Source organism: Protopterus annectens, chromosome 2.part1 (genome assembly GCF_019279795.1).
Source record: "Protopterus annectens isolate FY-2018-M chromosome 2.part1, PAN1.0, whole genome shotgun sequence".
Taxonomy (NCBI): Eukaryota; Metazoa; Chordata; order Ceratodontiformes; family Protopteridae; genus Protopterus; species Protopterus annectens.
This window is the reverse complement of record NC_056729.1, coordinates 977,459,021-977,531,109: the sequence shown is the minus strand read 5'-3', so window position 1 is coordinate 977,531,109 and position 72,089 is coordinate 977,459,021.

Genomic DNA, 72,089 nt, shown 5'->3' with positions numbered 1-72,089 from the left:
AAAGAATGTACCCTCAGTTTAGAAGAAAATGTTCTAAGAGAAAAGTTACTTGATTTATTAAAGATGGATAGACATATTAAGATCAATGAAAGAAATAGATTGCAGAAGGTTAATAAAGCCCCAAAAGTTAGAAGTTTGATAAAACAAATAAACACAGTAATTAGGAGTGTCCATAGAGATTCATACAATATAACAGAAGTAAATAGGATACATTACAGTGCAGCCAAATTAATAATAGGTAAAGTCCTACCAGAAGAACACAGGGCAGTTAGAGAAAGGGCAAGGAGAAATCAAATGCCATCATGGAACAGATGAAAACTACAAGGCAATTAAGACAAGAAGTGTCACTGTTAGAAGAGTATAGAAGCGGGAACAGATCAACAAAAATACTCAGAAAAAAAGATGTGATAAAAGCAATGTGCAGTATTATAATATATCAGGATTTATCATGCACTGTCACAAATAATAAACTAAAAATATCAACACAGGCAGAAAAACTTAGAAGATACACAGATAAATGTAAAGGAAAAGTACAAAATAAGCAACTTGCTGATAACCCAAAAGAGTTTTATAGAGAACTGGGAAACAAGGTAAAAGGAAATGGAAGCCCACCAAAAAAAAAGAAGAAGAATAGAAACATTTTGTAGAAGTATTTATGAAGATCCTGTGGAACATAACAAAGATGCTAAATGGATAGAAGTAAAAGAAAGAATAAGAAGTTCAATGATACTGGATATGAAATGTCATGAAGTAACAGCCAGAGAGATTGAAACAAAGTTAAGAAAAGCCTCCAATTGGAAAACCCCAGACCCAGATGCAGTACCTAACTTCTGGTTAAAAGTATTAATATCTTTGCACAAAGATTTAACCATGAGTAAGAACTACTTATATGCACACCCTGAACAGACACCGACCTGGCTAACAGGGAAAAGAATGGTCCTACTTAAGAGTGAATCTGCAAGCTACCTTAAAAACTATAGACCAACAACTTGCCTTCCAACTATGTATAAACTATACACTGGAATTGATGCCGACAGAATTTAAAGTCTTTTAGAAGAAAATTCAATTATGGCAATAGAATAAAAGGGTAATAAAAGAAAGTCATATGGAACAAAGGATCATTTGTTTTTATAGTCATAGTAGAAAACTGTAAAAAGGGGAAGGATCTAAGTATGGCATGGATAAACTACAAAAAAGCATTTGACAGAATCCCACATTCATGGACAAAAAGAGTGCTTAAAATGTATAAGATACACCCTATACTGATAAACTACATCACAGTGACCATGAAACAGTGGCAAACAACTTTGCAGTTAAGCCATGATAAAGGGCAAATTATTATTCCAGGGATAAAAATCCAAAGAAATCAACAAAGTGTAAAGACTCTCATCTTCTCTTTGTCAGTGATTTAAAATGGTATAGCTCATCAGATGAGGAACTGAAAGCACAACTGCAAGTAGTCAAAACTTTATCAGATGATATTTCATTCAGTCTTGATAAATGTGCAAAAGCAACCTTTAAAGCAGGAAAATGCAGCAACAAGAAAACATCAGTTTGGGACAAGAATGTGATATAAAAGAACTTGAGCAAGAGGGAATATATAAATATTTGGGAATTGATGAAGGATCAACAATAAAACATGAACAAATGTGAAAAAAAACTTAGTAAGGAATATTGTAGAAAACTGACATCTAGGAAGAAAATTCAAGCTATAAACCAATATGCTCTTCCTGTCTTAATTTACAGTTTTGTTGTGATTGCCTGACCCCAAAATGTGCTGTATAGATTAGACAGGAGAACAAGAATGATGCTTCATGCTCATGAAATGAAGTATAAAAATCAGTGCACACCAAGTTTATATATTCCCCATTCCGCAGGAGGTATGAGCCTCCTTGAAATTGATTACATGTGTAAATCTGCAATCATGGGACTGCATGCATATCTGCTGACCTCACAAGACCCAAACATAGTGAAAATTTTGAAACACGAGGAGAATAAATTTAAGATGACTTCTGTTAGTCTAGCAGAAGCATCTCGGCATCAGAAATGGAAATCAAATCAGAAGTAGATAAAAATCAGGCAGCAACTGAATGTGCCAAAAAACAAAAGAAAGAATATAAGGTGAGATGAGAAGGCAAGAAATGTGGAAAATGCATAAATATAGTTGCAGGTATATAAAACTCCTGGAAAAAAAATTTGTTCATCAGGAATGAATGCAGGAATGGTTAAGGAGAGCCAAATTCAAACCAAAAGAAGAAAGATTAATATTGGCGGCCCAAGATAGTGGACTACATACACGCTGGTTTACAAAGTCCATTGAATATGTGGGAGAAACAGACAAATGTAGGTTTTGTAAAACAGAATTGGAAACAGTCACACACCTTGTTGTTGGTTGTGACATACTAATGGCAGAAGGACTGTATACTGAAAGGCATAATAATGTAGCAAGACTGTTGCACTGAGGATTGTGCAAACATTATAATACTGAAGTACCTGAAAAACACTGGAAACATGAGCCACAAAGCATCATAGAAAATGATAAAGCCTACATCACATGGAACTACCCATTATCAACAGTTCAAAAGATAGATGTGAGAAAACCAGATATAATGGTCCATGAAAAGAAGACAAAAGTAGCATTGATCATTAAAATCACTACACACATTGACTACAGTGTCTTGTGTACAGAGAGAGACAGAAAGTCATAAAACTTCTGGAATGCAGGTAGAAATGAGAGCAATGTAGAAGAAAGATACCCAGGCATTTCTAATAGTAGTAGGAGCAACAGGGCTTATAACAAAGAATATACAATTGCATTTAGATATGTAGATATGTTACCGATACATGTAACTCCATACAAATTGCAGAAGGAGTCATTACTGGGCACATTGCAGGTGCTGCGAAGAGCACTTCTGGCTGACATCAAAGATTGAAACAGTACTAATTTCATGACCTTTACTCCTACTTTCACTTAGGAATGGGGTCCATTCCCATCATGATATTAGAAACTCAAAGATTTGGAGAAATTAAGAAAGGCAGATAATATAGCAAACCTCCTGGCTGATAAGTTCAGCTCCAACTTTACCCCTCTCTCCCACTCATCCTTCCATCAGGAAATACCATCAAAGATAAATCCCCCTGTTATCACTAGGGAACAAGTCCTTAATGCTCTCTCTAAGCCAAGAACACTGCATCAATGGGCCCAGACAATATCCCATGATGCCTTCTAATTTAGCATAAAACTTGACCTATCATGCCCTCTGGAATTGCTGTTTAACTGTAACCTTCAAACTGATTTCATTCCTCAGGAATGGAGAACGGCAACAGTCATCCCTCTGCACAAAGGCAGGTCATCTATAAACCCTGGAAACTACAGACCCACAAGTCTAACTAGTCTTATATGCAAAGCCACGGAAAGAATTATCATAGAACTGATCATTAGTGATATAGTAAATCATTCTATGTTGCGCAACTTATAAACAAAGATATGGCATCTAGGTCCAAGGAAAGTCATTGTTCCATTGTATTCAGCATTCATCAGACCTATCATTGAATGCAATGCCCCTTTTGGTATGTACCTAACCAGGCATATCTAACAAATGGAATGTCCAGAGAGGTTCCTCACTAAAAGAATACAGGGTGTAAGTAAAATGTCCCATGCAGACCACCCCATGGCCCTATCCCTGTATTCTGTCTCCTACAGTCTGTTGAGGGGAGATCTATGCCTGGAATACAGGGCATTGTCAGACCCCATTTTGATGGATGTCCTGCATATCCACAAAATATATAGCACCAGAATTACTCATTTTAAAGACTTAAACCTTGCCTGTGATATAAATAAGACCTGCTTGAGAGGCATGTATGTATCCAAGAGACTACCCCTATCTCTGGAACAGGCTCCCATCCATGTGAAGCAGAGTTCCTCCCTAACCCAATACAAGTGTAACTTTGACAATTGGATGGGGAACAAAAAATTCATCCCTGGTTTGGTACCTATGACTCTAATGGACACAGGCAATCTGATGATGGTTCATCTCCCAGGCTCCTGCTTACACTAATCAAGGGTACCAGAACTTGGCAGATATTTGGGATGTATGGCTAGGCTTAAAAAGGCCCTTTTGGTCATTAGCCTACTAAACACATATAAGCCTATGAACCTATAGTTCCAGAGATGATGATGTATTTAGGGTGGGGTGCTTGCATGTTGACCACCTGAATACCATCATCAGTCCCCTCATGTATCTATTGATCAGCATGCACATTTATTTAGCTGCTTTATGCTTCACAACACCCCTCTATAAGCATTACTGAATAATGCTAGACCAGAATATCTGAGTTGATCTACTATGAATGTAATTCTGGCAGAATCTGCAGTATGTCCACCTTCAGTTTGCATAGTGGCAGTGCTGTAATATTGCTGCCTCCAATGTTCACTGCCAAAGCACTGGCCATCATGCCTTCATCATGTTTGGCCCAACCCAGTGAAGCCCTCCTCTACTCCTTATCCACTTAATGTTAGTGGACTTATTACTCAGACACAGATCTACTACTGATGTCGTTTTTACTCTTACTACTGCCCAATGTACATATGAATGTCCAAATATACAGACAAATTTTTTGTAGATTCCGTAACTGCCAAACAACATTACACCACTTCCAAAATGGTAACAAGCAGTGAAATTGTGCATTAAACACTGAACCTGCAGTATGCATTCTGTTACTCAGAGAACTTCATTCAACACACAACTGAGTATCTCACTGACCACATCACACCACACAGAGACACCATATGCACATAACAGGACAGACTGGTTGCTGACAGAGTGAAAGGCACCCAAGGTACCAGAGAATAACAGAGCAAAGCCCACCTCTCCACTCATGCTGAAATGGCACATGGGACTGAATGATAGCTCTTCCCGCCATGGTATGCACACTCACTGCATCAAGACCATGTCTTCTGGTGGATAACAGTTGTCAGTGCTGTGCGTCTCTACCATCCTGCATTACAGGCCACTCTATAGACACTCACTCACACACACACACACACACACACACACACACACACACACACACACACACACACACATGCACACAAGGTACTGCACAAAGCAAAGCTCACTTCTCCACCCCTGTTGCAATGACACATGGGGCTGAGTAACAGTGGTTAGTAGTGGTTGGTGCTGCATCTCTGCAGTTCTCCATTACAGGTCACACCACACACACACAAACAAAGTAACAGAGAAGGGCAGAATAAAGACCACCTCTTGACTCATGCTGCTGTGGAACATGGAACAGTGTGGCAACCCCACCTACCATGGCATGCAGACTCAAGACACTAAGACCAGGTATCCTTGGGAATACCAGGTGCCTGTGCTGTGCATCTCTGCAGTTCTCTATTACAGGCCACTACACACACACACACACACACACACACACACACACACACACACACACACACACACACACACACACACACACACACTACTAGAGAATGGCAAAATAAAGCCTGCCTCTCCTCTCATGCCACAATGGCACACAGGATCAAACAACACACCGCCTGCCATGGCATGCACACCCTCTACACCATAAACATATCTCCTAGGAGATATCTGGTGTTGGTACTGTGTGTCTCTGCAGTTCTCCATTGCAGGTTACTCTACATGGCAGAGAAACTCCCACCTCTCCCCTCATGCAGCTATGGCACATGGGAATGAATGACAGCCCCACCTGACATGGTATACACAGCCACTGCACCAAGACCAGGTCTCCTTGAAGATACCAGGTGCCAGTGTGGTGTGTCTCTGCAGTTCTCTGTTACATGCTACACAGCGAAAGGACAGAGACAAGCAAAAACTGATGACCCAATGACAGAATTACATGTATAATCCAATAAGGATGCATAGTGAGTAGGGGCAGCAGGCAGATGGGGGATGTCATGGAAATGAAAGAACTGCAGTGCATACAATTTACATTACCCATTGTAATGGGGTACAGGTCTCACAGACACTCACCGTCATGCTTTTGTGCTTCAATCTGAGTAGTTTTCTTCCATATCTGCAGTAGTGTATGCTTATTACTTGCATGTAGTTATTGGAGGCAGTGCTATGTTCTGCTATGCAGTAGTGAGTGTCCATTTCCTGTAGTTATAGATACTTGTACACACTGCTTGCTCACTGTAATATGCAATGAGTGTTTATTTCACTGTGTCAGGATCATTGCTGATGGTGACTCACCTGCCTCTGAATGCAAAATAGTCAATGCACAAGTCAACTCTACATGTCATTCACCCTTGTGAGAGCTCTGTACATGTCTTTTGTAACAGACAGCCACTGCATCTCTGTCTCTGCAGTCTTATGAGATAATATGGTCCCTGTTGCATGGATGTGTTCATTCCCCTAAGTGTTGGACTCCTTTTCCAGATCACCAGAGATCCAGACAGATGCCAGTCTAACAGTCATGCTGACAACTGTTCATGGAAATCCATTTGTGTTGATGTTCAAGCATTTCCATAGTGGGGATTAACCTGGTGATTTCTAGTCTCTCTAAACAGAAGAAATGCACTGGGTGATAACAACATCCTGCAGAATCCAGAAGATATACATCCATCACTTCATTACTCTTCTGCTGGTAGTATACTCTGCTCACAACTGATTTGCAAAATCAACACCATTCATGTTGTTGTTGTACCATGATAAGAGAGATGGACAGGGTAACTGAATATGAGTGCCATCATTTTGCCTTCTCCACACACTGGAGTTAAATTCTATCAGATCAGTGTTAGTTGACAGCAGAAAGACTGCATGATTATATTTCCATGCTGTTGCAAGCAATGGTCTACTCTGCTTCTGAATAATGTCTCCTCTAAAGGGCTCATGACCACATTATTGAGGCTGTGTGGCCGTCCTGCGCACCTCTCTTTGAAGATTATACTGCCTTTGGAAAGACTCAGTAAGAACATTCAGCATCAGCTGTATGTGGTGCAACTTATCATAGCCTGGCTGACCCTTGAAGGGGTCAGCGATGTTATCATTAAGGTGAAAGTACTGTTGATTTTTTTCAAACCATATACATGACATCAACTTTGCACTGGGGTCATTGCAATACAATTAGTATATTTTCCAGTATTTCCTGTATAGGTATTATACAAGGAAGAGTCACTGGGAAGAGTTACCATGAACGTGTAGATCTGCATTCCAAGGAATGCCTTAATGTATCAGTATTGACTGGTGTTCATCATGTGTCCACCTTTCCTGCAGCCAGCTGGCACTGCAATCTGTACTAGTTGGTCTTTTCATTGTTGTGTTGGTACACTGAAAGTGGAAACATAGGATGGAAATAGTCAAGCTCATTTTTTTTCACTACACAAAGTGGATGATGGGCCCATGGGTTGCACAAAATATTGGACGTGATCCAGTTCATTATCCCAGTCACCCATGGTTGTGGCCATGTCACCCCTGCACTTTTAATGCATGTCTCCTCACTGTGCTATGTATGTACATGGTTGCTCATACACAGTGGCTTTTCTTGTCATGCCACCACTTTCACACTGTTACCTACATATGGAATAGACTACATCAACTTTGACAGTGGTTCATCACATTGTGTATAATTCTGCTGTATGTCATAGGGCATATTGGTTCTTTACATGGCAGAACTGAAACATAGTCATCGTGTGCAAGTTTTGAGTCTGATTCATGGATAAAAGAAGTAATACCACACTCAGCAGTAGGGATCATTGAGTTTTGGTAGATATTTCCAGCTAACAGAGTTATGTCTTGCAAGTTAGAACTACTGTAGTCCTGTGAGCTTGCAATACCTGGCTGCTCTGAAATACTACTGGTAGCACTGTTTCACTGTCAGTGCACCACAGATTATTTCTACTGCTTGGAATTGGCACATGTCACTCCTATATTGTGGATACTTGTCAGTGGCTGCATGCAAGACATCATTCACATTTGCCATGGGTTGCAGCAACTTTCTTAAGTATGGGGGTGTGAGGTAATGCTCCTAACAGAGGGATTGCATACACTGCTGTGATGGCACAGATGAGTCAGTATTGTCATCACTAATTGAGGTGTCCTCACTGCATTCTTCACTGTCATCCACAATTTCGGGTTCATATTACGTTATCAAAAGATAATGTAATCGAACGCTCAAAACATCGAAACAGCTGCATATCGAAGCTTTTATTGTGGGGGCTGCACCGCCTACACCCCCCGGTGAATATATATTCCAACTCCAAGATTGCACTACAGTGAGGAAAGGGCAAATATTCCAATCTTCACTGTACTGTGATCCCACAATGCGATCTTCGAAATGCGGCCATTTCGAAGTTCTGAGCATTCGATTACGTTAACTTTTGATAATGTAATAGGAACCCCACAATTTCATCCTCAAGTTTCTTCAAGAAGTTGACTTCCTCACAGCAGTTGATTTCAGCAGTCATCTTTGCATTGAGGGATTCCTTTGCTGGAAGATACATAGCTTATGTTCAACTAGTGGGTTCAATCACAAGTTTTGCTGATGGTCATGCAATATAACTTACTAATCAGTAGCCTTAGGTATCCCAAATGTATGCATCTTTTCCTTTAGCAGCTACATAATGCCTTGAGATCTGTAAGGATCCTTAGCAGAGACTGCATTGGTAGTCAATCAGTATGCACATATTTTTCAGCATGAGATTTCAGAAATAAACTTGTTATCTCACTGTCTATAACTGTACTATCACTGAAGCCACGTGGAAACATTTTTACAGACACATGCACTACAAAAATAGATTGCATATGCCTCTGTGTAATGATGAAATAAAGTTATTGGATGTATTTTTCCACAAAAATGAATATTAAAACAAAAACCTGCACCTGTACAGGGATACCTCTCCCAATACCGCAAAACCATTGCCTGGACAGTTATGCCTCTCTCTAAACAGCAAGACCTTTGTCTGGACAGAGAAACATCTCCCTAGACAGCAAGACCAGTGCCTGGACAGAGACACCTCTTCCCACACAACAAGACCAAGTCCAACAGCACTGACAGACTGTAAGTCTAATGCAGTGACTGGTACATACCCATTGCAATGATTTAAACATCTGTATTATTATGTGTACAACTGATTTCAGGAGATTCCACAGTTCACTTAAATTTATGAGGGCACTGTGGAGCTGTAGGCATGGAATCCAGGTGTGGATGACAGAAATGCTACAATGTTAATGGCATTGAAGGTGCCAAACAAGGATGTACAAAAGCAGTGTTATAGGTACAAGTGTATATATATATATTTATATATATATATATATATATATATATATATATATATATATATATATATGTATATATATATGTGTGTGTGTGTGTGTGTGTATGTATGTATATATATATATATATATATATATATATATATATGTGTGTGTGTGTGTGTGTGTGTGTGTGTGTGTGTGTGTGTGTGTGTGTGTGTGTGTGTGTGTGTGTATAAACTGGAAACACTTCCACGTCAGCTTAAACAAGCAAATAAGACTACTATGATCCTATATACATATATATATATATATATATATATATATATATATATATATATATATATATATGTGTGTGTGTGTGTGTGTGTGTGTGTGTGTGTGTGTGTGTATAGACACCCTTTCTGAACATTTGGAATGCAAGTACAAGAGATTAAATAGTCATATGATCATAGAATACCAGCATAACTTAGTGGGAGGTTACGATACTGTGGGGATAGTGAACTTCTCAGTTTATATATATATATATATATATATATATATATATATATATATATATATATATATATATAAAAAAAAATAGTGGGAGGTGCAGTTCCCCACATGGGGTGTGCGGGGAGGGGGGCACTTTTTTTGTGTTTTTGTTTTTTTCTTTTTCTCCTGTATTTTCAGTTTCAGTCTTTTTAGACTGATCAATTTCATTTTATTATTTTGTTTCCTTTTTGGCTTAGGCAGTACACATGTTCACATATTTTATATAGATCCCTTTTTCTGTCTATATATGTATACACACACACACACACACACACACACACACACATATATATATATATATATATATATATATATATATATATATATATATATATATATATATAAATATATACATATATACAGTATGGCCTATAGGTGGAGATGAAGTAATAGAAGCTGGAAAAATACACATTTGCATCTTAATATAGAGAAACCAAAAAGTAGAAAGGTCACACAGCCAAACCAATTAGAGAAAACAGACACTTTAATGGTTATGGACATCAGCTGGGTTTAAAAACCCTGTGTTTCTAGAGTATAGCCAAACAGTCTGCTTAGGCTTTCAGGCCAGTTATTTTACATTAAGAGGGTTCGTGGTCTGCACTCTTGTGGGAGGAGAGGCTGAACTCTGCCCTTCTGAGCTGGGAATTTCTGATTGAAGGCTTATTGTGCATGCATATCTGAACTGCTTCTTACTGAAGTTGGTGCGCCTTGTTTGCTGTGGCATAGACTGGATTCGGGCCTGCTGGATCTAGCTTTGTTTGTGTAACTTGAGCACTATTCCAAGCATTCTCTAAAGTATTCAATTGTATTTATTACTGCTTGTTAGTAACTTGATTAAAGTTTAGCTGTCATTCTAAGTCTTTTGGATTAAGCACTTGGGCTTCAGACCAGTTGTTTTACATTAGGAAGGTTTGTGGCATGCACTGTGGTGGCAGGACAGGTAGCTTTCATCCTTCTAAGTTGGGAACTGCTGATTGAGAGCCCAGTGTCTGTTATTCTTAAAGTGTATTAGTTCTGGTTTAGGCACTTGGGCTTCAGGCCAGTTATTTTACATTAAGAAGGTTTGTGGTCTGCACTCTTGTGGGAGAAGAGGCTGGGCTCTGCCCTTCTGAGCTGGGAATTTCTGGTTAAAGGTTTATAGTGCCTGAATATTTGAACTGTATTTTACTGAAATTGGTACACCTTGTTTGCTGTAGCATAGACTAGATCCAGGCCTGCTGAATATAGCTTTGTTTATATGCTTGTTGTTTGTTTGCTTGTTATTTCCCTGGAACGCTAATTCCACCTAATACGCGCTTCTCAGCTTCTGTGGCTCACTAGTGATATCTGCATTGCTTACTGTACTTATTTCCTTGTTTCACTTGAAAGAAAGTTACTGTTTGTCGTTTTTGCATTTAAGTTACCTGTAACACGTTGCACTTAAGTTACCTGGCACTTGCTCACTAAAGCAATTATATAAGTCAGCACTAAAAATTAAAAGCACTACACCCTCACTCCCCACTGGCCCTGGTTTTCAATTATTAAGGAATTCCCAATATTATTCTAGCATGTCCAAAGGTCAGTTGTCAATCTCCTCTCCGGTCCAGCTGGTGAATCTGGGAATCTTGAGGCAATGTTACAACTGCCTCATGTACACAGACAACCCTCTCCTCCTCCCAACAAATTCCAACACATGTGAGAGATGCAACCATATAGCCAAACTGGAGGCTAAGCTCTCTCAACTCAGTACTGGCATAACCAGTCAGGAGGGGAAGGAAACCATACTCACTACAATTCCAGTCTCACATAGACCTACCACGACAGCAAACCAAACACATAATCACACAAAACATACTCGAGGCTCTAAATAAAGATCTGCCAAGCAGCAGAGACCTCCAAAGCAGACACCCAAGCAGCCGCTACCCCAAAACAAAACACGTGCAACACATATCTCACAAAGCCAGTGTGCCAAACAGTCACAGCCCTTAAGACTAAACAACACACCTGATACACTTGTAATAGGTGACTCTATTGTCAGGCACACTGACGTCCCGCTCACCAGGCTGAACAAGGAGAGGGTCACGGTGAGCAGCCTGTCGGGTGCTAGGATCCGCCACATAACACAAGCACTCAGGTCACTCCAAGGCAAGTACAAATATGACTCAGTCATTGTCCATGCTGGTGTGAATGACCTGAGACGTACCTCCCTGGACTACATGAAAAGAGACATAAAGGAGCTCTCTGAGCATGTAGCCCAGGCCGGTATGACCCTGACCTTGAGTAGCATCTTACCCTCACCAAGAATGATGCCACAATATGAAGACAAGATGATCAATTTCAACAATTGGCTTAAGTACTGGTGTCATTCAAAGGGGATCCAATGCCTGTCAGCTTGGGATGATATGCTCGACAAGCCACGATGCTTCACTAGGGACGGCTTGCACCTGTCACCCCTGGGCTTTTGGATATTGGCAAAGGCTCTTGCTACCCCATAGTGCCTTTTTAGGCAAGGCTCAAAAGACAAACCCACCTCCATAGGTATCACAAGGGATAAGAAACTAAGAGTAATGCTACTCAACGCCAGAAGTCTAAACCTCAAGATGCACGACTCGAAACTCTCCTTAGCATGGAGAACATCGATATCTGTGCAGTAACAGAAACCTGGTTCAGGGCTCCCGAGAGCACCCCAGCACTACCAGGTTATACCTCATACCATGCTTTTCGGCCCAAAACTTGGACCGAACCACAAAAGGAGGGGAGTATCGATATTCATCAAAGATACCCACACCTCCAGGTTGGTGGCAAAGCACGAAGCATCAGAGACTATCCATGTGCAACTAACAGTGGGTAAAACTGCCTTCCAGTTTATAGCCTGCTACAGACCACCCTCCCAAACCCAGGAACCCCACTCGGCCTTCCTGAGAACACTGGAAAATATGAAGGTCTCTCCAAACACCATTATATTGGGCGACTTCAACTACCCAAACATAGACTGGGAGCATTACTCTAGCTCCAACACCCTAGCCCAAAGGTTCCTAGAATTTCTAAACTCAAATGCTATGGAACAACTTGTTACCACTCCCACAAGAGGGGAAAACATACTGGACCTGATCATCACCAACATGGGGACTCTATGCTCCAGACCAGAAGTGTATCCCTCACTGGCAAGATCAGACCATAAACTAATCTCACTGGATATTCATATCCCGACCCCACCCCCTGCCCAGAAAACCACAGGGAAAAACTTCTCTAAAGCAAATTTTACACTCCTCAAAACTGAGGTGGATTCCTTCAAAGCCCCCAGGCCTGTGGAAAATACAGCCCTGACCGCAGAATCCTTTATAAATGCATTCTATGAACACCTTCAGGAATGCATGGATCATGCGATCCCAAATAAAACCAAGACCCAATCCTCCAAAGGCAGACGTCCTGTCTGGTGGACCCCAGCCATAAACAAACTATACAATAGAAGGAGGAAGCTACTAAATGATAAAGCAAAATCCCAAAAAGGGAAGGCATCACTGATCAGTATTAGCAAAAAACTACGGGCACACATAAAATTGTCTAAGGCCAGCTTCGAGAGAAAAATTGCACAGGACACTAAGGATAATCACAAGGCTTTCTTTAGTTATGTTAGGAACCTGGGTGGTAATTCCCAGATATGCTCAGAATTAGTCCAAAATGACAAAAATACACCGAACCCACAGACATTGCCAACATCCTAGCTGACAGGTTCAGCGCAAACTTCTCCCCTCCCCACCAAAAGGGCAAATATCTATCCCAGCAGAGTGCTGCCCCTGACATCTCAGATGCTCAGGTAAGAGCCGCCTCTCCAAAGCAAAAACACAGCATCAATGGGACCAGATGGTGTCCCGGCTGCCCTACATGAACTCAAAGAAGAGCTAAACCCAAACATAAAACTACTGTTCAATCTCAGCCTTACTACAGGATATGTGCCCAAAGAGTGGCGTACAGCAACAGTGGTCCCTCTCCATAAAGGTGGTGCCTCAACGGATCCTGGAAACTATCGCCCCATAAGCCTGACTAGCTTGGTCTGCAAAGCTATGGAAAGGATCATCATGGACCTCATAAATAAAGATATTGGGGACCTACAAACACTGGATCCTACCCAGTTCAGCTTTGTTAAGGGCAGATCCTGCCTCTTAAACCTGGTTGATTTCTTTGCCACAGTCACCAAGGCCATTGACGAGGGAAGGAGGTCCACACAGCCTACCCGGACCTCACAAAAGCCTTCGATACAATACCCCACTCGGCATTATAGATAAGCTCACCAGCTTAAATATAAACCCCTATGTCACTAGATGGATTGCAAACTGGCTCAAGGACAGAACCCACATGGTTAGAATTGCTGGAGCCATGTCAGACTCTAAACCAGTTACAAGTGGTGTCCCACAAGGCTCAGTCCTGGGACCTCTCTTGTTCGGTATATATTTCTCGGAGGTACAGGCCAACACGGAAGGACTGTGGCTGACCAAGTTCGCAGATGACTGCAAACTGGGTGCCATAATCGACTCTCCAGCCGACACAAGCATCCTCCAAAAGGGCCTCATAGAAACAGACAACTGGTGCCAGAGCCATGGCCTCAAGCTAAATGCCAATAAGTGTATAGTCATCCCCTTTGGCAAAAACATAGTGCCCACAAATTACCACATAGGTGGAAATCCATTAAGTACAGAAGAAGTAATTAGGGACCTGGGGACCCAAGTTGATAGCAATCTCTCATTTGACAACCACGTGGCCAAAGTGGTTAGAAAAACATTTTATATAGCCCACCTAATCATGAAGGGATTCACATCTAGATCAGGGGAGGTCATCGTGCCTCTTTACTCATCCCTCATCAGGCCCATAATTGAGTACAATGCCCCTTTTGGGATGTACCTTACCAGACACCTGCAGCAACTGGAAAGACCCCAAAAGTACCTCACCAAGAGGATCAAAGGGCTCAAACAGATGCCATATGCTGCCCGGTTAAAGAAACTCCAGCTCTACTCAGTGGCATACCGCCTGTTCAGAGGAGATCTGTGCCTGACGTATAAAGCCATGTCCAACCCGGAATTAATGGACATGCTGCACCTCAGAAAATCCAAATCCCATCGAGCTACGCTCGAGAGACTTTAACCTCAGCACTGAAATAAATAGGACATGCTGGAGGGACAGATTCATAACCCAGAGGCTCCCTTCACTCTGGAATAAAATCCCAGTCCAGGCTAGGCAGAGTCCTTCATTGACTCTCTTCAAGAGGAATCTTGATGAGTGGATGGGAGATCATAGGTTTACCCCGGGTATCACTTCTGTGTCACTGTTAGAAAGAGGCACAGTATACTAACCTCGAAAAAGGGCATAGCAAAATAAATTTAAAATGGGTGGCGAAAGCCAAACACATTCTGGCTAGGCTTATAAATGCCCTAGGGCAGATAACCTAGTATGAACCTATGAACCTATGAACCTATGCTGTGCTGACGAGGTCATAAAAGGCTGAAACATGCATGTCCAGAGCTAGTGGTGTTTGACTTTGTTGGCCTGAATCTGTTCATAAAGACTTAAAAATGATAAAGGAAAAAGTCATGGACATTCAGAAGCCATATAGGTGAACATTTGATGTCCTTAAGTGGTCATCTGCATATATCTCATGGCCCTCTATTCCAGGAGGTTTAAGGTATCACACAGTAAAAACTCTAACTTGACAAGTTTTTTCTTGTAGTTTTCACTTCTTAATATAAAGTGATTACACAGGGATGCATGCAGACACCTGGTCCAAGTTATACAAGAAGGAATATGACATACAGATAAGGGTTGGTCGAAGAAAGTTATACAGGAGAGAGACTGCTTCCCAAGCAAGTGCTTGTCCAAGGCCAGAGAGAACAATGGACAGGCAAGGAAAGCCTGAACATTGGATACGGCGTATAATAAGATATGTGTTATTAAACTTTAATGAACTATTTAAGTTGTGTCATTTGATTTTGAAAATTATACATCTTAGAATATTTTGAGGAGCTAGTGTGTATATTGTTGTGACACATTTACTTTGGTAAAAGTATGATTTGGTTTGTAAAGGAATCCTTTGTGTGCTGAGCAAAAGGCATGTTTGTAATGCATGTACTTTATGCAATAAAATGAAAGGATGAAGGTAGAAAATGCATGTCATTTGAGCAGATTTTCATAATCCATGTCATGAGGGTATCTCAGGACACTGCAGTAATGTTCTAATGTGGGGAAATTTGATTCACTGCTATTGTTTTTGCAAGTTTAAGTGAGTTTAAACTGTAAAGGATATATTTAATGGGGAATATATACCACAGGAGAGATGGAAAATAGTTTGCTTATGGAAGTTATTGGAGTATGAAAGCTTTAATGTGTATAGATGACACAGACAGAAAGGTTGTTTGCTTGGGTGTCAATAGTATTAGTGCTCTAAAGTTTATTGTATGCTAAGTAAGCAAAGAGGAAAGATATATTTTGTTTCAATTACTTGACTGGATGCTTAGATTAAAACAAGGTATTAACAAAGCAGCATTGAAATTAATCACATAAGTATTTGAAGCTGCATGTATTACAACTTGATTAACACTGATCCTGAAGTTGCACTGGAGGAGGTAATGCCATGAAATAGGAGTGAAGAAAAAACCCTCCAAAAGAAACATTGCTGTGTGAAGACTTAACTGGCTGCTAGCTCAGTGGTATAGGTTCATAGGTTCATAGGATGATACTAGGCCATTGGCCCAGAGGCCCTTATAAGCCTAGCCAAGAATTTCACCCATGTTCCCTCACAATCAGCACCTGTTACTACTGTCCAGCAGGGACATAGGTGGGATCCCAGAGGTATATTTTCTGTTTCCCATCCAGTCGTCCAGGCTCCTCTTAAAGAGGGCTAGAGAGGTACTCTGCTTGACATGGAGAAGGAGTCTGTACCACAGACGGGGGTGTCTTTGGGACACCAATCTGTCCCACCAACAAGTGCTGTTAATGTCACAGACCAGGTTAAGGCCTTGCATGCAGGTTGCACAAATGGAGTTTGTCTTACGGATATGCAGCAGCTCCATCAAGGCTAGGTCTGAAATGGTCTTGTATGCCAGACACAGGTCACCTATGAGCAGTCTGTATGAGACTGAGTAGAGGGACAGAGCTTTTAGCCTATCTGTATAGGATAGGTGTTTGAGACCCTGGATTTTCTTGGTCAGGAATCTCTGTGTTGTCTCCAACTGCTGCATGTGTTTAGCAAGGTACATACCGAAGGGGGCATTGTACTCGATAGTGGTCTGATAAGGGAGGAGTACAGGGATGTTATGACCTCCTTGTTCCTGGACGAAATACCCTTATTTATGAGGTGGGCCATGTAGAAAGCCTTCCGTACAATGGAGGCAACGTGGTGGTCAAAAGTCAGGTTACTATCAACCTGGGTGCCCAAGTCCCTTATGACTGATTGCATGCTTATTACATTGTTATTAATGTGATAATTAGTGGGGATGACATTTTCCCAAAGGCGATAATGATGCATTTCTTGGCATTCAAGTTTGAGCCATGCTTCTGGCACCAGTCATTAGTTTGGGTAAGGACCTTCTTGGAGGATGTTCACATCACTTGGGGAATTTAAGACAGCACCCAGCTTGCAGTCATCTGCAGACTTGGTCAGCCACAGAACACTGGTTTTGGCTTGCACCTCAGAAAAATATATCCTAAATGGTAGAGGCCCCAAGATCGATCCTTGGGGTACACCAGTCATTACGGGTCTACTACTAGAGGTGGCTTTCCCTACTTTGACTCATTGAGTTCTATCAGTGAGCCAGTTAGCTACCCATCTGGTAACATATGGGTTGATGCCTAGCTGGGAGAGTTTATCTATTATGCCTGAGTAGGGAATAGTTTCAGAGGCTTTGGCTAGGTCAAGGTAGGCAGTGTGCACTGTCTTCCCCTTGTCCATGACTTTGATGACTGTTTCAAAGAAGTCAACCAAGTTTAACAGGCATGATCTCCCTTAGACAAAACCAAACTGTGGGAGGGGGGGGGATCAAGTGTTTGGAGGTTGCCAATGTCCTTGTTTACAAGGTCCATGATAATGCATTCCATGGCCTTGCAGATCAGGCTAGTTAGGCTGATGGGCCTATAATTGCCTGGGTCAGTGGACATTCCACCTTTGTGTAGAGGGATGACAGTGGCTGTCCTTCATTCAGCTGGGATAAAGCCGGTGCTCAGGCTTTGGTTGAATAGGGTATCAAATGGAGCTGAGAGCTCATTCCTGAGTTCATGTTGGAATAAGCCAGGGATTTTATCGGATCCCATGGAAACTGTATCTTTTGCCTTTGAGAGGGCATTAAGGACCTGCTCCCTGGTGATGAGGGGAGGGGGGCAGGTGCTGGGGATGTCCTCGTTTACTGATGGGAGTGACAAGGGGGTTAAGTTTTCACTGAACCTGTCTGCCAGCAGGTTGGCTATATCTTTGGCATTTGTGTATGTGGTGTTATTGATCACCAGTTCAGAGCAAATGTGGGTGTTGCCTTTGAGATTACGGACATATGTGAAGAAGGCCTTGTGATTTTCCTTGGTGGATGTGGCCAATTTGGACACAAAGTTAGCCTTAGAGGATTTCACTAGTGACCTTATTTGCTTGTTCGGACAAAGGAGAGATTGCTTCCAACTTGGCACCTCCTCCTTCTTCAACCTGGACAGCAATTATTTCCTTCTGTTATAGTGTTTGTTTATTGCTGCTGTCCACCAGACAGGTTTACTCTTCCTTAAGGAAGATGATTTGGTCCTGTCAGGTATTGCTGAGTCCATACAGCTATGTATGCACTCATATAGTTTTGGCTTGGACATTAGTGCTTGTTCAAACTGAAGGGACAGTGGCTTTGAAGCTGCTTATACCTGCTCTGATGAGACTGTAGTCAGCTTTGTAAAAGTTTTTTCATTTGACCCTGATAAGGGGAGGATACAGGGGGATGGTGACTTCAAAAGCAATCGCTTTATGGTTGGATCTAACCAAGGAGAATGAAACTGTAGGACTGCTACAGTGGCTACTCATGTTGGTTAGGACCAGGTCCAGGATATTTTCACTTCTCATAGGGGTGTTGACCAGCTGATCCAATGCATTGGCATTAACAAAGTCGAGGAATCTCTGGGCATTCATGTTTGGGCTAGAACAGGTCTTCCACTCTATGGTTGGGTAGTTAAAGTCACCCAGGATCAGGGTAGAGGGTTGAATCTTGATGGATTCAAGTAAGTTTTATGCTCACATAGACAAAACTATTAAAACAGTAAACAAAAAGCTGGGGTCCTTATACAGGATTAAACAATTCCTAACCCCATCTGCTAGAACTGTTATCACCCGCACTCATTTGCTATCAACCCTTCTCTATGCCTCACCCATCTTCGTAAACCTAAGCAAATCTAACCTCATTAAACTTACTAGGTGCTACAATAACACTGCCAGATTTGCCACAGGATCAGCTTATAGATCCCATCACTGTCTTAACCTTCACACACTAGATTGGCTAGAATTAACCAACCACCTGCAATATAACCAACTAATAGTTGTTCACAAAATTGTCTACCAACCAGACAATACACCCATACAGAAAAATAGTATCACCCCTTACAATAACCTAAAGGCCCTTCGCTCTGGCAACAAAATGCTAGTACAAACTGCTAAAACCAACAACTCAGCCAGTGATTCACTATTCTCCAACTCTGCCAGAAAAAAATGGAACCTACTTCCTGTAGAACTCACCACAGACCCCTCCTTATCCCAATTCAAAAAATCCCTTAGAAATTACCTAAAAATGCATTGGATCTGTCCCTGTTCAATTCCTGACTAACCTCCTTTCAAACACATACTACATATGTGAACCTCATTATTAAAACTCTGATCCTCTAACAGTCTAAAAATCTTGTGGTTCTCCCACATAATGGAAAAAATATTAAACTTAAGACTATAGTCAGATGTGGTAACCATCATACTATACATATGTTCCTTTTTGTGATGAAATCCTTAATTACTTCTTTCTCTCCCTCCAACTTCCAACCTTCCTGTGTGTACATGAGAAAAATATGTACCTCTCTGCATATATCATTAAATAAACCACAATTTTGTTATAAAACAATGTAATAATTTATGTGAATAACATATACCTGTGTGTGTAAATTCACTAAACAAGTTTGAATTATGTGATAAATTCTCTGTAACATTTTACACTGTATTTACACCTTTTTGTACTTTTGTAGCTTTTCTCCCTGGGCCTCCGCTGAAAATGGACCTTATTCCAGTCGGACTTTCCTGGTCAACAAATGTAAAATAAAAAAAAATAAAGTCCAGATAGGTGGAATGGCTGTCCTGAGTCATGGTTGGGGGTCTGTAGCTAGCTATGATTTGAATAGGTGTTTTGTTAACAGTTAACTGCAATTGGAGTGTCTCCTGTGCGTTATACCATTTCACCAGTCTGGAGGTGTGTATTTACAAGTTATAGATATTTTCCTGTTTGAACTACATTCAGCAAAAAGCAGTGCAAGGAATTCAGAATGACAAGAGAAGCTTTAGTTGTTGCTTGTTAAGCTGTGCTGTACTACGCAGAACCATAAATGTCTCTTGTAGAAGCTCAAAAAAGCAAACTACAAGACTGATATAAGTTAAATAACTCTTGTTAAACCTGGTTTAAAAGAATTACAGGAACACAGTAGCAATATTACAAGTACTGTTGAATGTTTTAAAAGATGATATAAAACTGCTAACAAGTTGATTGCTAAATCTGTGCATAATTAATGTACTAAGCTGCAGAAAGATATGCTTTCATAAAAATGTTATTGTAGTAGGACATATGTAGTGAAGAATTTACAAAAGCTGTGTGTATGTAAGGAAGTGTTAGCATATACAAAGTATGAAATTGGACTGGTTAAAGTAAATGAAAAAAATAATTTTTCACAGTTAAGTACTAGGTTAGCTGCTCTAGCAGACCATTTAAGCCTAAGCAATTTACCTTCAAAGGTAATAATCAAGCCCTGTCTTGTGTCTGTGAGCTAAACACCTTAACCGTTATTTTAACTCTCAACCCTGAAAAAATGTGAGAGCAGCACAGAGTATGTGCATATTCTCTAAAGAATTTGCAAAACCTTGTTAATGGTGTTTATAGTACTACAAAAGATGTGTGCTGGCATTAGTAGAAAGTAAAGAGAAAGTAATATTGCCTGTATTTGAATCAACAGTAATAAAAAAAACAGTTATCTGAGGAAATACTGATGTTAATTAATTTTGGATTTGGTTGTTATTTTATTAAGAGTGAGTACAGTAGTTACAACAATCTGCTATTCATTATGCAGTATAATGTTGAATAGGAACATCCATCACATATATGGTGAAGGTATTATTCATGCTGAAATAAAATGAGTACTATTTTTAAGTAAATCCAGTGGTTGGCATTGTCTAAAAGAAATCATACTGACAATGCGTTTAAACATTCTGCAGGTATTCCTGTAAGAAATGCCCTCTTTACAGTACACATACACATATGGCAACCCATTTGGTTTCTGCAACATGATAGACATTATCAGACATCTATAATTACAGAAACTATCTTTTCCTGTTATTTGCTGGGAGTTATCCTTTCCTACAGTTCTATTAATAAAAGATGGGCTGCCTCCTACCCTTTTCTCTCTTTATATTCTTTTTTTCTTGAGATCAATATAGGTGTAGGAGGATCTCAGTCATCACAAAGGCAGGAAATGTTCAAACCAGACTCAACAGGTCATAAAGTGAATACATATCTTTGCTTTCTGTCAGTAATGGCTTCTCTGAGTTTTATTTGTGTTTTTTGCTGTTTGCACCCTTGTGTTCTGGTGATGATATTAAAGTCAGAGTAATATTTAAATATAATCACGGAAGTGGCATTTTAAGATGGCATGGTTGGCAAATTTACTTGATTGTGCAGTATTTCTGAATAGTGGTGCTGAACTGAATTCTTCTGCTGTTTGCCCTTACTCTTGAACTGCTTGCATGGAGTGGAGGTGTGAAGAGGACCTGGTTTGGCTTCTGGTAAAATCACTGATGATTAGTCAGTTGGTATTCATCCATGCGAGGTACTGCAAATCTTTCACACTCACTTGGGGTATTATTTTTATGCAGAGCCTACTTATCAAATGTACCTCTGTTTTTATTTGTCAGCAGTACCATTTATTCATTTATAGTAGATATACTGTGTCATACATTTTGGGATTTATGCTGCAAATGACCAGTGTTGTATTCAATAACGGCAATCTTATATAAATGGCATTTATATTTTGATTGTCCCTTTCTGGCAAGATGAGATACTGTAGATTTTGAAGATGGTTTCAGTCATATTGTGTAAAATATAGGATGCTTCTCACCTTCAGTGGATTATCTGCTATGCTTGCATGACTACATTGTAACGGATTACTGAAGTTGTGGAAGTAAGTGAACATTGGCATAAAATTGTTGAAAGTTATTCTACTGAATATAAATTAGCTGACGGTGGAAAGCAGAATGTTGTCTCAGTCTGTAGTATTCCTACGTATAATATTAGATGGTTGGTAGCAGTTAACAAAATATCTCAAACCTGAGCATGAGCTGCTAGGTTATTGTTAAGAAATGTGATGCTTTTTTCTTATGTTGATAATAATATTAATAACACGAACAAGATGGTGTTTGTGTAGTACTCCATGGCATCAAATGACAGATTAAAAGTACTTCCTCTCACTCCAAGTGTTTATTATACTTGTTAACACTGTTATACAGATCAGTATGGTTGGACAGCAGAGATTCATACTTCATACTGTTAGCAGTGCATGGGTATGCAGAATCCATTGCTCCATCACTTTTTTGTGTACATTGAGTGAATCTGATGCAATGTCTATGTGTTTTGACCTTTGTCAGTATGTGAACATTTACAGTGCATGTGTAATGGTCATTCAAATATGATTTCAGACCATAATGCCTAGCAGTACAGATTTGTAATTTGTAATGTTAGCTGTATAGTGTTAGGAGAACATGTTATGCAGAATTGGTTTCATTTCCTTTTTCATTTAAGTTAATGTAATATTCATATATTTTGCCCACCAATTATTTGGTGACATCTTCTAGACATAACGAGTCAAGAACCTGACAGCTATACTTCTAACATACAATTAGTGTGTGTGAAAGTTTGCTGCATTATGTGTAATGATTAGTCAGTTATGATTTTATACAGTAATGCCCAACACTAAAAGATTCACATGTTGTACCGTTAGCAGTGCCTGCATATGCACAACCTGTTGTTCTGTTTCCATTTCCCAAGTAATTTGAGTAATTAGGCAAATCCACATGTCTGGCCTCTCAACACCAATTATTTTGAAACTTTTAGGGGAATTCAAGAAAGTCTACACAATATTTTTTTTCCATATGCATCACGCCACTATGTGTACATGAGCACAAACATTTTTAGATTCATTAAGCTCTGTTTAGTGGAGCGCACACATGTGCAGACACAGAAAACTCCATGGAATGCAAATCACATCATAAGCAGGTGAATCTTATGCAAATAAGGCAGGTTTAGCAATCCAACATGCAGAAAGGCATCCATGTAGAGCCTGTGTCCATGTTCATAGTGTATGTGGAAATTTTCCATGTACAGGAGTGTCCACGGAAAGAAGGGGATATGAAGTCCACAAATATAATATAACTCTCATGAAATGGTTCGATTACATATAGTGATGTGTGAAAAATGCATTGTTGATGTCTGAAAATGCAAGGGAATATGTAAAAATATATATTTTTTAATGTTTTCAGCATGTTTGTGCTGTGAGCTGCAGTGTGCAAACATGCCTGACTGAAAAATAAAAAAAAAAAAAGGAAAAATTGTATTTTATAATACTTGTCAGAAATGTATTATAGGAAGATGCGTCAGGTCTGTACAATGGTGCATTGGTGCTGTTGCTTAGGTCATACAGCTATGAACTGTATAGTTACAAGGCTGTCAGCATGGATATTTATGTACATGAGGTGAATTTGTTAAATTACTAAAAGGAGCAACCATATCGGCAGATCCCTTCCATGTAGGCTCCTACACCATGTTGATATTACCACTGGATGTGGATGCCAGCTGTGAGGATGTGTCATGTTACTTTTAGGAATTTTTTAAGACCTGGTGTGCATGTTTGCAAGGTGAGCCACATAGCTGAGCATGTTCACAGGAAGTTTAACATGTACAGGTGACAGACTTGTCATGTGACGGTGATGATTCTTTAGGAGTGAATAAGCTATGCTGATCGACACAGCACACAGCGGCATGCTGCACACCATAGTAGGGCCATTAAATTATGCTAATTACAATTTAGGCAGGTGAAATGCATAATAAGTAGCCAATCACATATGCTGGACCCACAGCAGACCTGCATAAAGTATGCATGCACCCTAAAATCATGTTGAATTTCTTTAAAATGTATGTATTTTTATTTATGTTTCATAGTTTATTCTATTTTGAAAAATGTTTTTGCAAATGCTTCTGATTGGAATAGGTGCTTTGTACACCTTTAACACAGGGGATATTTTTAATTACTAGCATTTCATGACTGGTTGATGAACTTCAGCTAGTTTATAAATAAGATGACGAATGTGAGTGTATTTTATCTGAAAAAGTCTCCATGAGAGATGAAAGCACTTATGTAATGTGTTTTAACTGATAAAAATAATAGTATTTTATTCATGTTGAAGTCCGGTTAATTTCTACATTTTTTTACAAACTAGGAACATCACAGAGCATGTGTTTGAGATGCTGAAGTCACGTTTCCGGTGCCTAGATATATCTGGGGGGGGGGGGCGCTACAGTATTCTCCAGCCACATGTGCACATATATTCACAGTATGTGCTATGCTACACAATATGATCCTGTGGAAATAACTGCAGCAGTAGCAGCCAAGGGAAGGGATACACATCCCCCCACCAGTGCCTAAGTCACCACAGCCACAGTCACAGGAGGACTCGGAGGAGGAACCCACTGCTGATGTCCCTGTAGGCAGACGTAGGTGTGCTCAGTACACCCTGGCATTAGCTAAGAGGCAATGCAGAGCACATTCACTGATAACCTAGGGCCCTAGGGACTGACACCTTACCCCTACTTACATACAGAAATTAAAAATGATGGCAGGCAACCCACACATCCTGTACCTACTCATGTAGTGACTGTGTGTTGCTTGCATCAGACAGAGTCACCCCTGATCTATGGTTGTGTCAAATGCTGCATTTGCAAGCTAAGTCCATATCCTCCACAGTACTCAAAAGGATTATTATGATATTGCATTGCTTGCATGGATCTGGTACATTATGCAAGTAAATATAGTGGGCTACTTGCACAGAAATTCCATCCGCATGGGAATACAAATACCCATTCCCCTACCTTGTTTGCAGGATTATTCACTAGGCCCCATACATGGAATACTCATGCAGACCTTCTGCAGCAGGGTGGTGGTACATCTGTCAAAGGAGATGTTAGACAGTGGGGTGGCATGATAGTCAGACTACTGTGTATCCCAGCAGAACAAGTGGTGGTGTTCCACCACCCCCAACACAGCAGTGTTCCCTTGAAACTGCTGTAACACAAACTCAGCAATGGTATAGCACCATGCCAGGCAGTCTCAGGACAGTAACAAAGAAATTGATCATGCATCTCTATATCTTACTTAGCGCAGGAATAATTATATGCATATGTCTGCAGTTGAATGTGTGATGAATGCTTGCTTTCTATCAAGTAACTTATGTGTCTCAAAGGACTAGGGAAATTAGGTTGTATAGTGGCATTCAATGTTCTAATCTAGACATAACCATTTATTTTAGATTTCAGGTAGTATTACTTTTTGTTTTACAGACTGTCATTCGTGTGGGTGGTGCAATATTATTAACCTTTGTAACATATTAATTATATCACATAACTGAAGAAAGTCATAGCCACGTTCAGTGAAGAGCAGCAGTGCAGAAACAGGGACAGATGTCATATTTTATGTGTAACACATCCATCATGGACTGGATTACAGGTATGTGTGGGCTGGAGTCAGGTTATAACTAGCAAAACCCCCACTGGGACAGGTGAACAGGTGGGGTTATGTAACATGTTCTGTATGTAAGCATTGACAGGCACATTGTTTTTGCCCACATGCTTGCCCAACCAAATGCAAACAGCCACATATGGGCACAATGGCTACTCTAGACAAATAGCTAGGATAAACAACAGTTATAACAGTTATCTGACTGTAAGGTTACTAGATGCAGAGAACAGTTCTGAAGCAATGTCACTCTGCAGCCCACACATGCTGTTCAGCAAAAGCCTAATTCATGTACTCCACTAGTATTTACCTGCAGTCATGTGTAAAATAGACATAAGCCATGGAGTGTGCTGTAAATACTGAGATCTGTAGTGTGTAACACTAGATAGGTAGACATTCTAATCTCACTGTAGTCCACTTGTTGTATATGTGTGTGTGTGTATGTATCACCCTGCCTAACAAATAGGAATCCCACCTTTCAATGGGCCTGCACTTTTAGGTCTTTGCAGGTGCTGCTAGCCTCCAAACCCCTCTCTTCCATAAGGCCTGCTGATGTCATGTAACTTAACACTACCAATTGCCATAGCAATGTCAAACTTAAGCCATGGCATGTGCTGTAAATACTGTGATTTGTAATGTTTAACACTAGATAGACAGGGGTTCTAATCTCATTCTGGTCCATGTGTTGCATTTGTGTATGCATCCTCCAGTGAAAAAAATGTGATCACCACACTGACTTAGACAGAGGTAGGGTTTTGCAGTATATTGGCTGTCATAGTTGATGTGAGCTTACTAAGTCCTGATGAGAACAAGGCCTGCTGATGTCATCTAGCATAGCATTACCTAAAGAGATATTAAAAGCACACTTGAGATGTGATACATGCATTAAGTACTGTGATCTCTAGTGTACCCCATTAGATAGGTAGGTGTTCTAATCTAATTGCAGCCAACTTGAACGGTGCATGCTGTGCACTGTTCTGTGTATATCAATTGAATGTGGTACTGTTCTCACTGTAGCCAGGTGTGTGTGTGTGTGTGTGTGTGTGTGTGTGTGTGTGTGTGTGTGTGTGTGTGTGTGTGTGTGTGTGTGTGTGTGTACATGTGTGTGTGTGTGTGTGTGTGTGTGTGTGTGTGTGCGTGTGTGTGTGCATGTGTGCGTGTGTGTGTGTGTGTGTGTGTGTGTGTGTGTGTGTGTGTGTGTGTGTGTGTGTGTGTGCAGATGTTACAGCATTTTACTTCAGTGTATGGGATTATAGGACCATTGGACAGCAGTAGCCTAATGAACATAGCTGACATAAAAGTCTAGTCATATTCTAACCCTTATTTACACAATCAGCATATACTGCCCCTGTCCTCAAGGGACACACACAGAAGCCCTGTGGTGACATGATAATCATCCATGCAATCATACAGATTGCATCTGAGGAGGGCCAATGAGGTGCACTGTTTGCCATTAGGTGGGGGTCTGTTTCAACAGTTTGTGACAGTGTGGTACACATATCTCCCACACCAACATGTTTTATTAAAGTCACATACCAGGTGATGGGACCCCATAACATCCCACAATGCAGCATACAATGAACACAGGCAGGGAATTGCAGCACCTTTAGGCACCCTATTCACCAAAGTCTGAGTACTGGCTTTGTCCCAGCTGAGTGGAGGAGAGCCACTGTCATCCCTCTGCACAAAGGTGGAGCGTCCACTGATCCAGCTAATTATAGACCCATCAGCCTAACTTGCCTGATCTGCAAGGCCATGGGATGGAGTATCATGGAACTCATTAACAAAGACACTGGCAATCTCCAAACACTCAATCCAACACAGGTTGGTTTCGTCAGAGGTGGTCATGCCTGTTAAATTTGGTCGACCTCTTTGAGACAATCTTCAAAGCCATGGATGAGGAGAAGATGGTGCACGCCACCTACTTTGACCTGGCCAAAGCCTTCAATACTATTCCCCACTTCGATATAATAGATAAACTCTCTCAACTAGGCATCACTCTGTATGTTACCAGATGGGTAACAAACTGGCTCACTGACAGAACCCACCTACTCAAAATAGGGGATATCACCTCAAGTAATAGACCTGTAACAAGTTGTGTACAGCAGGGATCAGTCCTGGGGCTTATGTTGTTTGGGATACAGTTTTCTGAGGTGCAGGCCAAAATCAATGGGTTATGGCTGACCAAGTTTGCAAATGACCACAAGATGTCCAATGTCATCAATTCTACTAGAGATGTGGACATCCTCAAGAGTGTCTTACCCAAACAAATGCCTAGTTCCAGAAACATGGTCTCAAACTGAATGCTAAAAAAATACCTCATCATCACCTTTGGGGAGAGTGATGTCCCCATAAATTAGTACAATAATAACAAGGATATAAGCACTCAATCAGTCATGAGGGAATTGGGCACCAAGGTTGATAGCAAACTGACGTTTGACTATCATATTGCCTCCATTGTACAGAAAGCTTTCTACATGGCACACCTCATTAGGAAGGGTATCTCATCCAGGGACAAGGAGGTCATAACATCCCTGTATTCTTCTGTTTTAAGACCCATTATTGAGTACAATACCCCTTTTGGCACGTACCTCACAAAGCACATGCAGCAGCTGGAGAGACCAAAGAGGGTCTCATCAGGATAATCCAGGGCCTCAAGCATTTAACCAACAGAGATAGGCTAAAATCCCTGTACCTCTACTGAGTCTCATACAGAGTCTTCAGAGGTGGCCAATGTCTGGCATACATAGCAATCTGAGATGCCACCTTGATGGGACTGCTGCATATATACAAGTCATGCTTCACTTGAGGAACCCGCACCCATGACCTCAACCTGGCCTGTGACATCAATAGGACTTGTTGGTGAAAGAGATTTGTGTCCCAGAGACTTACCCTTCTGTAGAATAGACTTTCTCTCACCATAAAGCCAAGTCCCTCATTAACCCATTGTAAGCGTAACCTGGATAACTGGATGGGGAACAGAAAATGCACCCCTGAGATTCCACCTGTGTCCCTGCTGGGCAGGAGCATTGGGTGCTAACTTGTCAGAACACAGGCTAAATTATTGACCAGGCTTGTAAGGACCTCAGGGTAAATAGCCTAGTAACTTCCTATGATCCTATGTCCTTACAGCAGGTAATACATGTACCGTTCCACTCACAGAGTTGCAGCATGTCCAAACCAGATACTCCTGACAGTGATTGATATTATCTCTCCAACTGTCTAAAAATAAAAAAAAGGTCTGTTGCCATGAATATAAACTTTCCTACTGTCTCCATTACTGGCTTGGTGGATATGGGTATCCCGAGGCAATGTATAAATTGCCTCATGTTTATTGACAACCAGTTAATTCTCAAACAAACTGATTAGGAATGTGACATGTATTTACACAATGTCACTGTAGGTAAAGCACTCACATAAAAGTACTGCTAATGTCAACGAGATTGTCAATAGAACATATGTTGCACCGATTATGCACAATTCAAAGCAGACATATTGACCCACATATGCTGAGGCACTTAAATGTAATCTTCCTAAACCACAAAGACCGCCTAGATGAAGTACACATAACAAATACCCTCAGCAGCTACAAATGTACTCTTTCAAAACAACATCCACATCAACACATAGAGCTACATCTCATGGAGCCTACCTCTAAGTCTATAAGGTAAACCACCACACAATCCAACATTCTAGTTACTGGAGACCCTATCGTGAGACACACTTATGTCTCTCTCAGTAGGCTGAGTTAGGAGAAAGTCACGGTCAGTTGCTTATCAGGGGCTAGGATCTGCCATATTACGCACACACTGAGGTCAATGGAACACAATTACCAATATGACTCAGTCATAGTCCACATGGGAGTAAATGACCTGAGACATAACTCCCTAGACTATATTAATTTAACTGTGGAGGCTGCCCACTAAAGTGTGCTAGCCTGTGTAACTAATTTATCACTGTTGCTGCATTTTCTGTGTGTTTCTACCAAAAAAACAAAAAAACAAAAAAATAATCCTTGTTTTCCCACCTCTCCTCGACTAGTTTAGACCAGTTTACAGGCATTGCTGTATTCTGGGCTGTGGTGTAGTTCCTGTGTTGTCCATTACCTTACTTGGATAGAAGGAAGTGTCTTTGCTCACCAGTGGGAGTGGGGAGCCTTGAGCAGCCTACCTGTCCATGTAGGTAGTGACCTCAGCACAAGAAGCTGTAGTAATTGGTTGTTTTGGACCATTTCTAGCTCTTTTGTAGTTCACTGTTTAAAATCCGTGTTTGCACGGCTTTGCGCGGTTGTGCGGCAGCGCCGGTTAAACAAGGTTAAACTTTTTCTGTCTCCGCCAAGTCTGCTCTTCAAATTTTCCCTTAAGGAAGCTCTACTCTTAGTATAACCAGACTACTCACTATATTATAAGCCTAGCACTTGTTCTCAATACTTCTCTACTAAGTAAGCACTCTCGTACTAAGTAAAGCACTACATCTACTTACCACCCCTGTGAATATCCACTTCCCTTAAAGGTACAGCACTCCCTTATACTGTTCTAGCATGTCGAGTGGTAGATTACTGGCGTTGTCTCCAGTTCAGCTGGTCAATCTGGGTATCTTGAGACAATGCTACAATAGTCTCATGTACACAGACAACCCTCTCCTCCTCCCAACAAACATAAATACATGTGAGAGATGCAACTATATAGCCAAACTGGAGGCTGAACTCTCTCAACTCAGGACTGGCATGACCAGACAGGAGGAGATGGCAACCACACACACAACAATCCCAGTCCCACATAGACCTACCACAACTGCAAACCAAACACATAAAAACACAAAGACATACTCGGAGGCTCTAATAAAAATCTTACCAAAACAACAGAGGCTCCCAAAGCAGGCATCCAAAAATCCACCACCTCAAAACAAAACACATGCAACACATACTTCAATAAATCAGTGTGTCAACCAATCACAGCCCTTAAGGCCAAACACCTTGCCTGATACACTAATAATAGGGAGCTAGGATCCACCACATAACACATGCACTCAAGTCACTCCAAAGCAAGTACAAATATGACTCCGTCATTGTCCATGCTGGTGTGAATGACCTGAGACGTGCCTCCCTGGACTACATGAAAAGAGACATAGAGGAGCTCTCCGATTATGTAGCCCAGGCTGGTATGACCCTGACCCTGAGCAGCATCTTGCCCTCACCAAGAATGATACCACAATACAAAGACAAGATGATCAGCTTTAACAATTGGCTCAAGTACTGGTGTCATTCTAAGGGGATCCAATGTCTGTCTGCCTGGGATGACATGTTGGACAAGCCACGCTGCTTTGCAAGGGATGGCTTACACCTGTCAACACTGGGCTTCCGGATATTGGCTAAGGCTCTTGCCACCCCCATAGTGCCTTTTTTAGGCAAGGCTCAAAAGACAAACCCATCTCCTTAGAAAACAAAAATGGAAAAAACTAAGGGTAATGCTGCTCAACGCCAGAAGTCTAAATCTCAAGATGCAGGCACTTGATGCACTCCTCAGCATGGAGAACATCGACGTCTGTGCAGTAACTGAAACCTGGTTCAAGGCTCCTGAGAGCACCCCAGCGCTACCAGGCTATACCTCGTATCATGCTTTTGGCCCCAAAACCGGGCGAACCACAAAGGGAGGGGAGTGTCCATATTCATCAAGGACACCCACACCTCCAGGTTAGTAGCAACACATGAAGCATCAGAGACCATACAGGTGCAACTAACCATAGGCAAAACTGCTATACAACTGGTAGCATGTTACAGACCACCCTCCCAATCTCAAGAACCCCACTCAGCCTTCCAGAAGACATTGGAGGATATGAATGTATCACAAAATACCATCATACTGGGAGAATTCAACTACCCAAACATAGATTGGGTACATTATTCTAGCCCTAATACCCTAGCCCAAAGGTTCCTGGAATTCATAAATTCAAATGCACTGGAACAACTAGTCACCTCTCCCACTAGGGGAGATAATATACTAGACCTGATCATCACAAACATGGGGACAAAATGCTCCACACCGGAAGTATACCCCTCACTAGTGAGATCTGACCACAAACTAATCCCCCTGATATACATATCCCACCTCCACCCCCAGCACAAAAGACCACAGTGAAAAACTTCTCAAAAGCAGACTTCACTCTTCTTAAGACTGAGATGGTATCCTTTCAGCCCACTGTGCCAGTGGATACCACATCCCACAATGCCGAATCCTTCACAAATTCTTTCTATGGACATCTCCAAGAATGCATGGATCATGCAATCCCAAACAAATCCAAGTCCCTCTCCACCAAAGGTAAGCATCCTGTCTGGTGGACCTCAGCCATAAACAAATTGTATAACAAAAGAAGGAAGCTACTGCACGTCAGAGCAAAATCCCATGAAGGGAAGACATCTCTGATCAACATTAGCAGAAAACTACGTTCTCTCATAAAAACATCCAAGGCAAACTTTGAGAGAAAAATCGCTAAGGACACTAAAGATAACCACAAAGCCTTCTTCAGCTATGTTAGAAACCTGGGCGGAAACCCTCAGATATGCTCAGAGTTGGTTCAAAACAACAAAAAATACACTGAACCCACAGATATTGCCAACATTCTGGCTGACAGGTTCAGTGCAAATTTCTCCCCTACTTCACCCCCAAAAGAAGAAATACTTATCCCAGCTGAATGTAATCTCCCTGTCATTTCAGATGTCCAAGTGAGAACTGCACTAAACAAAGCAAAAAACACAGCATCAATGGGACCTGATATCCCGGGTTGCGTGTTATGTGAACTCCAAGAGGAGCTAAACCCACACATAAAAATGCTATTTAACCTTAGCCTTACTTCGGGATATGTACCTGAACACTGGCGTACAGCAACAGTGGTCCCACTCCACAAGGGGGGTGCCTCTACAGACCCTGGAAACTACCGCCCCATAAGCTTAACCAGCCTGGTCTGCAAAGCTATGGAAAGAATCATTATGGAACTCATAAACAGAGACATAGGGGACCTACAGACACTTGACCCCACCCAGTTCGGCTTTGTAAAGGGCAGATCCTGCCTTTTAAACCTGGTTGACTTTTTGAAACAGTCACTAGAGCCATTGATGAGGGCAAAGCAGTCCACACAGCATACCTGGACTTGGCTAAGGCCTTGACACAATACCCCACTCAGGCATCATAGATAAGCTCAACAGCTTAAAAGTAAACCCTTATGTCACTAGATGGGTTGCAAACTGGCTAAAGGACAGAACCCATAAAGTTAAAATCGCTGGAGCAATGTCAGACTCAAAGCCAGTCACAAGTGGTGTCCCACAGGGATCTGTCCTGGGACCCCTCTTGTTCGGCATTTATTTCTCAGATGTTAAAGCAAACATGGGAGGGCTGTGGCTGACAAAGTTCGCAGATGACTGCAAACTAGGCGCCATAGTCGATACACCAGCAGACACACACATCCTACAAAAAGGCCTCACAGAAACGGACAACTGGTGCCGGAGTCACGGCCTTAAACTAAATGCCAAAAAATGTATAGTCATCCCCTTTGGGAAAAACACAGTACCCACAAATTATCACATAGACAGCAACCCACTGAGTACGGAAAAAGTAATCAGAGACCTAGGGACCCAAGTTGACAGCGACCTCTCATTTGACACCCACGTTGCCAAAGTGGTTAGAAAAACATTCTACCTTGCACACCTCATCATGAAGGGATTCACATCTAGATCCAAGGATGTCATTGTACCCCTATATTCCTCCCTCATCAGACCCATGATTGAGTACAATGCCCCATTTGGTATGTACCTCACCCGGCATTTGCAACAGCTGGAGAGGCCACAAAAGTACCTCACCAAGAGGATCAAGGGTCTCCAACATATGTCTTATTCTGCCAGACTAGAGACACTTCAGCTCTATTCAGTAGCATACCGCCTGCTCAGAGGTGATCTCTGCCTGACGTACAAGGCCATGTCCAATCAGGATCTGATGGACATGCGCCACCTCAAAAAATCCAAATCCACCAGGACCACGAGAGCTAAAGACTTAAACCTTGGCACAAGTATGAATAGGACATGCTGGAGGGATAGATTCATAACCCAGAGGCTTCCCATGCTTTGGAACAAGATCCCAGTTCGTATTAGGCAGAGCCCCTCACTGACTCTCTTCAAGAGAAATCTTGATGAGTGGATGGGAGATCGTAAGTTTACCCCAGGGGTCACATCTGTGTCACTACTAGACAGAGGCACAGTATTCTAAATTTATTCTGTACATTTTTGTACCATTTCATGGGGTGGCAAAAGCCACATCACTATGGCTAGGCTTACAAATGCCCCAGGGCAGATAGCCTAGTACTATACTATGAAACCATGAAACTATGAAGAGAGACATCATGGAGCTCTCAGAATATGTGTCTCAGACTGGTATGAGCCTAGTATTGAGCAGCATTTTACCTTCTCCAAGGATGATACCACAATATGAACAAAAGATGATTAACTTTAATAATTGGCTTAGTTTCTGGTGTCATTCTAAGGGGGTGCAATATTTGTCAGCATGGAAGGAGATGGTCAACAGACCACACAGCTTTGCAAGGATTGTCTGCACCTCTCCCCTATAAGCTTTCAAATATTAGCTAAAACATTGTCTTCTACCATAGTGCCTTTTTTTTGGCAATGCCAAACTGAAAGTACTTCTGACATAGCAGATCAAAATCAAGAAAATCTAACAGTATTACTGCTCAATGCTAGGAGTCTAAACAAAAATCTCCACTCCCTAGAAGCTCTCTTTACCCTCGAGAATGCTGATGTCTATCTGGTCACTGAGACATTGTTTAAAGCAGCGGACAGCACACCAACAGTGCAAAGTTATAATGCCTTCCACACATTTAGGCCAGCTACTTCACAGGCAGGGACTAAAGGTGGAGAAGTCTCTATTTACATCAAAAGTAAATATACTTCAAGGCTGGTCAAACAGGACAATGCACTTGAGTTGCTCCATGTTCAAATCACCATAGGTAAAATCGAATACCACTTCCTTGCAGCTATAGGTCCCAGTCTATGACCCAGGAAACCCCTACCATGTATTTAAACTTATTAGAAACACTAGCTATCCAACACAATACCATATTCAAGGGTGATTTTATTTACCCCACCATTAACTGGGAATCCTATAGCACACCAATCATACATGCACAGAGAGTCCTGGATTTTGTAAACAGAAACTCCCTGGACCAGATAGTCAATACACCAACCAGGGGTGCAACCATACTGGATCTGATCCTCAATAATATGGCAGAGTGCTCCACACCCCCTGCTGTACCGTCTTGCCTGGTAAGGTCATACTAAAATATGGTCTCCTTTGAAGTAAAAATAAAACCTGGACCCCCAGGTAAACCTGGAATATTCAGCAACTATTCTAAGGCTAACTTCCTGCTATAAAGTGAGAGCCTGGGAAAATTTTAAGCCCATATAAACCCTGAGAACTTTGTTGCCTATGCAGAAGTATTCACAGAAACCCTGTACAAGCATGTTAATAGTTGCATAGAAGCAGCTGTACCCACCAGGAAGAAGTACAGAACTAACTCAAAAAAACAAGCCACCCTGGTGAAATAACAACATCAATGGCCTGTATAACAGGAAGAAGAAAAGTGTGGCAAAAATTAGGAGGTGCAGCACCCAGCATGATAAACTCACGTTCATCAAACTAAACAAACAACTCAGAGGACAAATAAAGTCTACCAAAGCCAAATTTGAGGTAAGTTTGGCCTCCCAGGCCAAGGAAAACCACAAAGCATTCTTTAGCTCTGTCCACAGCCTCAAAGACAATACACAATTGTGTAAAGAGCTCATTGTTAAATGGTGCCACCTCCACTGAACCAGAAGATATTGCAAACCTCCTGGATGATGAATTCAGCTCCAAATTGACCCCTCTCTCCCCCTCAACCTTCCCTCAGGAAATATCATCAAATATAACTCCCCCCTGCTATCACTAGGGAACAGATCCTTAATGCTCTTTATAAGACCAAGAACACGGCATCACTGGGTCCCCAAAATATCCCAGGATGCCTTCTAAATAGCATGAAACATGACCTATCAGGGCCTCTGAAATTGATATTTAACTGTAACCTCCAAACAGGCTTCATGCCTCATGAATGGATAACAGCAACAGTCATCCCTCTACACAAAGGTGGGTCATCTACAGACCCTGGAAACTACAGACCCATAAGCCTCACTAGTCTTATATGTAAAGCTGTGGAAAGAATTATCATGGAGATGATCAATAGTGATATAGTAAACCTCCAGACACTGGACCCAACTCAGTTTGATTTCGTCAAGGGTAGATCATGCCTATTCAGCCTGGTGGACTCCTTTGATAAGATCACCAAAGCAAAGGATGAGGGCAAAATGGTTCACACTGCCTACCTTGACCTGGCCAAGGCATTTGACAAAATATCCCACTCAGGCATTGTTGACAAACTCAAGAGGTTAGGTACAAACCTGTACTTCACTCGGTGGATAGCCAACTGACTCACAGACAGGTCCCAGGAATTTAGAATTGGGGAGTCCACCTCTACAAAGAGGCCAGTCACAAGTGGAGTCCCTCAGGGATCAGTCCTTGGAATGCTCTTTCTTGGCATTTACTTCTCAGAAGTCAAGGCAAATGTCAGTGGTCTGTGGCTGACTAAATTTGCAGATGACTGCAAATTAGGAGCTGTCATTAAATCTCACACTGCCACAAATGTTCTCCAGGAGGAGCTGACACAGACAAAACAACTGGTGTCAGAGCCATGGAGTAAAACTAAATACCAAGAAATGCATAATAGTATCCTTTGGAAAGTCATCCATCCCTGGTAACTATCATATTGACAACACACCCCTTAGAGTTGACCCAGTAGTCAGGGACTTAGGGACACACATAGTAATCTAGACTTGGACCATCACATGTCTATAGTGGTGAGGAAATCATTTTATGTTGCGCAACTTATAAACAAAGTTATGGCATCTAGGTCCAAGGAAGTAATTGTTCAACTGTATTCAGCATTCATCAGACCTGTCATTGAGTACAATGCCCCTTTCATATGTACCTAACCAGGTATATCCAACAAATGGGATGATCAGAGAGGTTTCACACTATAAGAATACAGGGCATAAGTAAAATGTCCTATGCAGACCGCCTCAAGGCCCTATCCATGTATTCTGTCTCCTACAGGCTTTTGAGGGGAGATCTGTGCCTGCCATACAGGATATTAACAGACCTCACTCTGATGGACCTCCTACATATCCACAAAACAAACATCACCAGAATTACCCATTCTAAAGACTTAAACCTTGCCTGTGATATAAATAGGACCTACTGGAGAGATAAGCTTGTATCCCAGAGACTACCCTGTCTATGGAACAAGCTCCCCATCCATGTGAAGCAGAGTTCCTCCATAATGCAATTCAAGTGCAACTTGGTCAATTGGATGGGAAACCAGAAATTCATCCCTGGTTTGGCACCTATGTCTCTAATGGAAACAGGTAACCTGTAAATGACTCATCTCCCAGGCCCATGCTTACACTTATCAAGGGTATCAGAACTTGTCAGAGATTTGGGATGCATGGCTAGGCTTAAAAAGGCCCTTGTGGTCATTAGCTTGGTAAATACCTATGACCCTATAATAGAGCAGGGTCACACAATGCCCTGTATGCAAGGCAGAGATCACCTCTGAGTGGTCAATATGACACAAGGTACAATGACATTAATTGCACATGATCCCCTTAGGTCAAATACTGTGTACTTGAAGTTCTCTTGTGAGGAAAGTTTGTGTTGTGTCCAATTGCCAGTGGTGCTTGTCACAAGCTACATGAGAAAATGGCCATTGCAGTGAAATATTGGCATGCTGAGGGAAGAACACACATAGGTTATAAACACAGCGTTATTGAGTGACAGTGCCCTCACTAATGAAGTGAGCATGATATACTACCCATCTTACCCCTTTGGAGACATGGTGATCTATGGTAGAGTAAGTGTAAACCCGTGTGCCAAGGCCTGTGTGCCAATGTGTATCACCCCTGTGTTTGTACATCAGGTGTGGCTAATTAAGTGCTACATACCAGGAACATTGCTGTTACAGATGGAAATGATACTGCATGCACATTTGCATGGGGCTACAGCCATGGGTATGCAACCAAGCATATGTTCATGAAGACCCTCTTGTGGGAGAGGGACATAACTGGAAGATTGTATGACTGTTCCCAGTTTGCTGTGCCATGAGGTGCTTCATGTCCTCCTGTCAGCTACAGCCAAGTTAATGCAGTTGTACAGGTGGCACACATTGCTGTAAAGGTGTGGATGCCTGTACATGCACAGAGAACTTGCTCAACTCTGCACTCATTACTCTGACCTTCTTAGTCTGCATTGCCTGTCAGATTAGCAGACAGCACACTGGATGTTGTATGACATGATGTGGAACACAGACGTGTTCTAGTTATATAAATGTACAGTCTGATATACATAGGACAAGTGTGGGTACATACACGTTGGCCAAAAAGGTGCTCACCCCTCTGCAGTACACCTCAGATACATGGTATGCAGACATGCACCAAGAAGCTGATAATGGTCAGCCTGCATGAAATGCTGTGACATTCTGACCTGACAGGCATCATCACTGCCACTGTGGTGCTTGCCTGAACAACCTTGCATGTGTATGTCACCAGGCACTGTACATCATAGTGTGACACTGTACCTGTGCTCCAACTCACCATCCACTCATTACCCTACTGAAACCCAATCACTCTGGAATACAAGGCATAATACATGCCACACTGTAATGATTGCTCTGACTGCTATTCAAGGCATTTACCTGGTAAAGAGTATGTCAAGTTGAGTGGGACAACTATGTGGATGAACAAACAGGCTGTGGCCTGCAACTTATATGGGGTTTGGTACTAATGTTTTTCTTTTGGTGTGAGATGAGGTGTAGGGGCATGGTATCCCAGGAGAGAGTGGCTGTGCTGAGACCAGCAGTTGTAGTAGCCGGGCACCAGCAATTCAGGGGACCCACATCTTGTCAGCATTCCTCACAAGTTAATTGTGTCCAGACAGTACACACTGCTTGAGTGGTGTGCAGCTGCAAGATACCTATGTGAATACTGCCTCCTTACCTTTCCCAGGATGTACGTATGAATTCCCCCCACACCCCACTGCTTGCTTATGGCCTCTATAGACACAGACATGTTGGTACACTACCTTCTTGAAAACGATGCTGGAATTACAGTCACTACATAGTTGCATACATGTCAAGTAGTGTGCAGTGACAACTGGTGTCCCCAGATGTCTCAGTAGTGTCACATTTACAGCCATGAAAACACTTATCATGGAAAAGATCATTAAGAATGTAGTACGCCTGCAGACACTGGCTCACACACAGTTTGAGTTGTTCAAGGATAGATCATGCCTACCCTAGGGTCTGGACCAAATTAATTGTTACCGACTGTGATGTATGAGGGGAAAATTACTCAGCCCACGTACCACAGCCTGACACACATTTGTCAGGTATTGTAGACACACTGTGGAGGTGTTTTACAAATGTGCCTGTCAGCCATTGGATAACCAAGTGTCTGAGTCATTATCTGGGAAGACAGGTTTTTGTAGGCCAGTGCTACAATGAACCCAGTCACCAATGAACTACCCATGCACATCATTCCTGGGAATACCCCTCCTAGCCATTCCTTTCTCTGCATTCACTGCCACTGTCAGTGACCTCAGACTGGCTAAATTTGCAGATAATTGCAAATAAGGCTGCCATTGGTTCACACACAGAACCAGCAGTTACCCAGGAGTGGCTGACACACATGTTCAGTTGCTGTCAGAGCCACTGACAAATACTACATGTCAAAGAATGCACAATACTATACTTTTGGCAGTCAGCCACCCCCTAGACAATACCATTTTGTCTGCATACCTCCAACAGTTGACCTGGTAGGCAGGGACTTATGGACACACAGGAAGATGTAGCTTTCAACTTTCACTGGTCAGTAAGATGTGGGACTTCATGCACTGCTGTACAACCTATAAATAAAGGTAGGGCATGTATATCCCAAAATGCCATTGTTACACTGTATATGGCACTCATCAGACCTATCACTGAGTGCAATGACAACTGCAGTATGTAAGTACACAGGCATATTTGACACCTGTAACAGCCACAGAGGTCCCACAGTAACCCAATACACAGTGTATATAACATGTCCAATGTAGAATGTGCCAAGGCTGAAAATGTGTATTCTGTCCACTACATGCTTTGGAGGGGAGGTGTATAGCTATCATCCAGGGAGCTGTCAGCTCCTACTGTGTACCACCTGCACATCCAAGAAAGGACTAGTACAGGAAGTACCGGTTGTACACAGCTACACCGTGACTGTGGTATAAATAGGCCATGCTGGAGAGACAGGTATGTAACCATGACACTACACACTACATGTAACAGGCTCCCATCCATGTGAGACACACTTCTGCTATAATGCACATCATGTATAAGTAACACAATGGGATGCAGAACAAGGCAATCATAACTGGATGAGGACAAATGCCTGTAGTGGACACAGGGTTGTAGATGGTGCATCTCCTATGCCACTTGTAGATGTGTCAGCACCCAGAACCCTGTTTACACTTATCAAGGAAACCACGTCATGTTAGAGATTACGGATGCAGGAGCAGGCTGCATGATGCCATTGTCCCTGTCAGCCTGTGATACACATATGAAGCTATGGAGCCATGCACATCTACTGCTTTACCTTTGTGTGGACATTTTGATTCTGTGCTGAGATTCTTTCCTGTGCTCTGACAGTTACTGGTTTATTGTAGCACTGTAGCCATAGGTGTGTTCTAAAAACATCCAGATTCTGAGACATAAACACCGTTCATTTTGTAAGTATACAGCCATTGCAGCATCATCCAACTTAATCTACACAACATAGTGTGGTATACTCAGTAGAACCACCAGCAGACAATGTCTGTCAGTGACAAGTACAAGCAGCATGTGAAAGGCAATAGTGGATTAAAGGACTGTATAGCAATTTAGGTAGTCACCCTATGCATCAGACACATAGCTTCATTTCCCTGCATTGATGATAAGGATGACAGAGATGTGGCACAGGTATCATCACTTGCTCTGGGTGTTGTGTGGTGGTGTAGGAGGCCAAGGCTAACCCAATAGGTTGGCAAGAGTGTGTGTGTATGTGTGAGTCAGGAAGGGAAACAGGCAATATGTACCATGGAATGTGTCATGTGTATCAGTAGGTGACCTGATTGTGACAGAGTTGTGTGAGTGTCTGCGTGAACACAGTCAAGTTCAGTGCTAGCCCTATGTGACTGTATGTTGGACAGCCTTGAACTGTCCATGGCAGAGATGCCACTTCACTGTCTTCACCACTGAACATGGGAACTGCCTCTACCAAGAGTTGCACTGGCACCTCCGTGCCCATGGTCAGAAGCAGTGCTACTACCTGAGGGTGATTGCTGTCTGCTGGGACTGTGTCATCCAGAAGAATGCCGAGGACCATGAGCCCATGGCTTGCCACATCTTGGTGTGGACAGCACACTCACCTCTGGGGCACTAGATGTACTGCCACCACAGGAACATGAGTGAGTACGACCATGTGGATTCTCAGCTGATGTAGTTGCTGAACTACATTCTCAGCTGATGTAGTTGCTGAACTACATCCACACGTCCAAAGCTCAACTACAACCAGGTGTTCCATCACAGACAATGACCATTCCAAGACAGATAATCTGCTATCTCTCTCAGACCACTGTCTTTCCACTGCATCAGTCAACCAATCCAGGGAATCAACAATGTGGTGGAGGCAGTCACAGATGTCAGACTGTGCTGCATCTATAACTCTGAGCATTCATCTGGAGGTCCTTTTGGAATGTGCCTGTGCCTCCATATCTGCCCTAAACATACACTGAGTGACACATGATGGGACACCTGCAACAGATGATGGAAGCACAGCAAGCCTCCTACAAGCATTCCTATCAATCTGCTTGTGTGGAACCTCCCCATCTCTTTTGCTATGGCCAGAATTAGCACTCACTACAGGCATAGTACCGAAACTTTCCTGTTCAATGTCCTCACCCTTTGACTGTTCAATATCTGTGGCCTCAGGGGACCAGGTATGCATAGACATACTGACTGTGCACGGTGATAATGAGGGTGGATGAGGGATGCCAACCTCTGTGTCAGATACAGCCCTTGCAAGTCCCAGTGCCTTACTTTGGCCACCATCATCATCAGAGTCTGAAGAAACACTGGCATTGGGTTGTGAGGGGGACAGAGACCAACCTTCTTGGTCACCTGTGATAATAAGGAAAAGGTGGTACATTACTACATGCGCTACTATGCTCTACAGTACTATCTTGCAATATATGTCAAGCTGTATACAATGCTTTCAGTATTACAGACTTTTCTAACCACCACCCTCATATACCAGGATCTGAGAACATTACTTTCTAAAAAAAAATATGTAGTTGCTTGTAAATAATAAGGACCTACTTCAGGAATCTCATGAGCAACAGTGATGTATGCTGCTGTCATTTGTCAACACTCTGCACAGTTGACAAATAAGGCAAGCTGAACTGTCCTACAAATACTGCAAATCTATCAGTGCAGTTACAACTACAAGGCATAGGTATGACTGTAAGCCATGTCCCATTGGTAAAATTCTGTGAGGTTGGCAATCATCCAGATGGTGCATCAATCCAGCCAGCAGGCCTGGGATGACATTTAGCAAGTATAATGCACTCAATCTGCATCTGTATCACAACAGTGTTATGCTTACCAGGAGCAGGATCATGGCTGCGTATGATTCCTGATGGTCCTGTGAAAAGTTGAGGGAGAGGGAATGTAAACAGCAACCCATGTTGCACTATAACACGTTAATACATCCACATATCTCACATTTACAGTACAGACTATGTTACTTGGTATGCAGGTCACAATCTGGGCATGAGATTCACATTGCAAGTAACCCCCCCCCCAAAAAAAAATATCTGCCACCCACATAAATGTATATATAGAGTGAAACACAGAATGCTACAGTATTCCAATGCTTATCCAAATAAGCATACCTGGACGCTCCTCTTGTGCAGAAATGGAGCCACCCACATCCATGACATACTGTGTGATGAATGCCTGGGAGCTGTCCTGTGTTCCTTATTTCACCAGGAATTCCCCTGTGGCTGACAGTGGTTGTTCTGGTTCAGGCCCTCCACCAGTAACACTGCAATCCCTGGCCACATCTTCTGTTCTTATGCAGGCAGAATTTATCATATCTGTGGCATGATGTCACACCTGCTCATATATCCTGATCTGTTGTCCAATGGCATTCACATTGTGAACCAGGCCAGCCCACAATGTTGCACATTCTTCCATGTTTGTCCTCCCCCTGGACAGCAGGAGTCGGTGATGCTGTTTCAGGACATCCAGGATAGCTTCATTTTTGGCCTCTGTAAAAGCGCCCCGATGTCTCTGATTCATATCTCCTGAAAGACAACAAAATGGGAATATACGTCAGGATCACATTCATGGCAGTATTGTATGTAAACATACAGCAATAACAGATGGCTACTAGTAATCACTGCTTGGTTACACATCTCACATTTGACACCATGCAAACATAGTAAGGGTGTAGCTGTGAGTGGGATAGTGACAGTGTTCATCTATCACTGCTTGTGCCATAACAGATACTGTTGTATGGTCACACAACCAACACAAAACTCCCGTATGTGTAAACACCCCTTGTAATATGAAAAACAAGCAGTGCCACACAAATAGCAGTGTAGTATTACCACCTCTATCAACATGAAATTCCCAGGACAGTGGTATACCTATTTAAGAGAGAGCATTCTACCCATACTGTACACTAGTTCCTCTGTAGGTGTAACCCATTTGCAGATCAATGACATGTTAGAAGTACAGTTCCACGTAAGGCTTACTGCTGTAATCACCATTCTCCTTAAGTACATGGACAAATATGCATCATGTTGGAAACAAAATGGTTACATACCTGATGAAGTACAATAATCCTCTGTTGAAAGATGCAGATATATAAATGTTGCACCAACAAGATGACCATGAAAAGTCACTCTCATACACAATGTATTCCCTAGCTAGCTGTTTGCCTTTTGAACATGGTTCTGTATTAGGGAGTGATTGCTTCAGAACCAATCTGTTCTTCTGAACTGCACATTGCAGCCAGCACATCTGTGTTGCATTATAATTAGCCAATCTCATGCAACCACTGAACAAGATATACGGCCTCAATGTACATTATAACCATTTTCTCTGTGTTGGGTTTGGCAATAGTGGAGACAGATCCTACATCATGGCAGAAAGGATGTCTATAGCAGCTACTATTTGCATACAAATGTGTGTGCTACAGGCTGGAGCTGAAGGTGATGCTGCAGACAATAGGCATAAGCAGAGAGGGTGAACACTTTGAAGGACAACAAGCTGTAAGAGTAAGTGTGGGACCTCTGGCAGCCTTGTTTTATAGGCAGAGCCACACTGAGTGTAGCCACCCCACTGAGAAGTAAAGTATGTGTGTCAGGTAAGTGTGTCAGCCAATGGTATCAATAAGACAATGCAAGCAAAAATGCTTGGTGTGTCCCACAAAACAAGTAAGTGTACATTAACCATGATGTCAGGTAGGTGGACAACTGCCAGATCATGTGTTATGCCATGGTATTCCCCTGTGGAGTGTGTGCTGGCAACCCTTGCATCTAGCTCAACCATCATATATGTATGTTACTTGTGCATCTGTGGTTGTCTGTGATATCACCAGTAAAACATTATGGGCTGCAGTGTGATATTACTGGGATAAAATTTCAGTGCACACTTCAACATTCAGTGGGAATGCAGCCTACTGCATTACCTGTTGCACCAGGAGTAGGATGAGAGTGGTCCTATCTGTATGCCTCTGCCCTCTGTAATATAGATGCAGACATTTCCACTGTACTGCTTTGGGTGGATAAATAGGTGATAAAACAGACATACATATCACACTTTATAATATTGATGGCAACATACATGTATTTTCATTGGTAGATGCAGCTGTTCTTGAACCCAGGATCATGTGTACCAAAAAGCTAATTTTTTGAATGCATTTTACAGCGTGAGCTACAAAGTCACTGTCACAGTAGGTGAATTTGTACATGTTGTAGTTATCATTCCACAGTTATCTGCTGTTAAACACCACACTTACATGTATTAGTATGTGTATGGCATTAGAGGACTATATTTTATAACAGAGTCCCAGTTAACATCCTCTTTTCCATTAATGTTTTATCAAGTGCGTTCTTACATGTTGTAGACATAACTGTAGGGTTTCCTGCTATCAGATACCTCAATTACACCTAAGCTTATGTGTGTGCCTTTATAGTGATGTATTTGTATACTAGAGTGCTAATTGCAGTACTATTTTTGCATGAATCTCTTAGCTGGTTTGCATGGTGCAGTACGATGTGCCACACCATTTAAGCACACTTAATAGGGGAACTACAACATTACTATGTTTTGCTTAAAACACCTGTTTCTATTAGCAGCTATGTGGCTTGGTGGGATGATCCACTGTTCTGCAGGTGTGATGGTTGTGAGTTTGAAATAGGGTGCAGGTGTACTTTTTAAATGTGATTAATATTATTCCAAAAGCATATATCAGTATAGTGCTTTTTAGCATAACTAAACAATGCAGTGTGCCATGCCAAGTCGTGCAAAAAATCTTTAAAGAAAAAAAAATGGGGAGATAGGACAGTGTTGAAAAGGGGTGCAAGCAGGGGGAAAACATAGTGAAAGGTAGGTAGGGATATGCAGGACAGGTGTAGGAAAGAACCATAGCTATCAATTTCTTCATCAGCAGGAAATGTGCACTTTAACAGATCTTTTAGCTGAATTTGGACTGTCGCCCTCAGAAACAATTGAACCAAATTACATGTGTCCAGTGGACACATGAAATGAAGAGCTATGTATGGGATGATATATGTTTTTTTGGGACAGGTGTCCATTTTTTTTAAGGTGAGAGTGGAATATTGGGGAAGGGACATAGGTATGTGTGGGGGTGGTAAGTTGGGAAGGTGCGGAAGCTTTTGGAGACAGACAAGACAGCAGACAGGGTTGGTGGGTGATACAATAAGGGGATAAATTCTTTGGATGAGGAAGGTGTTGTGGAATCCCAGTCTCAGGAGCATACACAAGGTAGCAGTGTGACTCAAGTCCTCACCCATGGGACTGTTGGAACTTCTCCTTCACTGCCCCTGTGGTAGCAGTGGTAGAGGCTGACATCCAGGGTGAGGCTGCCCCAGCAGGGTGGTGAACATGCTCTCCATCTGCTGCAGACAACTCCAACAGTTCAATGGAACAACCTGCACACCATACCTGGTATTTCATCATGGGTGACAAAATCACCCCCTCCACTGCCACTTGCAGAAGGGGGCCCAGCCCAAGCCTGTGGGGCAGAACTACCCAATACCGGCAGTAGTACAGGGGTAGCAGAGGGGGCACCAACAGGCTGCAGCCCACATGTGCTGGGCCCCAGTGCGATGGCCGGGGGAGCCCAGGTAGGTGGATTACCTGGAACCGGCCTACCTTGTCGCTCTGTAGTATATTAAATGCAAACATCAGGTAAGATAGGTAATAACCAAACAAATGTTGGTATTAACATAATAGAAGATAATATCAATTAGTCAAAATACACATTATGGTATATTATGTGGAACACAACAATAAATAACATAATGGCAAGTATGTTAACAGCAAACCAGTATGAAATAACCCATAATGCCAACATTATAGTTAGTTTATCAGAATATGTTAATATCAAATCATAATAATAACTAACATTAATAAATTAAAGAAGATAAGGGGTGGGGAGAGAGAGAAAAACATACTATTAGTGAACGTGCAGATAACATTACTACACAGACTACTAATACATACTTCTACAGGTGTGCAGTGTATAGATGTTTTTGCACATACATACCTCACAACATGTTAGCATGGGACAGTATGGGCCAAGCACTAACAAATGCAGTTACATAACTACAGGGAACTGTTTCACATATTGTACTCATACATTACTACCATGGTGTTCTGTAAATTAATTTGAAAATAAATTGCATTCCAGGTAATAATTTATCTGCTAATCAAGGACCACACAGATTGGGCAGTTGTCATCACATTATGATAAATCATGACAGTTGAGAGGTTTGTTTATGTACATTATGTAGACTAGATAGTCGGTTGTGACTTAGTTGGCTGGCATGGAAGTAGAACCCACAAGCTGTGACTCTCAGGGACATGTGCACTTAATTTAACAATTGAATGGAGTCAGATTAGAACACACATGCAGTGAATACAGCCCTACTGCAGTTATTTGCTCACATTACCTGTAGCACAATCCTGCTTTAAACTTTATTGTGGTTGCTCATAGGTATTCATAGGTGTGAACTAAGCTAAATGGCCCTGGGGCCATTACAAGCCTAGCCATAGGATTCCCCTGGCATAGTGCCACACAGAAGGACTTTCTGACCACAGTGGCAATGTGGTGATCAAAAGAGAGGTTACTATCAACTTGTGTTCCCAGATCTCTTATAACACCTTCTGTGTTCTGTGGACTACCATCAATGTGGTAATTCATGAGAATCGGGTCTTTCCAAAGGGGATGATGACACAGCCCATATTCTGGGAAAATATCATGTATATAATTGACCCTTAGAATCTGTCACTCATACACATGACATATGCCCAGAACATGAGCTACCTTACCCATGTACTTTGTTCCTGGAGTGAGAAGAATAGAGAGTATTATTTGACTTAAACAGGCCAAACGACAGCCCTGAACTGTACTGTAGGTAGCACACTACATTTAACAAGCAATTATTTCAGCAGTCTTTATTAATTTCTTTTTTTACAGATGACTGGTATCACATTAGAACACAGATGCACTGAATACAGCCCTATTGCAGTTATTTGCATGCATTACTTATCAAAGCACAATCCTGCTTTAAACTTTATTGTTATTGTTCCTTAGAATCTGTCAATTATATACATGATATCTTCCCAGAATGTGGGCTACCTTACCCATATACTTTGTTCCTGGAGTGGGAGGAATAGAGAGCGTTATTTGATTCAAACTGGTCAGAAAACAGCCCTGAACCATACTGTGGGTAATGTACTACATTAATCAGGCAATTATTTCTGCACTCTTTATTAATTTCCTTTTTACAGTTGACTGGAGTCACATTAGAACACACGTGCAGTGAATGCAGCCCTACTGCAGTTACTTCCACACATTACTTATCAAAGCGCAATTCAGCTTTAAGCTTTATTGTTTATTGTTATTGCTAGTGTTTATTGTTTATTACTCTACATTTATCAGAAATGTTTCGTACTTACCACACTCATGCCTCATCCTGGCCAGGTGCCTTGCATGAGACTGGAGATTGCAAGCCCGTTCAGCTGCAGCTTTTGGAAGAGAAGCAAACCATTATGTATACCAGTTTTGCACAGATTCAGCTTGTATATTAGTAAAGTAGTACCAAACATACTTACATATCTGTGTGTATATCCAGCCCTAGCCTCTTGGACCCAGGTGTCTAAGGTTGCCCTCTTCCTTCATTTCAGGTCATCATAGTGGTGACGACACTGTTCACCAGTACGGGGGATACCAATTGCACTGGTAAGATCCCTGGCCAACTGATCCTAGGCTTCAGCTTTATATTCTGAGCCCTGTAATTGCCCTGCAGCAGCCAGGGTTCATAGTTGGTCACCAGGAATCCAACAAACACTCTAGACTCCTGCACATCCCACCTCTGTGCCTGAAAGCTTGCTCCCTCACCAACACCGGGCATATTGACAGATTACTATGGATGCCAACGAATGGTGTAGAATTCTCACCTATAGACCTTAATATAGGGTGCATTCCCACCCTTATACATCATACTGTTACTTTAAAAAAAGTGCTGCATTGCTTAGCATCGTGCAAACCAGTTTAGTGGAGCTGAGCATCATGCAAACTTGCCCAACTGTGTTTCAGCAGAGCTTAGCAAAACACAAACAAGAATAGCTGGTGATAATGTTTAAGTGGTGCTTAGCACATGCAGCTTTTCCAAATGTAACAATTTTGTTTTTGCATTAAACCACCATTTAGGTCACCTCACACATTTTCATGGTATGACATTTAAAAATGTATGACTCCTTGGGACTCAAGCCCAGGACCTACTACAATTTAGGCCATGACTTAACCTATTTAGCTACTTGGATAGTGAGAAAACCACTATACCTTCTCTTATACTATTAAGGTACCTGTTAACATTGCTAAGCACCGCCCTGCACCATGCAAATGGCCATTTAAAAAAAAGCTTTCAACAAATTAATTACATTCAGTTTCTATTTTTAGATATCTGGCAGATGTCGGCTGTGTATGTGTAAGTGCAGTTCAGCACCGCTAAGCATCGCGCCACGCAAACGGGCATTAAAAAATTTAAAAAAAATTTAATTACATCTGATTTCTATTTTTAGATGTCTGGCAGGTGTCAGCTGTGTATGTGTAAGCAAAGCTTGGCACCACTAAGCACCGCACCAGGCTGTGCAAATGAGTATTAAAAATTAAAAAAAAAATTTATTCAAACATATTTATACACTAGCAGAGTACATTATCAGGATTCTTATCATGTGCATAACATCTGTCCAAGACTTTCCTGGACAATCCATAACCACGGGACAGTCTCTACACTACCACTTACAGGGGGTACATTTTGTGTAGGCTGTACATGGAGCCTACGCAGACTTTATTGAATTCTGGAGTTTATCTATACATGTAATATAAAATCTGTTTTCCAGAAATATTATGCACACATCGTACATTAATATTTGAATGGGAAGGTGATAATATGGAACTCTATCATAGTAAATGGAAGATTACATGTTTGTTTGTTTGTTTGTCTTTTGGCTTTTCCCAGTTAGGGGTCGCCACAGCGGAACTCCGGTCCGCTAATGATTGGCAGTTTGTTTTTATGGTACCAAGTTGCCAGCCTGATGCCCAACCTTCAACGACAGCACACCCATTTACACACGCATGTCTTTCGAACGCCCACTCGACCGCGGGGAGGACATGCAGACTCCACACAGAAGGCACTCCCAACCCAAGCCGAGAATCGAACGGGAGAACCTCTTGCTGTGAGGCAACAACACTACCACTGCACCACCGCATAACACTACAAAACTTGTCACATTAACCATCCTTTCTATGCAAAAAATAATATTTTTAAAGGACAATTTGAGCTGCAAGGATGTGTTCAGATTTTCATAATTTTAGGTTGGAAGTGGATAACATAGTTAAGATGTTTATGGAAAGGGGTTACCTATGGGATTTGATTTTCGTAATCACTGAAGAGGTTATCCAGGGATGAGGTAAAAAATATAGACCCCTTTTAGGTGATAAAGCAACATGACATTCACCAGTAAACAAGCAATGGGTTGAAGTGAAAAACCTTATTAATAGTATGGTGGTGCCTTTTGGGACTAATAATAAAGAGATTAAAGATATCATTACAAAGAATTGATTAATTTTTAAGGGTAATCCATAATTATTAAACATAATAGAGGATAACCTGAGTTTTATTTTTAAGATGGGCAGAAATTTGAAATTTCTTTTTAAACATCCTAAACAGTTGGTATTTATTGGCCATAAAGGTACTGGTCAGTGTGGTATGTGTAAACAGTGCCCTTACATATTAAATTCTCCCACCATTTCTATTTCTAATGTACCCTTTACAATCTTTTTAAGAAATGGTAACTGTGGTAATAAGGACATAGTATATATTGCAATTTGTATGCAATGTGATCAGTTTTATGTTGGAAAAACAGAAAGACAACTAAGGAAGAGAATTTATGAGCATGTTTATGCAATTGACACTAAAAATTCAAATAATACCTTGTACAACAAACACAGTTTGATTTGTCAGGGGTACAAAGGGTTTAAATTTGGTATATTGCATATTATTCCTAGGAGTCCCAGAGGAGGGTGGTGGGAGATGGATATTGAGATTCATGAGCTTCAATGACAATTAAGGATAAATGATGTATCAGAATTAGGCATGAATGAAAACCTTTCCATTGTGCCCATTTAAAAAAGTCAAATAAAGTTATTATAGGTTTTTATAGTGTTAGATTTTTTATTACTATATAGTTCTGGAAAGTATGTACTACCTTTTAGGGTAAAGATATACATTTTTATGAGATGATTTGAAGTAAAAATAAGTTTTTACATGGCTTTTAAAGAGTTTTATGAATTAACTGACACTTTGTCATGTGTTGTTTTGATGGTATTTAAGGCTTAATCATGAATCATTTGTTGTTCTGAAGGTGTCCTATGAATGAAGGATAAAAGCGCTTGACCTTTGAATAAATTCAATTTGAGTTACTTGGTGGTTAATTTTTTACAATTCTGAGTGCTGTATCACAGAGGTCTTTTTTGAATTTAACAGCTATTGGTGAGACCACTGTTCTACTCTGTGTTTTTTAGGCTTTGCACAGAATCTACACAGATGTTATTGAATTCTGGGGTTTATCTATCTATGTAATGTAAAATCTGTTTTCCAGAAATATCATGCACACATCATACATTAAAATTTGAATGAGAAGTTGATAATATGGTACTCCATCATAGTAAATGGAAGATTACAGAACACTGCAAAAATTGTCAGTAATACATGATGTCTGTCTGCTACTTATCTGAAGATATTTATACTTTAGTAATGCAATGTGCATATTTGCATACATATATTTCTGTAAATATCTTGGGCATTGTCGACCTGGACATGTACAACATGCCAACATGCCCTGTCACCACAGAGGTCAGGAACAGTTACTCAGGCAAGTGGAATAGTTTGTAACTCAGAAATGTTAAGTTATTTTCCAGAACTATTATGCATGTATGTCATATGTTAATTATGGTGATAACTTGAACAAGAAGGTGGTAACATGGATCTGAAGCATTTCTCCCTAGGCCTCCACTGAAAAATGGCTTCATTCCAAGTTGGACTTTCCCAGTAAACAAATGTTAAATAAATAATGCTGCAAAAGTTGTCACTAATATCTACTGTCTGCCTGCTTCCGGTCTGAATATATTTACACTTCTAAGCCAATATGCATATTTACAAAAATATAATATTTCTATAAATATCTTTGGAATTTTGAATCTGGATGCACTATAGAACATTATTTCACATGCCCGGTCACCACAGAGACTAGAAAGGGCTCCACAGACAAGTGAAGTACTCTCTACCAGAGAAAATCTGGTTTATTTCCTAGAAATATTATGAATAATGCTAATAATTATATTTATATCTTAAGCTAGATGTTTATGTGGTACTCCATGTTATCAAATGAATGCATACAAAATGCTAAAAAAATGCTCAGATAATTGATGCCCCACTAGTACTCCTCCTTTGCAGATATTTACATTTATTTCCCAGTTAAATATTAAAATATGCATACTATTCATAATTATTTAAATTTCTCTAAAATGGAGTGACAGCTACAAAAATGCTTTGCAGAAAAATTAAGAGCATATCTGGGCAAACAAAAGTCAAGACTGATTGTTGGGGTATGTCTTCTATGCTTACTGAGACATTAATATTTGTTTGCATGATTATAATAATTAATTTTACATATTACTGAAGTACTTGTTCTATATAAAAATTACCATTAGGTGTTGCTAACATATCAAATATCACCATTATGAAAGGTGTCCATTCATATTTTAACTTTTTTATAACTCTTTTAGTCTTAGAGATATATGCATTTGTTTACAGGTAGATTGGAAAACTTCAGTCGGAGAATGTCACCTCAGGAGAAATTTGTCCAGGCAGGAAATCTACAGGTTCAGGAGGTGTGAAATTCTACTCAGGTTAGGTATGAAAGAATTAAGCAACCATATTTTCTTTTTTTTTATTTATTTATTAAATTAGAATATATGAGATACAAGGAATTAAAATGTTTATGCTCATTCCTGATGTTGTCTCTTTGATTACTTTTATTCCCTGCATGGTAGGGCTTGAATTTCTTAAAAAAATATTCATGTATGTTTATGAATGTGTCAGATTCATTTATGCATATGTAAAAAGTGTATATTTTCATGGAAATGATTATATAGAGTAATTTTTCATTTTTAATAAGAATTATTGTAGGCTATTAAAATGAGTACCCATGGGAGCGACTCTTATACCTTTTCTGCAAATCTGATTTTAGGGTGGTGGGAGAGAACAATATTATCTTATATTTTATTTTCTGAGCGTATATATATATATATATATATATATATATATATATATATATATGTATATATTTTTTTTTTTTTTTTTTACAAACAGTGTACTGATGACTTAGTTTTTATTTGTACAGGTGCCAATGAAGAATGTCAGCAGTTCATTATGAATCTTAATAAATCTACTATTTTTTAAATGTACTGGGTACTAAGGGAAAGTCTTTGAACATTTTAGATATTATTAGATCTATGACTATAGTAGAATGTTGTTTCCAAAGCACAGTCAATAGGAAAATAACCTAAGCTAAAAATGATATGCATTAGGCAGAGAATATATGAAATGGAGGCAAACTCAAGTTATAACAGTCTAAATGGATAGACGTTCCAGTCTGATCTCTCAGTGCCAAGTAAGATGAGCAGAACAGATAAGACTAGGAGGAGTTTCTAGGGCCAGATATGCAGTAGGGGCAGGCAGCAAAAAAGCCTCGAAGTTTAAAAGCACACTCTACCAGTATGTAAACAGCTGCATAGCTGAAGCTGTATCATATAGGAGCAAGCACAGGCAAACCCCCTTAGTGGAACTATAATATCAACAACCTTTACAATAAAAGGAAGAGAATTTTGACAAAAAGTAAAAAAACTAATTTACAGAATGATAGAGCCCTCATCATAGAAATAAAATTTAAAAAAAACCTCACAAGCTTAGTAAAATCCACCACAGCCAAGTTTGAGGCTAAAAGCCACCAAAACAAAAGACAATTATAAGGCCGTTTTCAGTTATATTTGTAATCTCAGATGTAAAAGGCAGCAACGGGCTGAGCTGATTGTAATGTTATCTACAGAGAGTGCAAACATATAGTGAATCCAATATCAGATAAAGTCAATTCAAACTTACTTTACTCCTCTCCCTCTTCATCTGTCCCATGAGATATACCTGAAACAGACTTGTCTCAAGCTAGCACACAAACCAACTCCTAAAAGCTCCATTAAAAGGTAAAAGTATTGCATTGATGGCTCCTAACAATATCCCTGGATGCATAATAAATAGCATGAAGCATGATAAAGCCACCTACTCCAAGAATGAAAATGTTTAATCTCGCATTCCATACATATTTTTTATGAAGCAAAGGCAAAACAGCTACAGTCATTCTTCTATATAAGGGAGGACCTTCCAGAAAACCAAGCAGTTACAGATCCATAAGTCTGACCAACCTCATATGCAAAGTCATGGAAAACTTATCATGGAACTAATCAATAAGGGCATAGAAAATGTTCAAATATCAGACCCATCTCAGTTTTGATTGGTCAAGGACAGATCATGCTTACTGAACCTGGCAGAAGTTTTTGAAAAGGTCACCAAACCAATGGATGAAGATAAAATATTACACACCGCATACCTTGATCTGGCCAAAAATGTTGCCATAATCCCACACTCAGGCATAGTAGAAAAGCTAACTAAATTCTGAATACATCCTTGTATCATCTCCTGGATTGCTAAATGTCTCACAGATTGGATGCAGGAAATCAAAATAGGGTAAGCTGCCTCTAGCAAGAGACCAGTCACCATTGAGTCCCCCATGGTTCATTGCTGGGACCTCTCTTGCTTGGTATCTATGTCTCTGATGTACAAGCCAATATCAAAGGGCTCTGGCTGCCTAAGCTTACAGATGACTGCAGGCTACGAGCAGTAATTGTATCCCCAAATGACATAGAGATTCTGCAGGGAGGTTTGTCCCAAACAAATAACTGGTGCTATAACCATGGACTGAAAAAAATGCCAAAAAATACATTATTGTATCATTTGGTAAGTCATCTTACCTGATGAACTACCACATTGACAATATACCTATAAGAGTTAACTCATTTGTTTTGAATTTGAGAAATTAAGTGAGCAGTTAACTTACTTTCAGCAAACATATGTCCACTGTTGCAGGAAAGCTCTTCTATACTGCACAGCTTATAAACAAAGAGATTGCATGTAAATTGAGAGATGTCACTATTCCCTTTTACTCATCCCTAATTAGACCAGTCATTGAGTATAATTCCCCCTTTGGCATGTATTTGTTTAGACACATTCAACAACAGGAATGCCCAGAGAATTACCTAACTAAAAGGATGCAAGGCCTAAACAATATGTCCTACATGGACTGACTCAAAGCTCTGTCACTACAGTTGGTATCCTCAGTATCCCATAGACGTACCTACTATACACTGGCAAGTCAAATGGCATCAGAAATACTCAGTCCAGGGATCTGAAGTTGTTCTATGACATCAACATCAACAAAAAGTTTTGGAGGTACAGATATAATTTGGAGAGGATATACTGCTCTCGAATATTCTCTTCACCAAGTTAAAAAAGCTCATCCCTGTTCATATTCAAGCACAACTTGGACCTAAGGATGAAAATGTAAATTTATATTCTATTTTTAAAGAGGAATGAAAAATCTTTTCTAATTTAACACATGAAGAGTGCAAATTTCTTGACACTTTAACACAAGGATCTAAAATTTACCCGCCAGACTAGTATCTATCTATCTATATAGATATATTTAGATTGATAAAATTGAATAATATCTTGAATGGATACCCCCATATACTTAAAGACTCATGAGAATATTTATGGAAATTTACCCTGGAAATGTGTAAGTACAACATCAGGTTTTTAACGCTGGATGTCATTGACCATTTCCCCAGTATACCATATGATGTTGGTTTACAATTTTTTCACAAGGCTCTTATTGAATGTCAGTTATTGGATGCTAAACACGTGAGACTTATTACAGACCTGATGGAGATAGTTTTGCTGAATAATTTCTTATTTATTTTGAAGGGGAATTTTACAAGCAGGTTGAAGAGGTAGCAATGGGGGCAGTTTTTGCCCCCTCTTATGTTAATTTAGTCATGCTTACATGGGAAAAATCATACATACTGGCACCCCCTATCAACAATGCTAGAATTTTTACTGTAGATTTTTGGATGATATATTTATTATATGACAAATAGATTCAATGGTTAATGATCAATTCATGGAATACATAACAGCAACAACCATTTTTTAAGATTAATACATAAACATTATGTTCACTCTACCTACTTTTTAAATGTGAATTTGGTGGCTGATGGTGACATATTTGTTTAATCTATTTATAGAAAGAGTATGTTTCCTAACTCTTATTTACATTTTAGAAGTTGCCACCCTTGTTACTATAAGAAGAACTTGGTCAAGGGACAGCAATGCTTTCTATAAACACTCATGGGTTTGTGATGGTTGTACTAAATTTGAGTATGGTATATTTGAAAACATCCCACTTGTTATCAGATGGTATGATATCAGATGGGAAGCCAGAATAGAATACAAGAAGCTAGTCTGGCAAATGGATGCCACATCACCTTCAGGCTTAAATTATTATGTTTCCATAAATTATGTTTTAAGAATAAGAGCTGCAAAACTGTGATGTTTGTATTTATTATTCTTACATTTTGTATTTGTATTACTGTTTTTGGATTTTTATTCTTATTTTCAATGATTTTAGAGACTGATTTCCTGAATTTTATGGAAGAGAGGCTGTGAATGATACTTACATTTTACTCCTTTTATAATTAGTAGTTGAATTATAAGATAATCAGTACAATATTTTATTTATTATGTGTGACGATATGGGAGTTTTATTGTTTAATGTCTTTTTGTGGTAAGGGATATGTATTTCTTTAACAAAATTAATTTGGGCATTTAATTACCTAATTACCTGGTAGTTGATGTAAGTATTGAAGTTGATGATTTTGTGGTAGAAGTGTTCTAATGAAGTCCCGAGTTTGTGGGATGAAAACCCTAAACTTTTTGGATTTAATAAATATGTTTCTTATAGAGGCTGGTCCAGTTTGTTTTTTATGTACCAGGTCCATGTTTTTAACTCTGAAATGAAGTGAACCCTGAGTTATGATTCCCAGTTCATAAAAAGTATTGAATCCATGAGTTATCCAAACTTTTAACACACCTGATGAACTCTAATAAAAAGAAAAAAAAAACTCAAACTTTTTAGTAATTTAAAAACAGGCATAAATGGTATGCAAGAGAATACAAACTGAAAGAAGCTGGCACTTGTCTCAGATAATAAAAAGATTATACTTACCTATGAAGACAATGTGAGAACATTTACTATCATTCAGTTTAAAATTACCTATACCCATGAAAGCAGGTAACCTATGGGTAGACAAATATTGAACTTTTATTCTTCATTTACCCAAAGTTCAACCCACTGAGGATCAGAATTTCTCTTTAGGAAATCACTGTTGACAAGTTTTGCCAGCAGTGATGCCCTTTTTGAGGGAATTCCCCCCTTCTTCAAGTTGTTACAATTGTGGAATTGTATTATATAAGTCTCTGAAATAGTTGGCTTTCCCCTACATCAGGGGGTGCATTAAGGGCTTTATCAGCTGTCTTTTGGGGAATGCAATTCAGGGTTTCTGATTGCTCAGTGCATTGACTTTCATCCACAGAAAGTGGAAGCCATGAAAGCAAGCTTTAAAGGCAAAATTTCAAAATATTCAGTCAGTTAAAAAGGATCAAAGGCTTTAAAAGTATTCTGTGGATAGTTAGCCACAATTTCAGGTAGTATATCTATATTTATCTGTCTATCTAGACACACACACACACACACACACACACAACACATACATATATGTGCATATATATATATATATATATATATATATATATATATATATATATATACACACACACACACACACACACACACACACACACACACACATAGTTATTACATGACTACAAGGATGTCCATTCAGTCTTTCCTTCTTCTGAGATTTTCATGGCTAAGCTTTTGTTCTTTTCTTAACCACTTTTTATTGATTTTAATTTATATACACCCATATACAATAAAATGGAGAAATCAAGAGCTTAAATAAAGTTTGTTACAATCCAGCCAAGCTAGAAATATTCCAGATCAGCAACTCAGCTATTTACATTTCCTACATTATTAAATTTATTTCAAAAGACTTATAATTTATTCCATAATTATTAATTTTACTCTTTGATTTCACTTTGGAAATTTATTTTTCCTTGTTACATAACATAGTGGGTGATTCCAAAATTTCATCATGCAAACATTGGAATTTATATTTTTATTTATTTTTCTTTTTTGTATTATTTGATATATTTTATTTAATGCTTTGTACTAGTATTATCTCCAAGTTAACCAAATTGTGTTTGATAATTTTAGTCATATCTTTAAAGGCAGATCCTCATTTTATGCATGCTTTTCAGTGTTACCTTGGTGCTCAGTGTATAGTAAGTAATACATGCTGAGGGTTATGCATGCAGTATATAATAAACTGCAATGTTTTGCAGGTAAACGCCATGAATAAAAGGTTACATTTTATATTACTGGCAGCAAAGGAAAATGTGGTTGATAGCACCTCAGAATAGCAGATCGTCATATTGTCTGGGAATGTTGCATCTATTTCAAGTTAAATTCCCTAGTGCTCTGGCCAAATTTCCCCTAGAGATCCAAACACTACTTTTGGACTCCACTAAAAAGACGCCACTGGCAAACTGGCACTAACCTGATCAACAAATGATGACTAAATAAACACATAAATTAAAAAAAAATTAGCAAGATTTGGATTTTGTATTATATCTCGCCAAACATGCTATATAATGTTATGTATCTTCTTTTCACTTTTGAAAAAAAATGGCAATTTCCTAGTAATTTCACTGCACCTATAGTATATGTACTTAATTGTGTTTTCAAATTGCCTTCAGTAGATAAACTGATTGCTCCGAACACAATTCATATTAATGTAGAAAACTAGTTCTACTGCATGCATAAAACTTATGAAAATTACAAGTGTCGTAATATTCTCTTTTCCTAGTCTTTGGTGCTAAAGATAGAAAAACTGGCATGCTTGCAGTACTTTTTAGCTCCATTAAGGTTACTGTATTGAAAGTGTGCTCTGTCATTATTAGTACTAAGTTATTTTCTCCCTGTGTCATGCATAAATTACCTATTTCTATCTCTGTATCTTATACTGTGTAGATATCTCTTACAAATGCCAGTGTTCCTTACAGCTGTTGGATATAATATTTCATAGTACCTTTAACACCTGATATTTACAGCTGTTGTCATATAGTATTTTATAACACTTTTAACACCTGATATGCATACCCTCAATAAATGGTTGTGGCTGCCACATGATATATTTAAATTTCCACTTTTAAATATATAAATGTACAAAACAATAATATGTGTAAGAATATAGAAGAAAATCATCTTAAGTAAATGTTGGAAAGTTTACGAGTTGCGATTAATTACACATCTCTGTCTGCATAGTCCGTTAGACTGAATTAACACTTTTGATGTCTTGTAACTTTCTATTACCTTCAAAACTATATCTGACTGTAGTCTTGCTTTCCCAGGTCACAAGAAGTAAAACACATCTATGCAGACTTGTGTGATTTGGACCACATAACTACTAGCACTGATCCATTACGTTTGGTAGAAGAAATGGGTAAGGTGAAACTGTTTCTTCAGGAAAGTCCCTTACACTTCTGCTGCCACATAAATCCTACAGTAAATTTGTGTTAGATGACAATATATATTTTTAAGTTTTCATATGATATTAGAACATTTGATGCTTAATCTTACAATTATGTACATTATGACAGGACTTATAAATTAAATTATAATGAACAGCATCATATGAATGAATAGGGATTTTTGTGTTTGCAGACAGACAAGTTTAAATTCATCACTATAAAACATATTGCAAGAGCAGTCTAATTTGCCTCTTGGCAGCTATAATTTGAGTTAATAGCACTCATTGAGGCATAAGGAAACTGTTTGACACCTAGACCAAATGTTCTGATGAAATGATCATATAATCACAATCCAGTCTTAACAAATCCAAGCAGTTAGTTCTGGCAATATGTCACATTAAGATCATTTTGCTTTCATCTACTGCCAGCAGTGTTTCCATTCATGTCTAATAACCCTGTAAGTATGTTCCAGTTTCTTTGTAAGTCACTATGTTTTATACATCGTACAGTGTTCATAGCTTATTAAAGTATTAGTAGCCACTAGCTTAATGATGATAATTATATATGACATCTTGTAGTGCTCGGACAGACAAAATAGGTGCAGATCTAAAAACTAAAAAAAAAAAAACTAAAATAAATGCCCATATTTAAGGCAGTAATTTTGCTTCACTGACAATGCATTTATTTGCTATGTAAAAATGTTATGTCTTTAATTTATATGTTGTGATGTTAGTATTTTTCCAGTATTCAAGCATCCTGTTCTAAACTGTCAATAGCTTTCTATTTTTTTAAATGATTTTCTAATTTGAATTGAAATTATAGAATAAATATTTAATAAGAGAATGACTCATGATAATCATACATTTTATAATGGACTAGACCTTAAGCAATATTACTAATATATTTATTAAAAAACATACAGCCAGTTGCAGTATATACTTCATAAACTGCAAACTAAAATTTAATGTATTTTATGTATGGTACTGCCTGAACAGAAAATTGTTATGTAGAGTTGTATTCATGTGCCAGCTTAAAAGTAACTGCCATGCCTGTGTGTAGCCTTTATGCATACTGAGACCTCATAAATGTCTTTCATTAGGATCAGTTTATGTAACCTTGCACCTAAGTGTTCAATTTTCTGTCAGAGACTTTGTGACAGCTAATCATTTTCAGAGAGTGCATATACTCTGAGGAATTGGCCTAGACCTTCTCATTTTTTCAGAATTTATATCCAGTAAAAATCATTGCAATTCAATATATTAATGGAACATTTTTACATAAAAATTAACCGCTGAGATGTTATGCATCGTGCAAGATTTTAGCTACTAAAGAAATACACAATCAGTTTAAAGTTATAGGGCATACAAATATTGCTTTTAATAGTAAATTAACACTTTCTTTATGATTCTTTCTTAATGCCTAACCGATCAAATGAAGAAATACTAATATAAATTCATCAGTTGCAGAAAAGGCATACCTTTCTAAGAACAAGAAAGTAGTGGCAAGCAATTAAACAGGAAATATACATTCTTGCAAATTACACATACCAACAAACTCAGTAGATGGTAAAGGTACTACATAATAATACTCTGGTTTATTGAAATGTGATGATAACATGCATATTTCACACAGTGTAATGTGATAAAGCAAAGTGTGGCTTAGTATGGGTGAAATTGTGCCGCAATAAAATTAAACATACCAAGTATATAACATTATACTTTGTTCTGTACTAAAGATGCTCATAGAGCATAAGGTGGACCAATAACAATTTGCTATTTTCCCCAGAGTCAGAAGATATGGTAATGTTGGATTCATAATGCAACAAATGCCAACATGCACCAGATATGTTTATTTCATATACATATTACAAGAGGCTTGCTGAGAACAATACTGAGATCTGATCGCATGCCTCATGAAAATGTCTCACATTTTTTTTCTTGTATGCCTGCCACACAACCAGAACAGCCAAAAAGAATGCAATAGCCCTTGAAGATGAAACACATTGTCTGCACAACTGGCAGATGTGACATTAATTGCATCAATATATACTTTTTAATATCCACTGATCACAGTATACTAACATCATTTGCAGGGAAATCCATGTCATTAAAGAAAAAAAATGGTGTATAGCATCATCTCATATACATTATGTTTAAACACCCTTTGCTGTAAAGCTGATGCTGATAGCAAGAATGCAAGTTCTATGATGTGTGAGCACTCGGTAGTGCAAAATTCGGCCATCTGGTAGGTCAGTGAATAAGCATGACCAGAGAGTAAGGCATGTGTGTGTGTGTGTGTGTGTGTGTGTGTGTGTGTGTGTGTGTGTGTGTGTGTGTGTGTGTGTGTGTGTGTGTGTGTGTGTGTATGTGTGTGTGTATAGATATGTTTACAGGGAAATTACATGATTTTCCAGAAATGCAATTGGTAAGCTGTCAGTCTCTGACAGATGTTTCTTTTTTGGCTAGATAACATATACAGCATGGTACAGAAGGAACTAAAATCGAAATCACAGAAGACAGAGAATACAAATATGTAGCTGATATAAAACATCTTATGTGCCATTGCTACATAATAGCTGCTGTGAATCGGGACTTAACTTTGTGTAGCAAAGCACAACATAAATAAAATGCATACTTCTTTTTAAATTATAGCTCTCGGACCATGTTGTCATACTTTATTGATAAGAGTCTTGTCTTTGAGACACAAAATGCATTGTATTGTATAAAAATAATGTGATTTACAAAGACTGTACAGTGTGACACGTGTATACTATGCCTTCATCTTTATAGTTTCAGTATAGCTCAGAAATTGTTCAGGTTTGTTTTTCTGAAAGTCACAGTATATTAAAACGTTTACATTTTTGTAAAGTTAAAAGGGAATTTGATGCCTTTCTGACAGTTTGAAATTTGCTGTTTTTTTTTTCTTCTTACAAAGTCTCTTCATTATTCTAGGATTTCTATAGGTACTGTAGTTTCTTTAAAGCATATCATCATAAGCATATTTTAGTTAATACACTCCCACGTACATCATTTATGATAGTTATAAGGAAGTCAAAAATAGTAAAGAACCTACAAAGACCCACAAAGTCACTCCAAAAGTGCTTATCTTTTATTTTTATTACTTGTATAATAAATTATCATCATTTTATGATCTCAACAGTCTTTACTATTTTTGACTGTTGTTTGTTTGTTGGACCCTAATGGACTCTTACCCTTCGTCAGCTGAGTTTTTGTGTAATATAGTTATTAGGAAGTAATAACTTTCAATGTTTTTACCTTATCAGCTTTTACCACTGGATATCCAGTGCCGAACACCATTTCCGGAAATTTTGCTGTAGTAAGAGAAAAGATGTTGCAGAATAACATGAAGTAGGCTAAACATCTTCTGTTAGAAATCTAGACAGAAATAAGATGGCTGAAATCACCTAAAAATGGTATGGCAAACTAATATTTTCTTTCTTTTTTGTGAGAAGAATAGAAAAGGCCATTTATAACATTTTTTGTTCACTTACAACAGACATTTGTACCAGTATTTTTCAATCGATTTAATAAACTTTTTTTTTATTTTATGGGGTGGTGCTATTTGCTGAATTATTTTATACAACATTGGTGAGTGCAGTGAGAACATTGTTTCCAAGCCAAAATGGATCCTGAGTTGTACCTTTTGCTGCCTGAAAGTCAAATAAATAAGCACATTCTTTTTGCTCAGTTGGAGAAACAGCTGTCTTGAGATGCAGGTTGGAAGCTGCATGTGGAGCATGTCTATATTGTTCCTATGCGAACATGAACTGTGGAACAACTGCTTCAGAAAACTGCTGGCACAGCCAAGGGGAGGGTGAAATAAGCATAGTGAGGGTGTGCAAAGTGGGCTGCTGACCAAGGCACAAAAATATTTAACCTGGTTAAGTGGCAAATCTTTAAAGATTTTCATGGGCATAGATGGAACTGATTATCACAATACTATGATAACGTCAGAAAGACATTGTTTTTTTGAGCTAGCTTAAAACTAGACAGTCTAATCCTACAGGTAAGCTTGATTAAATTCCGGTAGCAAACAGACAGTATGAGCTGTAGACATCTGTCCATCCATTGCTGACAAGTCATATCTAATTCCTATAGTAACACATATCCATCTTCAGAGTTTACTAAGCAAAGAGGAAGCAGATCTAGATTTCCAAGCCTTTCTTCTGTATCACACACAAAGATACACACACACACACACACACACACACACACACACACACACACACACACACACACACACACACACACACACACACACACACACACACACACACACACACACACACACACACACACACACACACACTACATGCACACCTATAAACAATTTACAGTGTCCATTCCACTCACTACATGACACATGGATTTAGGAGAAAGACAAATCACATAAAGAAAACCCATGTAAAACAGAGATGATGTGCAGACTGCACATATTTCATTCTAGCTGGCAAGAACTTCCACCATAACAGCTCCAAATAAATGCAATCTGAGCATCATGCTGCTCAATGCTAGAAGTCTAAATCTCAAGATGCACTCCCTCAAAGCTCTCCACAAAATGGAGAATGTCGACATTTGTGCTGTAATGGAGACCTGGTTTAAAGAGGCAAAAAGCACCCCTGCACTTCCAGGCTACAACTCATTCCATACCTTTCAGCCCCGGAATATGGCTGGAATCTCTAAAGGTGGTGGTGTCTCCATATTCATAAAGGATATGCACACCTCTAGACTGGTAGCCCAGCATAATGCATCTGAGATACTTCAAGTATAACTAACACTGGGTAAGACGGTGATACAGGTCAAAGCCTGCTACAGAACCCCAACCATGTCCCTAGATTCTCATTCTGCATTCCTAAGCACCCTGGAATCTATCAAGGTCCGACCTAATACTGTCATACTGGGTGACTTCAACTACCCTTCCATCAACTGGGAAAACTATTCAAGTACCCATGCACCGGCCCAACGCTTCCTGGAATTCATCAATTCCAATGGCCTGCACCAGCTCATTCTGACCCCCACTAGATGGAAAAACATCCTTGACCTGGCTCCATACTTATAGTCAGTTCTTCCCTGGTTAGATCTGACCACAAATTCATCACCATGGAAATCTCCATCTCACCTACACCCCCTGCATAGGTAACCACCCTGAAAAACTTCTCCAAAGCTAATTTTGGGCTCCTAAAATCAGAGGTGGCTAACTTCTCTGCACACATGCCAATGGAAAATAACTGCATGACCACTGAATCATACACCAATGCACTGTACAAGCATTTGCACAAATGCATGGAATTTGCCATACCAAATAGAATGAAGACGCTCTCCTCCAAAAAAAGGAAGCCAATCTGGTGGTCCCCAGCCATCAATAAACTCTACAACAGAAGGAAGAAACTGTTGCATAAAAAAGTGAAGTCACATAACTGGAAAAACTCACGTATCAGCCTCAACAAAAATTTGAGATCCCTTATCAAATCCTCTAAAGCCAGCTATGAAGGCAGAATTGCGGCTGACACCAAAAGCAACCACAAAGCCTTCTATAGCTATATCAAGAACCTCCAAGGCATTAACCAGATTTGCTCTGAGTTATTCCACAATGGTACCTCCTATACTGAGGCAACAGATATAGCCAACATAATGGCCGACAGATTCAGTGCCAACTTTACCCCCCCCCCAATGCCAAAAGAAAGCCTGGTGGTACCCAACATTTCTACAGCACAGGTAAAAGCTGCATTGTCCAAAGCCAAGAATACAGCATCCATGGGACCTGATAACATCTCTGGCTGTATTCTACATGAGCTACAAAATGAACTGGCACCACACATGTGTGCCCTGTTCAATCACAGCCTTACTTCAGGCTTTGTCCCCAGTGAATGGCGCACTGCTACAGTCATCCATCTCCATAAAGGGAGAGTGACTACAGACCCTAGGAACTATTGTCCCATTAGCCTGATAAGTCTGGTATGTAAAGCTATGGAGAGTATCATCATGGACCTGCTAAACAATGATATATGCAATCTCCAAACTATTGACCCCACGCAGTTTGGCTTTGTAAAAGGGAGATCCTACCTGCTGAACCTGGTTGACTTGTTCGAGGTAGTGAACAAGGCTGTGGATGAGGTTAATGCAATGCATACAGCCTACCTCGACCTAGGCAAGGCCTTTGATACCATTCCCCACTCAGGTATCATTGATAAACTCACCAAACTAGGCATCAATCCCTATATCACTAGATGGGTTGCAAATTTTCTTACAGACATGACTCACAGAGTGAAAGTTGCGGATTCTAAGTCAGACTATTGACCAGTCACAAGTGGAGTCCCACAGGGCTCAGACCTGGGCCCTCTCCTCTTTGGAATCTACTTCTCAGAAGTCCAGGCCAACACAGAGGGACTCTGGCTGACCACGTTCAGTGATGACTGCAAGCTAGGAGTCATTATTAACTCCCCAAGTGATGCAGACACCCTACAAAAGGACCTCACCTAGACCAATGACTAGTGTGGGAACCATGGCCTTAAGCTTAACGTGTAAAAATGCGTTATCATTCCCTTTGGAAAAAACTCAGTTCCGACTAATTACCATGTCGATGGGATCCCACTGAACACTGAAGGGGCCATAAGAGATCTGGGCACCCAAGTCAACAGCAACCTCACCTTCGAACACCACATTGCCACTGTGGTCAGAAAGTCCTTCTATCTGGCACATCTCATAATCAAAGTTTTCGCATCCAGGAAGAAAGAGGTCATCATCCCTCTGTGCTCATCCCTCATTAGACCAACCATTGAGTATAATACCCTGTTTGGCATGTACCTGACCAAACACCTTCAATAGCTGGAGAGGCCACAAAAGTACCCCACAAAAAGGATCCTAGGCCTTAAACACATCCTACATGGACAGACTCAAGAAACCTCATTTGTTCTCAGTCTCTTATTGTCTACTTAGAGGTGATTTCTGCTTGACTTACAAAACCATGTCTGATCCAGCCGTACTTGAAATGCTACACCTAAAGAAATCCTAAACCCCCCGCGCCACATGTTCCAGAGATCACAACCTCATTACCACAATCAAGAGAACATGCTGGAGGGACAGATTCATCACCCAGAGACTGTCCATACTCTGGAATAAGCTTCTCATTTCTGTCAATCACAGCACCTCACTGGCCCTCTTCAAAAGAAATCCAGATGAACGGATGGGTAACAGAAAGTTCACCACAGGGACCACCCCAGTGGCCTTACTGGATAGAGGCACTGTGAACTAACATCAGGTGGCATGACACCAGGGCAATTTTTGGGGGCAAGGCTTGTGAAGGCTCCAGGGGCATTAGCCTAGTACACACCTATGAACCTATGAACAAATAAGAGAACTAGAGAACATCTTGCTGGAGAAATACTCTCTTTTTTAAATTTGAGTAAGGAGTCACATAGGTAGATTCTGTAACAACTTTCAACAACAACAACAATAATAAAAATAATGTTGATAATAATAATAATGCCATTGTACACACTGAACATCTCACATTTTGTTCATGTACCCTTGCCACACAACCAGAACAGCCAGAAAGAATGTAATAGCCCTTGATGATGAAGCACATCTTTTGTGAAAATTGTAACCAGTTAAAAGCATGCTACTAGTGATTAAATTAATTACTAGAATAGTTGATTTAGCTTTCTGCTATTGTGCTATTTCAAAATTAATTGAGTATATTATCTTAATTGATGAAAAACAACTATAGTGACTGCTATGTGCCAACAGTATGGTTACATTTATAAAGGTGCAATTTTTAAAAAGAAAGACCCTTAGCTAAAAGAAGCATGTGAAGTAGTTTGCATTCATGGAGTTAAGAAACTATATTCCTGTTCAAATGCACATATACACTTGGTTTGGAAAGATAACTCATGCCATTGTTGTATTTCCCAATTTAACTCATGACATGAAATTATGGAAAGATCTTCCCCACTTTAAAGGTTTCTGGACACAATAAGAAGATAATCCTTCTGAGATACCACATTAGCAGTATGGGGAAGGGAAGTAAATTTGTGTCTACCCATCCAGTCATCAAGACTAGCCTTAAAGGAGGCTAAAATATTACTTTGTTTGACGTATACTGGCAACTAATTCCATATGCTAGCAATACACTGAATTAGAAACTTATCTCTTGAGCGAGTGTTAGAAAAATATGTATTAATGTGTGTATGCTTAATGCCAATTAATAACCAAGTATTTTAATATGCTTTTCATTCTATTTTCATGCACTGTATTTTATACAAATTGAGTTTCATATGAGACTGAAAAAGATGCTTTTTGAAAACTGCAGTATGCTTTCTGAAACTTGCAAGTTGCCCTCTGACCTAGTAACTGCTAGCACAGCAATATTCATGTTTATGCCTTTTGGAAATGTACTTTTGAAGCAGGTGTTTATCTGCTAGGTCGGAAGCGAATGAATGAACAATGCCTTATGTTATAAATGTAATGATTTTAGACAAACAGCTCTGTCCAGAGGATGGGAACCTCTGCAGCTGTAGTAATTTAGAGATAAAGTAGACAAAGGATTATTAGAGAAATGAACTGCTAGCATTGTGCTTGAATTAGCCATAGTATCTTGAATGTAACATAACATGTATCTAACTGGGAGTAACCAAGGCCATGTTGTTTTCCTCAGGAAGTTTCACATAAAAATTGATAAATCAGTAGAAATTCATGGGAAAGATGGTCAGCAGATGATGATGAAAAAGGTGGTAATCTGTTACGTCAGCATGGTAGGACATAACCAGTTTAAGACTGTATAAAAATGAAAGTATTTCCTGTTTCTGGTTAGACAAACTCTGTATTAGCACATTTTTGTCTCCTTGTTGCAAGATTAAAGTGCCTTAACCTGAACCTACTGTGTTTTGATAATTTTTAAAGTATATTTTTCCTTTGACAGTTTGGTCCTTCGGACCGGAAAGTACCTCTCGCTCTAAGCCTAGGTCAGAATTGGGCCCGGTGGCATGCATCCGTACGGAGAAGAGGCCAAATCGGCTCTTCTGTTTTGAAAGACCTCCAACTGAATTGTCGTTCGAAAGAGGCCAGCCACTGTTTCTGATCTGGGATTGGAGGACGAGTCAATGATCCGGTGGATCAACTCACGGAGGGTCAGGTAAGGAGGAATTACCTTATTTCTGTTTTAAGATCAGGGACTAAGTACAAAACTGTTTTTTGTCAGGTAGATTTGCATGTGCAGATCAGGGACAGAAAAAGGGGTTACTGTTTTTGTCATAGATCAGGGAAACAGAATAGGTAGGCAGTTATTCTAGATAAACTGTGAAAAGGTATAGATTTGTGGTACCACGTGATAGAAAAGGTTACGTAACAATTTACAGCTTAGCTAAGACAGCAATGGGAAATCAGTGCACAGAAAGTTCCTGAGACCCGCCCCTAACTGAAGACGCGAAGTATATGCAATTACAGCGTGCCGACAATGTTAAGTACTACACAAAATGGGTTGATAAGTATAAATTTGATGGTAATTTAGATAAACTTGCACTTATGAAACTTGTAAAACAGTTAAAAATAAACGTGAAAGGTCAACTAAAAAAGCAAAGACAATTAGGAGTCCCTCAGGTGCATAGGTGGCTTGAGGAAGCAAATCACAGGGAGCAGAGAATAAAAAATTCAAAGACAATGTTCTTAGACAAAGAAGACAATAACTTGGTAATAGCAACGGCCCCTCCACTTCCGTTACCAGAATATGAAGCGAGTGGACAAGCTGATCCATCTCCGCTATACCCAGCTGTTCCTGCAAAATCACAACCATTTGTCAGGGATCCCATCGAGACCAGGTCTCAAACACGCGACTTGAGGAGGGAGATTGAGTTAAATGAATTAAATAGAAAATCACAGGCTATGAGTGAAGAAAAAATATGTCCGCTCATAGAAGTACCAAATCCTCAGGCAGGACAGGCAGGACAGGATATGACTCTTTTAGTTTATAAACCGTGGACACCGGAAGATATCCGGAAAGCCACGGAGGGAATTCCCCACCCAAAAGTGAATTTTAGAAAATTTTTAGAAGATTTACAGGGCATGAGATTAAGTTACCATTTAAATGGAGAAAAAGTAGAAAAAGTAGTTAGACAAATTGTGGGTCCAGATTGGCACATGATCAGTGGTGACTGAAATCCTCATGATGCACAACTTAGACCACTTCCACATACTAATGCAGAACTGGATGGCAGAGTAAAAGGTCTGACAGACCGAATCTCTGAAAAGTGGAAGCCTAGGGCTGATTGGACTTGCATTAATCAATGCATTCAACAGGAAGGTGAAACAGTTGATAGATATTATGCTAGACTATTAGAGTGTTTTAATAATCATTGCGGAATGCAGATACCAGAAAACCAGACACAAGATTCCCCATATGAACAACAGTTAAAGAATGCATTCTTAAAGGGTAGTATAACTCCCATTAGCAGCTTTATTACAAAGCACATGGTAGATCATCGAACAAGTAGACTACTGCCATTACTTGAATATGCTAGACATGCAGAAAGACATTTTAATAGTAAAAAGAAAAAGAAAACTCAAGTATTTTCGGCAGAAAATGGGTCAAAAATATTTGTAGTGCAAACTGGGAAAAAGGGTAAGAAAAATACCCAGGGAAATAAACAATCTGACAAGCGATCAGAAGATTTCGAAGAAAGAAAGAAAAAAGGTGAATGTTTTAAGTGCAGGAAGAAAGGACATTTAGCAAGGGATTGCAGGCTAAACAAGAAAGTGACTACAGAAAATAAGGAAGATGAGGAATGACTATATGATAGTCAGAAATCATTAAATGAAAATAAGCAGGAAAAAATAAGTGCAAATATGATAGCAGGAGTAGAGGATGTGACAAAAGGAGTAGAGAATGTACATGAATTCACAGACATAGAAGAAGATGAAATTTTAGACCTAGCTCTATTGAGCTTAGAGCTTTACTTAGCAGACACGAAACCGGAAGTGACGCTTCTGGTAGAGGGGAAGGAAGTTAAATTTCTTTGTGACTCAGGGGCTTCATGGACCCTGATACACCCCTCCAAGTTACCGAAAGATTCAGAATCACCAGATTATATACTAGTGAAGGCAGCTAATGGACAGCTGTATCGGGAGCCACTCTCCCATGACATAGCAATAACAGACCCCATTTCAGGAATGACCCAGAGAAGTAAAACTGTGGTTTCTGCAAAATGCCCAGTAAATCTTTTGGGTAGAGACGTGATGCATATATTTGGCATAGCCATAGTTCCAACCATGCAGGGTATGGAAGCACAGCGACAAATGGATACTTTTGTAGTGCGACCGGAGGGTGAAACATATTATTGGTACAGCCAGGACTTAGTTACGACTGGTCCAGGGGCAGTAACCAAAGAACTGATGAACGTAGCCATCAGTAAGTCCCCCTCCCTCGACATTGACAAACAGCATTTGTTGCACTGTACTCTATATTACTGTAGTAGACCAGGACCTAATAAAGATTATGAACAGGAATTGTTTCAGAACCATGCAAACAGGCTAGTGTTGCGAAATTTGTACTGGGATGCAGAGGGGAACAGTGTAGTAAGCTGTTCATTGCCCCAGGAATTTTTAGCACTTTACAAATCCAATCGATTGCCACATGTTAGTTTAACTAAGAATAAAAATTTGAAATGAGCAGACTTAGGTGAAAAAGTCACAAGGTTGGAAAAGCAAACAGAATTAGAGCTCTCTGAACAAGGAGTACAGAAACAGAAATTGAACTGGATTACACAGACACACCCAGCTGTACACTCACAGGCTAGTGAGAATAGCTGAGTATTACTCTTATTGGAAGAAGAGGAAAAAGCCTTGCGGGACATACCAGACATTCTCTGGTCAACAGAGAAATCAGATGTAGGACTTATACGAACAGCAGGACCAGTTACCATAACGCCAAAGTCAGCATTTAAACCCCAGAAAAGACAGTATCCCTTGAGAAAGGATGCAGAGATAGGAATCAAGCCTATAATAGCAGCCTTACTTAAGGAAGGAGTCTTAATAGAATCTCCTGATTCACCATGTAATACACCTTTATTTCCTGTCAGGAAAGCAAACGGGGAATGGCATACGGTCCAAAATTTGCAAGCTGTAAATAATGCAGTTATACCCAGGGCACCAATGGTGCCAGATCCACACACCTTACTGAATGATTTAAATCCAGAGCAAAAATATTTTTCAGTGGTAGACATTAGTAATGCATTTTTCTCTATACCGATACACCCTGACAGCCAATATTGGTTTGCATTTACATTTCAGGGAAAGCGGTACACATATACAAGATTACCACAGGGATATTGTGAAAGTCCAACAATATTTGCACAGGAAATGGCAAGCAACCTGGCGGGATTTATCCCACCAAAAGGTAGTCAAATTTTACTTTATGTAGACGACATTCTGCTGGCAGC